This window comes from Lithobates pipiens, unplaced genomic scaffold, assembly GCF_037356315.1.
Source record: "Lithobates pipiens isolate NorthernLeopardFrog02 unplaced genomic scaffold, aLitPip1_a1.2 Scaffold_8, whole genome shotgun sequence".
NCBI classification, from domain to species: domain Eukaryota; kingdom Metazoa; phylum Chordata; class Amphibia; order Anura; family Ranidae; genus Lithobates; species Lithobates pipiens.
In genome coordinates, this window is record NW_027507903.1 from 168,965,867 (window position 1) to 169,037,955 (window position 72,089).

Sequence of the window (72,089 nt, forward strand, 5' to 3'; positions counted from 1 at the left end):
CCAGATTCACCTCATACATGTGTTATGTCATTGGCCATGTGGTGGGACTATGTGTGCACAGCTAGTAATTATTTTGTGGCTGCAAATATGACCTGTAGGTTTGTAAAGTTCACCATCCCTGTGCTATGCTGACTTCCTCCAGGGGCTGCTTATTATGAGGGGCTCCCACCATCCCTGTGCTGTGCTGACTTCCTGCTGGGGCTGTACCTCTGCTGTGCATATTATGAGGGGCTCCCACCATCCCTGTGCTATGCTCATTATGAGGGGCTCTCACCATCCCTGTGCTGTGCTGACTTCCTCCTGGGGCTGCTTATTATGAGGGGCTCCCACCATCCCTGTGCTGTGCTGACTTCCTCCTGGGGCTGCTTATTATGGGGGGCTCCCACCATCCCTGTGCTGTGCTGACTTCCTCCTGGGGCTGCTTATTATGAGGGGCTCCCACCATCCCTGTGCTATGCTGACATCCTCCTGTGGCTGCTTATTATGAGGGGCTCCCACCATTCCTGTGCTATGCTGACATCCTCCTGGGGCTGCTTATTATGAGGGGCTCCCACCATCCCTGTGCTGTGCTGACTTCCTCCTGGGGCTGTACCTCTGCTGTGCATATTATGAGGGGCTCCCACCATCCCTGTGCTATGCTCATTATGAGGGGCTCTCACCATCCCTGTGCTGTGCTGACTTCCTCCTGGGGCTGCTTATTATGAGGGGCTCCCACCATCCCTGTGCTGTGTTGACTTCCTCCTGGGGCTGCCTATTATGAGGGGCTCCCACCATCCCTGTGCTATGCTGACATCCTCCTGGGGCTGCTTATTATGAGGGGCTGCCACCATCCCTGTGCTGTGCTGACTTCCTCCTGGGGCTGTACCTCTGCTGTGCATATTATGAGGGGCTCCCACCATCCCTGTGCTATGCTCATTATGAGGGGCTCTCACCATCCCTGTGCTGTGCTGACTTCCTCCTGGGGCTGCTTATTATGAGGGGCTCCCACCATCCCTGTGCTGTGTTGACTTCCTCCTGGGGCTGCCTATTATGAGGGGCTCCCACCATCCCTGTGCTATGCTGACATCCTCCTGGGGCTGCTTATTATGAGGGGCTGCCACCATCCCTGTGCTGTGCTGACTTCCTCCTGGGGCTGTACCTCTGCTGTGCATATTATCAGGGGCTCCCACCATCCCTGTGCTATTCTCATTATGAGGGGCTCCCACCATCCCTGTGCTATGCTCATTATGAGGGGCTCCCACCATCCCTGTGCTATGCTCATTATGAGGGGCTCCCACCATCCCTGTGCTATGCTGACTTCCTCCTGGGGCTGCTTACGGTGCAGGTGTCAGTGCTGTATATCACGGTGCTGCTGTCAGTGCTGTATATCACGGTGCTGGTGTTAGTGCTTTATGTCACGCTGCTGATGTCAGTGCTCTCTATCACGGTGCTGGTGTCAGATGACTCTATCACGGTGCAGGTGTCATTGCTGTATGTCACGGTGCTGGTGATCATCTCCTGCACCCTCTTCTTTGCCTACCCTGGTCCCTGACCTTCCCTCTCCTCCATTGCCTTCATGCGCTCCACAGTCCTGAATTGTCACAACAATTTCCCATATAAAAAAAGAATGCTTGTAGTTGTCGATCCCAGATTCACCTCATACATGTGTTATGTCATTGGCTATGTGGTGGGACTATGTTTGCACAGCTATTAATTATTTTGTGGCTGCAAATTTGACCTGTAGGTTTGCGAAGTTCGCCTCCCATTGAAGTCAATGGGGCCCGCCGCGAACATTCCGGTTCGCGAACTATCGGCCGCGTTCGCGAAACATCCCGTCGGAAGTTCGTCCATCACTACTCAGCAGTTCCTGCTCATAATGACCAATCAAAAATTCTACTTTGGATTTTACCTTTATATTAGGAGTGATGCTTGATTGACAACAATTCCAATATTTTTCTTCTTTTTATTTTTTTTCGATTTGTATGAATTGGCCCAATGAGAAAACTATGTAAATGAACAAAATACAATTATTCTATTGATACAAAACTCTTCAGATCAACACTATATAGGTGGAATATGATTGCTATTATCATTCTCATCATTAAAAAGCCAAAGGGATAAGCTTTTAAAAGACAGGGGTGAAATACATTCTTATGTTCCCTTAAGGATGAACATTCCTTCTGTAAGAATTTGTAAATGTTTTAAGAGATAACAGATCTTACCCTTATAAAGTTTTCATTTGCAGATCCTGAAAATTAGTGCTGGTGTAGAAGACAAAGAACTCATGGAAAAGAAAGAAAATTATGGCATGCGTTAGTTTACATTGAAGGTCTAGTTTCTGAGAACAATATTATGATTGCCACATGCTTGGCAGATAAATGTATTTCTTTTACTTACATTCTACAGAGAATATAAAATAGAAGACCACATGTCTCTATTAGGATTATAAAATTAGGATAATTTTGTATGGATTAATATTTAGTTTAATTGTAAACTATATATATTTACAAGGTCTTTTTGTGCAGCGTTTCATTCATTATAAAACCTTATTATGGCAACAGGGAATATAGTTATATACTGATTATGGTATATTTTGACACACTATATCATTAAATCACAAATGTTCCATAAATTACTGCCAAACCCATGTACACATAAAATACTGCTGTATGTAGTCAGTGTCCTATATTTTTGTTGATAAGGATGAGCTTTGGGTTTGGGTTGACCATAAGATTGACCCAAGACCAGCCTGTTCGCAATTCTGTGCACAGCATCAATATCTATACAAACCATTTATTAACCACTACAGCCCTGTAAGAATTTACCCCTTCCTGCCCAGAGCATTGTTTGCGATTCGGCACTACGTCACTTTAACTGACAATTGCACGGTCATGCGAAGTTGCACCCTTTTTTCCCCCACAAATAGAGCTTTCTTTTGGTGGTATTTGATCGCCTCTGCGGATTTTTTTTTTTGCGCTATAAACAAAAAAAAGCAATAATTTTGAAAAAAATATTTTGTACTTTTTGCTATAATAAATATCCCCATTTTTTTTTTTTTTTTTTAAAAAGCGCATTTTTTCTCAATTTTTAGGCCGATATACATAGTTACTTTGTTAGTAAGGTTGAATAAAGACACCAGTCCATCCAGTTCAAACCTGAGTGAGTGTCTACAATTGTCCCTACCCTCAAGGAGCTCACAATCCAAGGTCCCCATTCATATACTAGGGCCAATGTTGGACAGAAGCCAATTAACCTACCTGCATGTCTTTGGAGTGTGGGAGGAAACTGGAGTACCCGGAGGAAACCCACACAGGCACAGGGAGAACATGCCAACTCCAGGCAGGTAGTGTCATGGTTGAGATTTGAACCAGCTACCCTTTTTTACTGTGCCGTATTCTTCTACAAATTTTTGGTAAAAAAAAAAACGCAATAAGCATATATTGATTGGTTTGCGCAAAAGTTATAGCATCTACAAAATAGGGGATAGATTTATAGCATTTTTATTATTATTATTCTTTTTTTTTTACTAGTAATGGCGGCGATCTGCAATTTTTATTGTGACTGTGATATTATGGCAGACTATTTCGGCGGACATTATGGTGGATACATCACACTATTTTGACATGTTTTTGGGACCATTGGCATTAATACAGTGATCAATGCAATAAGTATGCATTAATTACTGTAAAAAATGTCACTGGCAGTGAAGGGGTTAACACTAGGGGCGATCTAGGGGCTAACTGTGTTCCCTGGAAGGTGAGGGGGAGGGGACTGACTAGAGGAAGTGACGGATTGTGGTTTCTAGCTAATAGGAACACACAATCTGTCACTCCTGTCAGAACAGGGAAGTGTGTGTTTTACACACACTCGTCCCTGTTCTGTGTCTCCTGCTCACGATCGCTCGTTCGACTCGAACATTGGCTGTTAGGCCGTTCGGCGAATTCCGAACGTTTGGGCCGTTCGCGTCAAAATTCGAGTGACGCACGCGCGGACCACAATGCACTGCGGTGGCGCAGTGCATTGCTGCCCCATGATTGGCCAAGCATGCACTGTGACCCCGCATGCTTGGCCAATCGCAGCGCCGGCAGCGAGGAGAGCCATGATTGGCCACAGGCATCCTGCCTGTGGCCAATCATAGCTCAGGCTGTGTAGTGCACGCCCCACACTATATAAGGCCGCCTTTGAGGCGGCTTCGTGTAGTGTGTTACTTAGCATCTGAAGCAGTGGGTGTTCTGTGTACCTTCAACACAGTACACACCAATCGTTTTTGGCTGATTTCCTATCTTGCTGCTGTGTAGTGGTTGTTGTCTGTGCCCTGACTGCAGTATACATCACTATATTCACCTCACCTATATAGCTAGTGATCTAGCTTTAACCACTTAACAACTGCCCATTGCCGATTAACGGCTTCAGGGGGGTTGTTTAACTCTGAGAGGCCGTTAATTAACGGCCTCCCAGAATTCTGCTCTTGCGTGCCCCGAGGTGTGCGCACTCGAGAGCATCCGTGACCGCCGGGTCGCATCACGGATCACGGTAAACGGCCGCTCATAGCGGCCGTTTACCACGTGATTGCTCCGTCAAATGATGAAGTGATCACTTGGAAACAAACCGGCGTCATGTTATGACGCCTGTTCCTCCCTCCCCTCCGCTGTACCGATCGGTACAGCGGAGGGGAAAGAGATCGGTGTCAGCAGCGATGTGGGCTGCATCTGCAGTGCCCACATCGCTGCTCACCGAATTTAACCCCTCAATTCCCTGCCAATACTCTGCAATACCAGTGCATACTCTGCAGTACCCTGCCATTACTCTGCAGTACCCCACCATTACTCTGCAGTGCAGTACCCTGCCATTACTCTGCAGTACCCCCCATTACTCTGCAGTACCCCCAATACTCTGCAGTACCCTGCCATTACTCTGTAGTACCCTGCCATTACTCTGTAGTACCCCCCAATACTCTGCAGTACCCTGCTATTACTCTGTAGTACCCCGCCAATACTCTAATACCCTGCCATAAATTGCCATACCCAGCCATACTCAGAGATACCCAGCCATACTCGGTGATACCCTGAAATACCCAGCCATAGACGCCCCCCACCCCTCACCACCCTCCGGTGCTTCTACAAACTCGCCAGTACGATCAAAGCCAGAATCTTTTTTTTATTTTTTATTTCAGGCTTCCCAGCCTAGAGGTGAGATGTGGGGTCATATTGACCCCCCAGATTTCACTGTAAAGAGGACCTGTCACCCCATATTCTTATTACAAGCGATGTTTACATTTCTTGTAATAGGAATAAAAGTGATCAAAAATATATTTTTGGGGAAAAAAATGTCAAACTAACATAAATAAAGTAAAATGAACAATAAAAAAATAAAATAAAAATTAAAGCGCCCATGTCCCCATGTGCTCGCATGTGCCACACATGTGAGGTATCGCCGAGAATGTTAGAGCGAGAGCAATAATTCTAGTCCTAGACCTCCTCTGCAACTCAAAACATGTAACCAGTAAAAAAAAAATTAAAGCGTCGCCTATGGGGATTTTTTAAGTAGCGACGTTTGGCGCCATTCCACGGGCATGTGCAATTTTGAAGAGTGACATGTTTGATATCTATTTACTCAGCATAACTTCATCTTTCACTTTATGCAAACATTGGGCTAACAAGTGGTTAATAATAGAGCTTGCAGTCAGTAGTGTTAGGAGATAGTGCGTGCTGTCTGCGTGCTCTGTACCCAGTACATACCGCTATAATATAGGGCAGGCCCCTACTTTCAAACATCCAACTTACAAACATCTCCTACTTGCAAACGCAAGGAGACAGCAGCAAGTGAGATGAAAAAAGATGGACGACAAAACAAATTATACAGGGGTGATAACCCTTCCCTATGTTTTCCAAAAAGCTTAAAGATAGTTTTTTTGACTGGAGCTACACTTTAAAAATGTACCGGTTGAAAATGACAAACAGATTCAACTTAACACAACAAACCTACACAGTCCCTGTCTTGTTTGCACCGCCTGTATACTGCTGTTCTGAGTATATAGGGCCTGGGGGCCACACGCATTTCCTTTTTTTAATATGGGTACGGGGTTCCCCTTAATATGCGTACAAGACCCAAATAGGCTGGTAATGGGCAGGGAGGGCTACCCATGCCATGTTTCTCAATGATTTTCAACCATATTGCAGGAACCAGATATAACATTAAAACCGCAAGCAGTTTTAAATGGTGTTATTTCCGTTTAATGTCATTTTGTGCAGGGACTGTTCCAAACACGGGAAACACGTGGCACTTCACAGGCATACTACAGACACCCCCCAGGCACCATATTTAAAGGAATATTTCACTTTTTTTTCACTTTAATCGTCATTAAAATCAGTGCTCCCGCCAAAACGGCAGTTTTTAAAACTTTTTTTTGCAGTGACCCATGTCCCCTGAGGCAGGAGGCAGGTCCCCAAACCCTTTTTAGGACACTATCTTGCATATTAGCCGTTAAAATTAGCACTTTCCAGTCAAACAAACTATTTTTAAGCTTTTTGGAAAACATAGGGAAGGGTTATCACCCCTGTATAATTTGTTTTGTCGTCCATCTTTTTTCATCTCACTTGCTGCTGTCTCCTTGCGTTTGCAAGTAGGAGATGTTTGTAAGTTGGATGTTTGAAAGTAGGGGCCTGCCCTATATTATAGCAGTATGTACTGGGTACAGAGCACGCAGACAGCACGCACTAACTCCTAACACTACTGACTGCAAGCTCTATTATTAACCACTTGACCACTGGGCACTTAAACACCCTTAATAACCAGACCAATTTTCAGCTTTCGGTGCCCTCACATTTTGAATGACAATTACTCAGTCATGCAACACTGGACCTATAGGAAATGTTTGTCCTTTTTTTCACACAAATAGAGCTTTCTTTTGGTGGTATTTAATCACCTCTCAGTTTTTTATTTTTTGTGCTATAAAAGAAAAAAGACCGAAAATTCTGCGAAAAAATGAATTTTTCTTCGTTTCTGTTATAAAATTTAGCAGATTAGTAATTTTTTCTTCATAAATTTTGGCCAAAATTCATACTACTACATATCTTTGGTAAAAATAAGTACAAATTGGTGGATATTATTTGGTCTTTGTGAAAGTTATAGAGTCCACAAGCTATGGTGCCAATATCTGAAAATTGATCACACCTGAGGTACTGACGGCCTATTTCCTTTTTTTTTTTTTTTTTCCACAAAATTGTCATATTATCAGGTTATTTCACACACACAGCATATGCATACCAAAAGACCCTGGAGAATACAATGGTGGTCGTTGCAAATTTTTATCTCACACGGTATTTGCACAGCAATTTTTCAAACGCGTTTTTTGGGGGGAAAAAACAGTTTTGTGCTTAAAAAACAAACAAAAAAAACAGTAAAGTTAGCCCAATGTTTGCATAAAGTGAAAGATGAAGTTATGCTGAGTAAATAGATATCAAACATGTCACTCTTCAAAATTGCACATGCCCGTGGAATGGCGCCAAACGTCGCTACTTAAAAAATCCCCATAGGCGACGCTTAAAATTTTTTTTACTGGTTACATGTTTTGAGTTGCAGAGGAGGTCTAGGACTAGAATTATTGCTCTCGCTCTAACGTTCTCGGCGATACCTCACATGTGTGGTTTGAACACCGTTTTCATATGTGGGCGGGGCTTACGCATGCGTTCGCTTCTGCATGCGAGCACATGGGGACATGGGCGCTTTAAAAAAATTTTTTTTTTTTTATTGTTCATTTTACTTTATTTATTTTAGTTTGAAATTTTTTTCCCCAAAAATATATTTTTGATCACTTTTATTCCTATTACAAGGAATGTAAACATCCCTTGTAATAGGAATATGGGGTGACAGGTCCTCTTTACAGTGAAATCTGGGGGTCAATATGACCCCACATCTCACCTCTAGGCTGGGAAGCCTGAAATAAAAAATAAAAAAAAAGATTCTGGCTTTGATCGTACTGGCGAGTTGGTAGAAGCACCGGAGGGCAGTGAGGGGTGGGGGGCGTCTATGGCTGGGTATTTCAGGGTATCACCGAGTATGGCTGGGTATGGCAATTTATGGCAGGGTATTGCAGAGTATTGGCAGGGTATTGGCGGGGTACTACAGAGTAATAGCAGGGTACTGCAGAGTATTGGGGGGTACTCCAGAGTAATGGTAGGGTACTGCAGAGTAATGGGGGTTACTGCAGAGTAATGGGGGGTACTGCAGAGTAATGGCAGGGTACTCCAGAGTAATGGCAGGGTACTGCACTGCAGAGTAATGGTGGGGTACTGCAGAGTAATGGCGGGTACTGCAGAGTATTGGGGGGTACTGCAGAGTAATGGCAGGGTACTGCAGAGTATGCACTGGTATTGCAGAGTATTGGCAGGGAATTGAGGGGTTAAATTCGGTGAGCAGCGATGTGGGCACTGCAGATGCAGCCCACATCGCTGCTGACACCGATCTCTTTCCCCTCCGCTGTACCGATCGGTACAGAGAGGGGAGGGAGGAACCGGCGTCATAACATGACGCCGGTTTGTTTACAAGTGATCACTCCGTCATTTGACGGAGTGATCACGTGGTAAACGGCCGCGACGGGTCACGGATGCTCTCGAGTGCGCGCCCCAGTGGGCGCGCGAGAGCAGAATTCTGGGAGGCTGTTAATTAACGGCCTCTCAGAGTTAAACAACCGCCCTGAAGCCGTTAATCGGCAATGGGCAGTTGTTAAGTGGTTAAAGCTAGATCACTAGCTATATAGGTGAGGTGACTATAGTGGTGTATACTGCGGTCAGGGCACAGACAACAACCACTACACAGCAGCAAGATAGGAAATCAGCCAAAAACGATTGGTGTGTACTGTGTTGAAGGTACACAGAACACCCACTGCTTCAGATGCTAACACACTACACGAGGCCGCCTCAAAGGTGGCCTTATATAGTGTGGGGCGTGCACTACACAGCCTGAGCTATGATTGGCCACAGGCAGGATGCCTGTGGCCAATCATGGCTCTCCTCGCTGCTGGCGCTACGATTGGCCAAGCATGCGGGGTCACAGTGCATGCTTGGCCAATCATGAGCCAGCAATGCACTGCGCCACCGCAGTGCATTGTGGTCCGCGCGCGCCACTCGAATTTTGACGCGAACGGCCCAAACGTTCGAAATTCGCCGAACGGCCGAACAGCCAATGTTCGAGTCAAACGTACGTTCGACTCGAACACGAAGCTCATCCCTAGTGGAGACCTCATGTTCTCCCATATAGAGGAGTATAGCTCCCATGGTTCAGAGAAACAGGATCTCCTAGTCTATGGATAGTGTAGGACCCACTAATCATGGGGTATTTTGTCGCAGTAAGTGGGCTTAAGCACCGTATGACATTATGGTGTGACCAAATCCCCATATTTTTTGATGTGTGTAATGTTTTTTGAAAATGTCTAGTTGTTTTTAAAAGCGGATTTTAAAAAGCCTTGCTGGAGGTAAATGTTAGTTTTGCATGTTTGCGCTGTAATAATTTTGTTCTGTTGTATGGTCTTATGGCAGCACCATCTTTATGCATTTTTTTAGGGTGTGCCCCCCAAATATCTTGTTTGTGTGCCGATCCATGGCGGGTGCTCCCGCATGCACCTGGACTCTCTGTGGAGGCCTATGTTGGATTTGGGTGACATTGCCAGTTGTAGCGGATGACATTTGGGGCAAAGTATCATACATGTGTAAATTTAGTTTCTGCCTCAGAACAGTAATGGGTTCTGAGGGTTAATTATGTAGGCTAACTTTGACATCAGTTTGGCTGGGCTGTGTTAGCCCTTGTACACACGGTCGGAGATTCCGACGGAATGTGTCCGATCGGACCGTTTTGTCAGATATTCCGACTGTGTGTGGTCTACACCGGACTCTTTCTGTCGGTGTATCCGACGTACCAAGTTTTCCAACTTGTTGGTAAAATTTTCAGACAAAATGCTCCGATCGGACATACTCCGATCATGTGTAGAGAATTCCGATCGGACAAAGTGCCACGCATGCTCAGATCAAATTCCTACACCAAAGCTATTGGCTACTAGCATGAACGTAGTCCCGTCGTAACTAAATAACGTCATCACGTCTGATTTTCTGACAACTTTGTCCCACCGTGTGTATACAACAGTTTCGGACAAAATCCGACGGATTTGGTTGTCGGAATCTCCGACCGTGTGTACAAGGGCTTAGAGCTCTGCCTGGTCATGTGTACAGTGAGGTGAACCTGACAGGCCAGAACCAGGCCTGGTTGGACGTTTTGGGTATAAGCTTCCTCAGAGCCAATCAGTAGGTGTGTCGGCCCCGCTGAGGAGTCTGGGGAGGGGTACTTAAGATGTTGAGGTCACGGGTTACGGGTGGTTCGTTCATGAGGCTCTAGCGGTCTGTTCCTGTTTGCTGGACCGGGGTAGCCCCACGAGGGGTCCCGTTCACGGGAGCGTTCGTCGCTCCGCAGCATGCTTCGGGTGACTAGTCCCAATAGACCCGCCTGGTCTGGGGTAAGGATCTGTCTGTTCCCGAGTCTCGGAAACCGGCTGGTCTGAGGCACAGTAACTGAGGGAGGATTCAAGGCGCCCGGGTGTGCTCTCGGCTTGGAGGGGCACCACAGCTCGTGTAAGTGACCGGGGGAGGACTCTTCAGAGGAGGGCCAATAAGCTGGCATCCTGAGAAGTGCCTGGTTACTGAGTTTTGAAGGGCACTGACGAATTCACGCTTTTTCCAGTACTACCACGGAGACAGAGAATGTTCCAGGTACTGAGGAAAAAGGTTCCTGTTCACTTTCAGTTACAACTTGTTCAAGGTCAGAGATTTCACAAGTTCTAAGTCAAAGCGCTGATTGCCATAATCTCTGGCTAGAGATTTGTTCAGCCTTGAAGTGCTCAGCTGCGAGTGGCTACTCTCTGGGTGGTACTAGAGACTTTGTTATATCTGCAGTTCAAGGTGCCTGAGTTCTTCACCCTTGCCCTCTGTTCCCATACGAGACTGTGTTGTTGGATGTTACCCCTTAAATAAAAACCATTCAAAAGGACTTTATTGGCATCAGCATCCAAAGTTGTTGGGTATCAACCCTGGGAACCCCTAGACATGGAAGAACAAGCCCAGCGGAGGTAACTGGTAAGCCCAAAAAGTTAAGGCCGCCCTACAAAGGGTTATGGCCGCTACACAGTCCTGCGACGGTCATGTCCCTGGCAATACGATTACTTGCAGGGGCTGTAGTGGCTAGCAGTGATCATTGTGTTTTGCCGGTAGGGTAGGTTCTCCACTGGAAGAACACAATAGTGCTGTGGGAGGGATTCCCCCAATCAGCACTGACTATGTTGATGGGGAAATCAAGTGAAAATGCATCTATGGTCTGCTTAAGTCCAGGCCCGCATATTGATGCACTCCCGGGGAGTTAATCCACAGTAGCCTGGGCTCACAAGGAGAAGTTAAATAGAGCTGGCTGGTATTCACTCCAGAATTGAGTAGAAGTGAGTTTTCTTCTCTTTTTTCTTTATGGGGGTGGGATGTTTAAAAAATAGTTCCGCTTTAAGTGAGGTTCTACCAATTCTTTGACACAACTAATTATTAGGTACAGTTGGGTTAATTAAGTTTGCTCTTTGAGACCTTTTTTTTCAGATTTTAGGTTTACTTTATTCATTATTAGCAATACTCTATTACTATTAGACCTTTTTTACTTTTTTTTTATACTAATTTCTTGCACAGCAGCTCACCATTGTGTTTTGAGCTGCTAGCATTTAAGACATTGTAATATTTGATAATGCCTTCTAACTGCTGCAGTGGATCCTAAAAACTAGAAAGGTCCCAGCAAAAAAAGCAAGAATATACAAGCGAGGAAGCGATGGAGTCAGGTGCTAGGGAGATTTATTCGGTCTGCGCATTGGGTCGCTTGTACGGTCCGCCAGTGTGGAAATAACAGTGTTGAAGTCTCTGCCTAATAAGTGCAGGGTCTTGGGGGCAGTTAGTACCCACTGCACCATGTCTTGAAAAAAGGAGGTGTCTGGAGAGTTAGGGGCATAAATGTTAGTGATAGCAAGTTGTTTGGTGTGTAGGGTAGTCATGTGTAGGGTAAATTTGCAGCCTGTCAAATTGGTCTTAACATCTCTAATAGTATGTCTTAGGTTTTTGTGTATTAGTATAGCCACTTCAACCTTACAGCCAATTGCTGGTGAGCCATATACAGTGCCCATTCACATTTTGCGAAGATTAGTTAGATCATCTGTAGACAGGTTTGTCTCCTGGAGCAAGGCCACATCTGTCCGGTTCAAATGCCTAAGGATCGACATGTGCTTACTTGGAGAGCGAAGCCCTTTAACGCTCCATGAGACAAACTTTAGTTGATTCCCATCTGTTGAAGAGGCCATGTCTGAAATAAAGTAAAGCAATGGAGCCCCCCTGTAGGCAGTGCATCTGCAATCTGGGAGTGATCAAAGCATTGTAGGTCTCCTGAGAGTATAGGTACAAAACAGTCAAATATGATCGGCACATAATCAGAACTAAAATATAGAAAACATAACAAAATTTAGGTGAAACACCTAACATACATTGTAGACTTCAGTTGTTTCCACATGAGGTTCATCCAACTAACATAGCTCCCTCCAGTTGCTGGCTCCTCTCCTGGGGGCAGAAAGTGGGCTATGTGAAGGGGGAGGGGTGGAAGAAGGGGGGGAAGGGTAGGATAGTCAGGGGGGTAGAGGATAGGGAGGGAGCATATCCAACCTGGACAAAGGGGCAGGTTCTGAGAAGCGAAAGCTCAACTCGTGGGCCATCTCACGGGGGGAGCAGTGGAGCTGACAAGCAGCAGGAGCCTCTATGGTAATCATAGGTGTGGGCAATAGAATGCCTTGGTGGTAACTGAAACATCTAACTATCAAACATAAGTAGAGCAGTGGGCTAGTAAATTAATTGTAGCAGAGAGCTCAATCATAGAGCAAAAGCAAGGGGAGGAGGAGGAGAAAGAAAGGGGAGTAATACTACCCTACTCCCATGTACGTCCAGTGACATTGCGTTTCTGTGGCCTTTCAGTGTTTTCCAAAGCGATCCTCCTTTTGAGTGAATCGGCTACGTTTATATGGAGGCTTGGTCAGCCAGCATTGTTGTTTAGGTGGTACAGATGGAGAGGCTGCTGAAGTTGAGGATGAGCCCTCCGCAGAGTTGGTGTGTTCCATTTCTGTACCCGAGGCATTGATGTAGCTTTCTGCTTCGTCAGGTGAGGTGAAAGGGAGATGTTCTCCCTTGTGCGTTCAGATGCGGAGGATTGCCGGGTAGGCTAGTGAGAACCGGATTTGGTTGTTGTGTAGAGTTGAACATATCGGAGAGAGAAGGCTTTACTTTGTTTCATTACCTCCGTTGAGTAGTCCACGAAGATCCTTTCTTCTACATGTGTGAGCCTCTGCGCCTGGGCCTACACCTCTATGTGGAGCTGTTCAAGCCCACTGTGCACTGCGGCATCTGCAGTGGCAGTTAGTGTGGGGCCCATTAGTGTAACCACTGCCTGTGCTATTCCTGCAGGAGAGGCAGGATCAGCCGCCGTTGTACCCTGGGTTGTGGTAGACTGTATCTGTGCCTGCAGTGTCTCCACTGGACACGGCGTGGCCGCCATTTTGGCTCCACCGGCCGCCGTCCCTGGATGCCTCTCATGCGTATGATCGCTTTAGAAAGTGACCCATGTGTGCCCGCAGGATAGCAGAGGTGGAGGGGGGTCTCCCTGAAGCACTGGCAGGTGTAATAGTCTGGTTTTAGGAGGAGCGTGGCGGGAGCTGAGGACCTACCTCTTCCTGATGTGGCGCCAGAACCGGAAGTCACACTTGGTGCTTTTAACCACTTCAATACAGGGCACTTAAACACCTTCCCGCCCAGACCAATTTTCAGCTTTCAGTACTCTCACACTTTGAATGACAATTACTCTTTCAAGCTACACTGTATCCAAACAAAATTTGTATCATTTTTTCTTACAATTATAGCTTTCTTTTGATACTATTTAATCACCGCTGAGTTTTTTATTTTTTGCGATATAAGCGGAAAAAGAGCGAAAATTTTGAAAAAAAAACACTTTTTTTTCGTTTCTATTGTAAAATTTTGCAAATAAGTAATTTTTATTCATAAATTTGGGTCAAAATTTATACTGCTACATATCTTTGGTAAAAATAACCCAAATTAGTGGATATTATTTTGTCTGTGTGAAAGTTATAGAGTCTACAATTTAGGGTGCAAATCACTGAAAATTGATCACATCTGATCACACCTGATGTACTGAAGGCCTATCTCATTTCTTGAGACACTAACAATCAAGGAAAGTACAAATACCCCCCAAATGACCCCTTTTTGGAAAGTAGACAGTCCAATGTATTTAGTAAGAGGCATGGTGAGTTTTTTGAAGTTGTCATTTTTCCCACAATTCTTTGCAAAATTAAGACTTTTTTTTTTTTTTTTTTTTTTTACACAAACTTATTGTATTGACAGGTTATTTCTTGAACACAGCATGCGCATACTTGCAACAACACCCAAAAATACAATCTGCTACTCCTCCTGAGTATGGCGATACCACATGTATGAGACTTTTACACAGCCTGGCCACATACAGAGGCCTAATATCCAAGTAGCACCTCCAGGCATTCTAGGAGCAAAATTACACATATAATTTCATGATGACCTAGCTCAGTTTTGAAGGCCCTGGAGCACCAGGACAATGGAAACGCCCACAAAATGACCCCATTTTGGAAAGCAAACACCCCAACATATAATCTACGAGGCATAATGAGTCTTTTTAACGGTTCATTTTTTTCCAGAAGTTTTCAGAAAACATGGGAAAAAAATGAAAATGCTTTTTTTTTTTACACAAAGTTGTCCATTTATAAGATATTTCCAACACATAGCATGTACATAGCAAAAATGACACCCCAAAATACATTCTGCTACTCCTCCTGAGTATGGCGATACCACATGTGTGAGACTTTTACACAGCCTGGCCATATACAGAGGCCTAACATCCAAGTAGCACCTCCAGGCATTCTAGGAGTAAAATTACACATATAATTTCATGATGACCAAGCTCAGTTTTGAAGGCCCTGGAGCACCAGGACAATGGAAACGCCCACAAAATGACCCCATTTTGGAAAGCAAACACCCCAACGTATAATCTATGAGGCATAATGAGTCTTTTTAACGGTTCATTTTTTTCCAGAAGTTTTCAGAAAACGTGGGAAAAAAATGAAAATGCATTTTTTTTTTACACAAAGTTGTCCATTTATAAGATATTTCCAACACATAGCATGTACATAGCAAAAAGATTCAGATGATACTGATGCCGGTGCTAATGGCGGTGGCTGTGCTGATGGCGGTAACGGTGGTGGTGCTGATGGCGGTGGCTGTGCTGATAGCGGTACCGATGGGGGTGCTGATGGCGGGCTGCGACAGGTCCTGCTGGCCTGCGACAGGTCCTGATGGGCTGCGACAGGTCCTGATGGGCTGCGACAGGTCCTGATGGGCTTGCGACAGGTCCTGATGGGCTTGCGACAGGTTCTGATGGGCTTGCGACAGGTTCTGATGGGCTTGCGACAGGTCCTGATGGGCTTTGACAGGTGGGCTGTGACAGGTCCTGATGGGCTGTGACAGGTGGGCTGTGACAGGTCCTCTTTTATTGGGGATTTTGATTATTGAGCACAGTATCATAAAATGGAAATGTTCTAACTCACAGATCTCTCCTTCTCTCTCCTCACGATCGGTGTGAGGAGAGAGAAGGAGAGATCCCTGGATACTGCCTGTTGTGTTTACACTTGTGACCGGCTGTGATTGGACACAGCCGATCACGTGGGTAAACAGCCATTTCATTGGCTGTTTACCCAGATCGGGATGGGGATATGTCCGAGGGACATATACCATTTCCGATCGGCGTACTGTTCACTACCGGCGGCGCGCATTGCGCGTGGCCGGGTTTGTTTTGACATGTGACCGGCTGTTATTGGATACAGCCGATCACATGGTAAACAGCCAATTTCATTGGCTGTTTACCCTGATCGGGGAAGCGCTGTGTCCGAGGGACAAGCGTCATCCCCGATCGCCGTGGTGCGCGCCCCCGGGGGCGCGCGATTCCACTGTATCCTACAGGACGTCATATGACGTGATGTTAGGATAACGAAACCACCTTGCCGCCGTCAATTTGTAATAGGGCGGGCGGCAAGTGGTTAATTGAGACATGTACACAATATAGAGGGATATGCTTTGTTTATATTTCATGTCTAAGATTTATAACCACTTTAAAACTCCCAATGTCAACGGCCAATGTTACCCAAAGTAAGTCTCTTCACTAAGCTGGTACCTAAAGCAAAAAGCCCATAAGTATCTTCTCATAATAGAATTAGAGTGTGAAATTATTGTTTCTCATCAGCAAAACAAAGCAAGGGTTTGATCTTGTTTGGTCATGAACAGTAACAGTATCAAAGGCACTGAGATCTAATCAGGTTGCATATCATTCTTTCTACTGTCTTTCTTATTCGCTCAGTGTCGGTTTACAAGAATTCACCCATAATATGCACTGATTCTTTTGCCATAAATTTGATATATTTATGTGAATCTCATCTTTGTGTTTGTCGGTAGGCTTGGAAACAGGAGTAAGAAGTAAGCAAGAGAGAAAACCAGACCATGCAAAGTTTATTTTTCAGCTGATATACACATGGAAAATTACACAGGTGCTGTGAAATGCCTTTGCATGGAAAATTAATGTTCACTTTAAAAAGTATATACTATGCATATCACTGTTGCAGTAAACACATAACTTTGTGGTTTTATATCATAAATGCCAAAGACATTACTTGATCTTGATCTTTTTGACTTACAACCTCACGTGGTTGGAATCTTGTGTTACATATTTGCTATTTTCTAAGTTCAAGCAATATTTTATATGATTCATTTTAAAAAATGTATTTGGGTAAAGGTCCTCTGCTTGGTGTGATCTGTAGCCTAATGCCGTGTACACACGACGGGACATTCCTGCAGACTAGGTCCGAAGGTCTTCCCGACTGACTTTTCAGCGGCATTCCGAAAGACTTTCAGAACAAACAGACTTGGCCACACACAATCACAACAAATTCAGATGGATTTGAACGTGATGACGTACGACCGGACTAGAATAAGGAAGTCCAGTAGCCAATAGCTGCCCTAGCGTGGGTTTTCGTCCGTCGGACTAGCATTCAGACGAACTTATTTTTCCCCCTGACTCGAGTCCATTGGAAAGATTTGAAGCATGTTCTAAATCTAAAGTCCGTCTGATTTTTCAACAGCAAAGGTCCGATAAAGCCCACACACGGTCGAATTGTCTGACGGATTTGTTCCGTCGGACCTTTGCTGTCAAAAAGTCTGGCCGTGTGTACATGGCATAAGGCACAGTAAAAGGAACACTCCTACCTGAGAGTTGAGCTTCTGAACTTGTTTGGTTCAAAGTCTTGGTGAAAACTGGAGATCAGACACCACTGATAAGTTTTTATGAATTTAACAATAGGAGTTAGGAGGAGGAACCTGGCTTCTTCTGCAAAGCGTTTTTCAAGTTCTGAAGTAAACTTACCTTGGTGTACTTTAGTAGTCTACTAGGTAGGGTTGCCACCCATCCGAGATTCACCCGGACAGTCAGGATTTTGAATCCTGTGTCAGGGTTTCAGACCACCTGAAACCCAGACACAATATACAGAATGGACTGCAGCTCCTCAAGTAACCAAGTAGCACAACTGCAGAGTACACAGATGTGCACACAGGCCCCATACACAGACGGGAGAGAGGGCTTGATCTGCTCCTCCTCCTCCTCCCCCTACCCCTCTGTCTGCCCACCCACACTCCAGTTCCCAGTGTTCTGTGCCTCAGAAAAGGGATGTGTGGGATGGAAGTTTGAAGCTCAGCAACTGACAGATACATTGTGGATGAAAGGTATGCCCGAGCCTCCATCCTCAGGTGAGTGAGCTCACCATGCACTGTCTGTGACTGCAGTCCCCCCTCTCCCTCCCTTCTCTTTCCTGCCTCTAAGTGAGTGAGTACACTAAGGTAAGGGGGACTCAGATGTAAGGGGTGCCATGTGGATTCTGAAGTAGAGGGGCTCTGGGAACCCTCATTTAAGGGGGAATGCTGGGAACTCTGATGTAAGTGGGAGGTTTGATGAGTAGAAACCCCCTTTATGCCAGAGTCCGTAGCGTTCCTATTTTTTTGCTTTGCGTGGCTAAAGTGTTCAGGTGTGACATGAAGAAAGGGTAGCAACCCTACTATCGTGATTGTGAATAGTTTGGATTTTGTTTTAGTGGAAGTAATAAAGTTTTAAAGAGCACTAGATCTCGTATTTTGTTCCTCTTTACACCCAATATCCCTGGGGGAGACTCACGGGGGAATGAACTATCAGGAAGTATTGGGAGATATAGAGGAGTAGAATGCCAACAGGATGCTTGAGCAATCTCTTGATTACCCTGTAAAGGGACCTGCTGATTCCAACCCACTGGTAAAACAGGGTTCAGAATGTGAGGTGAGTGGCCAGAGCACACTGGTGGAGGTGAGCCCCTGCACTTTTGAAATCTACTTTTACACTGTTCCTTATGGACTATAATTTATTTTGATTGTAACTTATTACCATGGACTTTTTATGGACTTTATTGATTAATATATAGCACAAACTGAGTTTACGACATGGTGTGGGGGTCCCTACCTGGTGAGCCTACACACCCCCTCTCTTTATCGTTGGAAAGTGTATGCTACTGCTGCTCCCAGTGGATAAGTGCCTTATATTCCGGATTATTCCTGCAATACCTCTCATGCTGTCTTGCTGCGTTTAATTTGGCAACATGAATCTGTGGTGAGTGTACAGTTTTACTAAATGTTGAGAGGAGACTGTCACAAACTTGGGTAGAATGCAACAATTTGATGCTGTTTTTGCTGCTTATAAGAGACACTATCACAGATTTGGATGGAAATATTTTGCTTGGTGGAGAAAGTCTGCTGATGATCTGTTATTTAGTCATAATTTCTGTCATTTGTCTTGATAAAAATTTAAACTTTAATAAAAACTATTGATTTAAAAAGAAAGTATGCTGAGCGGAAGCACATATTGGGACTGTTCTCTTTATATGACTGTATTGATGTAATATCATACTTTTTGATTACTCATATTTTGTGCTTTGATTACAGTGCTGCAATAATGTTGATTTTTGAGATATAGATATATTTATGGTTGGAGCCCTCCGCTCTAAGAGATATGAAAGAACACATAAACACGTCACAAGACTAACAACATAAAATGGACCTGAATTGTGCCCTTGGTCTGCTGTAAGGTAAGCCCTGGTGAGCTGGGCGGTGAGCCCTACACTGCTGGGCGATATGCCAAGAGAAGGCCGCATACCTTAAGAAAGTAAATGGATGTTTCTGTAGAGAAACGTGTTTTAAGTGAAGTACTCTGAGAAAGGAAATGGGTGGGTGGGTACCTTGCACTGGAACCGACACAGACCGTTGTGGGTGGTCTGATTATATATCCTCCGGGCTCCTCCCATAATTACGGGCCACCATACTGGCCCTCTTATTTATGGTTGGAGCCCTCCGCTCTAAGAGATATGAAAGAACACATAAACACGTCACAAGACTAACAACATAAAATGGACCTGAATTGTGCCCTTGGTCTGCTGTAAGGTAAGCCCTGGTGAGCTGGGCGGTGAGCCCTACACTGCTGGGCGATATGCCAAGAGAAGGCCGCAAAAGATTTGGTGTAGGGAGGTAATTATTAATTTATGTACAGCAAGACACTACGGGGCAAAGTTTCTGAAGGCTCAGGTCATTTCCACTTGTGGATTGGAGATGTATCGAGTAAAGCAGGTGGATTCCCGCCTGCCCATCTTTGATCGCGTGGATTGGGACCCCGTTTCGTGAGGCTGCTGATGCTGTTCCAATGCGAAAGAATGTCCAAGAAAATGACCAAGGTCCTGGCCTAATTTGCTCAAAAGGAACCTGACGTGACTAATGAACTGGTTGCTGCCTGGGGTACTAATCGAGAACGGTAGTAATGGGCTGTCCTGCGAGGGATCAAACATATGGGCCAAAAATTGATCTAGGATGGACACGGGGCACCAGGCTTTGAGAGTTTGGAAAGGTTTTATGTCAACCCCTGGACCGGAATATTGTGTTTTGGACACGCTGAGGAGCAAGATGAAGTCTGATGGCGTGTGAGGTGGCGTCTACGTAACACTTTACAACTGGGATGGTGACAGTATTCACTGGGGAGTAAGAAGCTGTAGAAAGCCAGGTAGATGGCTGCTTGAAGGACCAGGCTGAATTTAGCCAAAAGGGGAATGTGACAGGATGAAAGACATGTCTTGGAATATGGCGCTGGTGACGGGTAGCCGTTTGATACTGATTTGGGGTCATTGCCTGTGAATACCACACAACATGGTCTTGACCGTATGGGCGGCGAACAAGACGATTTGTTAGGATCTCATAAGGGGATGAAATACTGGATGTCAGCTGAGTGGGGTCTAAGGTATTGTGTGACAATGCCAACTGTGTGCGGTGGCATAATATGAAGACCAGGATGTGATGGAGAACTCTTGGTATTGCTCTGGGGTTTGAGGCTAGTAGCCTGACATAGAACCTCTAGGCTGCCCGGTAGGCCTTCAGGGTGTTGTGAGATAGTGAAAGATTAATAAGGCAGGTAGCGTCGTGAAAGTGTTGTTTGAATCCGAGGTTAGCTACGACCAGTGTGGGATAAGAGACATGGTCGGGTCGGTTCCAGGTTCCTGCAAAAAATAACGAAGCAAAGTTAACGGGTAGTGCGTTGGCCAGATTATTGCGTTTGTCTGGGATGTGGACGCATAGGACGTTAGATTGGTGCTGTGGGGATAGTGGCACCAGCCTGCACAGGAAGGCCACAATGGCCAGCTACTAGGACCTCCTTTATTTATAATACTGGCTGTAGCTTGGTTGTCTGTGGCGAACGTCACTGTTTGTCCTGCCCAGTTGTTGCACCAGACTTGAGCTGCTGCGACAATGGGGTAGAGGTCGAACAAAGAGGAGGACTAACTGAACCCAGGAATCAAGAGGATTTCTGACGGCCATGGCCCTATAAACCCAATTTGGCCAAAATTGAGGCGAGGACCTGTGGAGGCTGTGGTGACCATGACTACCTGAGATGAAGAGAGAGATGCTGAGGGAATACACATTGGCATGCCATTCCAATTTGTGAGAAATTCGACTCCCATGGGCAGATCTGCTATAGCTGGCATATCTTAATTTAAGGATTTAGTCAGGGTCTTTGCCTGGAAGAGAAACACTAAAAGATGGGAGGTAAAAGATCCCCTTGAGTCTGGCTGCTGCCTTGGCTGGAAATGAGCAGTGATAGTCAAAGGATGGGCACCCTGCGTACTTGTGACCTGCTGCGTGCAGATACGGGTCCAATTCTACCCTCCTGTCGGGGTTGCTCTGCCTAGCATGTCTCTGACTGTCCCCAAGGCCCACACAAACTCTGTGACAGTGAGCTTGCGATTAAGTAAAGGGTCTCTGGCCTTCAGGATGACGGAGACATCTCCCCGCGAATATGATTTGTTCTAGGCCAAGTTGTGTACTGCTATGAGGAGGGATGCTAAGTTAACGTCGTTGTCATCCAAGATGTCCTCCTAGATGCCCTGCTAGGACAAGGTGTGCAGGGAAGACGATGGTGCAGAAGTTGGGTGTATCTGTAAGTGAAGGTACGGGAATGACGGTGGTGACTGGAGCTGGTAGGGGCACGGCTGGGCGTACCTCCAGGGCTGTCACTCTGCTTGGACTTCGGCGACTGCTGCTGACAGTGTGGTTACCCAGGAGTGCAGCTGAGTAGTCGCAAAGAAGATAGACTGAAGTGGTGCCTGGAAGGGCTGCCACTGGCGGTGGAAACAGTAGCCTAAAGGCTTGGTTTCCTGGCTGCAGCAAGGTAGGATTTACTCCTGCGACACCGTTCTGCTATGAGTTTATTTTTTTATTATTTTTATTTTTTTTTTTTATTCGTTTTTTTTTTTTTTATTGGTCCAAGCTCTTGTGAGACTGTAAACCGCCGCTTGCTGAGCCCGTAAAGGGTGATGGCAGGGCTGAGGCAAAGTCCTCACTGTCTGCCTGCGACATGGCGTCAACTAAAAGCAAGGGGGGGTGCGTATGTTTGAGGTAAGTTGCAAAGGTAGGAGGGGATAGTTGCGTTGGGTAGATGAGATGAAAGGCGGAAGGAAACAAGAATAGGACAAGGAACGACAGCCACAGTGACAGTTGGTTTACGCTTGAGCGCTGTTGAGTGTGACTTTAGAAAACTCAAAAGAATGCGTAACAACCGAGGTGAGCCAGGAGGTGACTGGCTAGGTAACCGATAGCTCGGGTGTCAGTCTGTGCTCGGCACAGACTAATGAACCAGAGCGCCCCAGGGCGGACTGGGGTGGGTAGTTGAAGTCTGGTATACTAAGTAGGAATGTTGCGATCTGTAGTTAATTGACGTGGGTTCGGTCTACTAATGCTTGCACTGCCAGCAAGTATGGAGATTAGGCGACCTTGTCTGCGTATTGAAGGCTTGTGCTTCGAAAACAGAGTGAAGTGCACAGAAGTATGTGACAGTTGCTAACGCCTCAGGAGCAGGTCAAATTCTGTATGTGAAGTAAAAATATGTAGTGAAAGAGTGTTTAAGAGAAAGGGGGAGTCCCATTGAACTACACCTGACTTTATGCCCTAGTTGTGAAGTCGACTGGTTGGTGGTCGAGAACTGAGTTGACCGGGAGCCTGTAGTAAGGTGACATGAGAATTTCGTTTTGACAATGGGGATTGCAAAGAGCTGTTTGGGGCAAAGTTGGCCCCCTGGTGAAGATGCAAGCCCTCGACAATGGTTTTTTTTTTTTTTTGGGAGATACTGTCCAAACCTGGTGCAGGCAGGGCCAGATTAAGAACTTCGTGGGCCTGGTGCTGAAGATTTTTGTGGGGCCTTTTATAAACAATAAATAAATAAATAAAAATGCAAACTATTTTTGTTATAACAAATTAAATTAGAGAGAGAGAGGGAGAAAGGGGATGAAAGAGATGTGAGGGGTAAGGGAGGGAGGATGAGAGAGAGAGGATGCACATGAGCATGTGTGGGAATGACATCAAAGCAGCCTGGCCAAGGCAAGTGTCCGAAGGCACAGAACCCAGAAGGAAGACCGGGTGAAGATGGAGGTGCCCGGGCCCCGCCAGATTGATCACAGCACAGCACTGGAGGGCTCAGTCTGACAGGTAAGTGTACCCTAATGTGCTAATATGCTGGGCATACTTGTACATTATGGCATAACCTACCCCAGGACCTCTAAAAAGTAGTAATGTTAGAAAAGTTTACTACCGCTTTAATATCACAGGCGCCTGTCATGGGGCCCCCTACCTGTGGCCCTTGGGCAGTGCCTAAGTACATAGTTGACAACATTTCAAAAATATTTTTAGGGACGCTTTTTTTACAAGTGCTATATCTGGAGTAGCTGACATCCCCTATGTTCCTCTATACATCACAATAGTAATTACAAAATTAAATAAGTACTAATAATGGGGCGGAACAAATATGAGGACTGTGAGATTTCCTTTAGTTGAACTAACAAAAGTGCCCATTCTAGAGCTGGTAACATTGAGGATATTCAGTATAATTTTAAAGAACAGTTTTTGTGGGTAAGAGGCATAGGGGAGGAGTATGGATGGTATAAAAGTGGGAAGTATGTGCAGGTGAGGGAGAGGAATGTGGAGGGTCTAACAGTGGGCCCTATGTACATGAGAGGAGTGCAGAGGGTATGGCAGAAGGCACTATGTACAGGAGAGGAGTGTGTAGGGTATGACAGTGGGCAGTATGCACAGCAGAGGAGTGTAGGGGGTATGACATTGAGCACTATGTAGAAAAGAAGAGTGTGGAGGGTATGACAGTGGGCAATATCTACAGGAGTGTGGAGTGTATGACAGTGGGCCCTATGTACAGGAGAGAAGTGTGGAGAGTAGGACAGTAAGCAGTAATTACAGGAGAGGAGTGTGGAGGGAGGGTATGACAGTGGGCACTATGTATAGGAGAGGCGTATGGAGGGTATGACAGTGAGTAGTATGTACAGGAGAGGAGTGTGGAGGGTATGACAGTGGGCACTATGTATAGGAGAGAAGTGGAGGTATGACAGTGGGCACTATGTATAGGAGAGTAGTGTGGAGGATATGACAGCGGGCACTATGTATAGGAGAGGAGTATGGAGGATATGACAGTGGGCACTATGTATAGGAGAGAATTGTGGAGAGTATGACAGTGGGCACTATGTAAAGGAGAGGAGGATGAAGTAATCTGGGAATGAAAAATGTAAAGGTTTTTGGAAGGATGTTTAGGGACTGCGTAGTGCTTAAGCGGGCCATACATGGATTGAAATTACACCAATTAAGCAGAGACCAGCCATAGTTGATCTATGTATGGGCTAGCTGGTTTTACACAAGTCAACCTATTAACCGACTTGAGTACAACCAGCCTGTCAAGTTTTCCCCAAAACAATCAGTGCTGCCAGCTATAGTTAGCAACACTAATCATTGTATTCACTGGCAGGACACAATAACACTGCGGGAGTGATTGCCCCATTTCACAGGTCAGCGGGTGAGAGGGTGTGTGGGGACAGGCTGGGGAGAGATACTAGTCAGTCCCTGGGTAGGCACTGATTACATACGCCACCATCGTTACTGTGAGAGTAAGAATTCTAGCACTACACCTCCTCTGTAACTCTAAACATGTAACCTGTAAAAAAATGTAAAGCATCACTTAGTACACAACAAAAAATCGTGCTAACTTTAGCGTTTTTTTTTAATGAATGAAACGTTTGAAAAATTGCTGCGCAAATATCGTGTAACATTGCAAAGACCACCATTTTATTCCATAGGGTGTCTTCTAAAACAATATATAATGTTTGGGGTTCTGAGTCATTTTGTAGCATAAAAAAATGATGATTTTTACATGTAGGAGAGAAGTCTCAGAATGGGCCTGGGTGGCAAGGGGTTAATTATCATAAGTAATATACAAATAATTATTATAAGCTATGTGAGTTCATCCTCTGAGTCTGCTGCAGAGTGTTCCAGCTTGTATTTATACTGACCGCTCTGTATGTAGCTTATGACAGTCTGCGCAAGGAGCCCCGTATCCATAGATGATAGCAGCCCCATATTTTAACCAGTGCTGGAGTGGGTCTTTAGCTACCTACTCCCCAAATGTGGGGTCTCTGTGACTGATTGCCGAGCTACAATCCTCGTACAAGTCTATCTTTAAAAAAAAAAAACAAAAAAAAAAATTTTTTTTTTTTTTGGGCAAATGGGCCTATCTTGAGAAAGGGGCCTGGAGCTGCAGCTCCAATAGCCCCTATGTTAATCCGGCCCTGGGTGCAGGGTGGACTAACTGGTGTTCTAACTGGCCTAAAAGGGGAAAGCGACAGAGAAAACGATGAGCAGCCGTGTTGCTACTGGAGACGATGAGTGGCAGTTTGAGCCATTTGCTGAAATGCTTGCAGCGATTGCAAGGAAGCGGCCTTATTTGAATTATAAATTGAATTATGAGGTGAGAATGAATGAATGAATGAGGTGAACAGCTGTGTTGCTACTGGAGACGATGAGTGGCCGTATTAAGCCATTGCAGAGATGCTTGCAGCGATTGCAAGAAAGCAGCTTTATTTGAATCTATAAATTTAATTATAAGTGTGTAGGAATGAGGAGAGCGATGGGTGGCCGTATTGAGCCATTGCATCGATGCTCGCAGCGATTGCAAGGAATCAGCTTTATTTGAAAGGTGAAAGCAATGTTTTGCGGATTTATAAGTGTGTAGGTATGATGTGAACAGCAGTGTTGCTACTGGAGTTTTGAGCCAAATGCAGAAAGACTTGCAGCAATTGCAAGAACGCAGCTTTGTTGAAAGGCGAAAGAAAGGTTATAGAGGAAATGTGATTATGTAGGAATGACCGTGCGCAATACTGAGCAAATTGGTGGAGAGAATTGTGTACGATCATGTATGGATAGACTGAGAAGGTCAAATGTAAGTACTGCTGAATTCGTACAGCCGATGTGACTAGTTTGAACTGGGCTATAGCTATGGAATAGTCTGCGAAAGATTTGACTCATTTGAGTCAGTGATGCAACAGGATTCGGCTTGGTTGTTAGGAGTTGCGTTTGGCAAGGACTGGAATCGTTGGGCCGATGCTGCGACTAGACTCGAATCCTCCGTAGATGCGACTGAGAGGCTCGTATATGGGATCCGACCGTATCGCTGAGGATATGGTTGGGTTCGGATTGATTGAATTGTGATGGTGGTTGAAGGGGCTGGTGATTGTCAATGATCCGAAACATAGAAGCGAAGTTGCGACTAGATTCGAAACGGCCGTAGATGCGAGGTGACTACAGGGCTCGTATGACAGATATGCCCGTGTTGCAGATGATATGGCTGGGTTTGAATCGACTAAATGGTGATGGCGGTTGAAGGGGCTTGTGACTGCCGAGGATCCGAAACATAGAAGCGAAGTTGCGACTAGATTTCGACTCGGTCATAGATATGAGGTGACTACGGGGCTCGTATGACAGATCTGACCGTATTGCCGATGATATGGCTGGGTTCGAATCAACTAAATGGTGATGACGGTTGAAGGGGCTTGTGATTGCCGAGGATCCGAAACATAGAAGCGAAGTTGCGACTAGATTTCGAATCGGCCGTAGATGCGAGGTGAGTAAGGGGCTTGAATGTCGGATTTGACCGCATGGACCGTGAAGTGATCGGCTCGAGTAAACCCGCGTTGGGTAGAAAGGATGAAATACATGAAAGATGACATAGACTTACGGTGGCGTAAGTGCGACTTTGCAAAACGAACATGATAAACGAACATGATAAGGTAACTATTGGAGTTTAGAAGAGCGGTAACAACAAAGTCCTACCTGCGACAGCGAGTGTGTAGCGGTCCGAGCGTGGGACAATCGATGAAGATATACGACCGATCTCGAAGGTACAACTACGTGGACATGCAGTAGGTTGGCAGAGTCAGCCTCTGCAATGCATTTGACACGAATCAGCTCAAAAATGTATGAGATGAATCTGATATAAATTGGCAGTAAAGAGTATCTGATACAAATTGGTTGTAGAGTGTATGCCATTCCTTACTGTGAAACCAAACACCTATCAACCACCCATCCCCCGAGGCTAGTCAAGTGCAGGAAAGACATCAGGTGGGTTTAATTACACCTCAATCAGCCACAGAAACCCATACAAACAATACCTGTTTATCTCAAAAAAGAATGAGAACAGTGAATTTTATAACCAGTGAAGCCTATGGCGAGTGATATTGGAGAACAACCGACAGCGACTCAAAGGCTTGGATCTATGAATGAATCGTACGTTTGGTAGAAGGAATTTACGAATGTACTATGCCTGTGCCGAACAATGTCGGGACATGAGTGTCAACAACTCAGAGGTAGATTTTGCGAAAGGGGTGCAGGATAGTAAGCATGAAGCCGCAAGTTTTCACATGATATGAAAAGATTCGGATACTACTTATCTACGACCATGAGCGGGAACCGCCGACGAAGACCACGAATGAAGAAGCCGAAGTGCACATACGATTGGACACACAGATAGACGACCGTGAGGGAGCTGAGAAGAGTCGGCCCCTTGATGTGCAGTACCTTGCACTGGAACCGACACAGACCGTTGTGGGTGGTCTGATTATGTACCCTCCGGGCTCCTCCCATAATTACGGGCCACCATACTGGCCCTCTTATATATACCTACCTATATTGCAAGCAGCTTACACTTTAACTAGCACTGACATCTATAACATTTTCACTCTTTTATTATCACTCAGCCATTAGACAAACAATAGTTACTGTTAAAATGGTAAAACAGCCTTACTATCATTAACACTAGACAAAACAAACATGCATTGCATACAAAGCATTTAAACCCTTTGAACACAACCCTTATAAACCCTTCCACAGCATAATACAATATCAAAATCCTGTGGTTCAACATCAATCCTAGTAGCCACCCTCCCTCCCACCCCCCTCAAGATTTGAAATATAGCTGTCACATCTAGAAATCTGGCGATCACAAAATACACAGTGGACGCGTTCCGAAACCCAACGCATTTTGCCTAATTTTTAAGGAGAGGGGTGTTCTAAAAGTAAGAGGACAAAATAAAACATCTCAAAAAGCCAGCCAGGTCATTGATGTCATTTGGCTATGTGCTAGCCATATGGGACATCTACAATATAGTGGTAATAATAGCAATAGATCAACTTAATATTCAGATGTAAATGTGAATATATAAATATATATGAATTTACCAAAAGTATTGCATCCGAATAACCTTGGCACATCTAATTGTGAGAATGATATAAGAATGAATCCACTCATGGAGCTCCAGTAAGGGGTAGAGGGAAAGCTGGGACAGTAAGTACAGTATGTTGCAGCCTTGTGGTAGGATGCGTACACACATATATATATATGTGTGTATGGGTAATATGATTTTTTTTTACAGCCCATAACATAGTAACAAGGGGTATGATAAAATATAATAAATATAGACCTTCTCTAAGTAGTCACTGTGGTTATATATCTGTTTTTTTTGTTGGCTTGCGTGGTGGGGTTGTGTGACTTACCAGTGCCCATCAATGCTGACTAGTAAACATACCTGCCTGACACTGACCATTACACTGACCTGTCTGACCTACTTACACTGACCTGCCTAACCTACATACACTGTCAATGACCACCGACCTGCCTGACCTACATACCCTAACCGCTGACCTGCCTGACCTACATACACTGACCACTGACCTGCCTGACCGATATAAAGTGACCACTGACCTGCCTGACTTACATACACTGACAGTGACCACTGACCTGCCTGACCTACATACACTGATAATTACATACATACACACACTCTGTGTCTGACCTACCTCAGCTTAGCTGTGGTGTGCGGTCACAGCAGGCAGGCAGTCACTCTTCACCGCCAGAGTGGAGAGGAGCCGAGCCGCCTGCCCAAGCGGGGATATAGCGTTCCCACCTTCTGGAGGCTGCAGGCTAAGACGGACGTCACACGTCCTGCGGTCCTGGCATTGGCGCTGCAGGCTCCAGAAGGCGGGACCAGCGGCACTCAGCCACTATGGCACTCGGCTCATTTTGGCCGCACTCGGCCGCACTTGCGAACGGCGCTCAGGGCTAACAATGGAATGCAGCATTCCATAGACTTGGGGCTTTTCAGGGTCACATTCTAGCCTTCAGCCTCCCCTAGCCACCCCCTCCCAATGCCCCTGCTCACGAATCTCAGTATAATATCATCTTTCACATTTTTCTAAAAAATTGAGTTAACTTTACTATGTATGTATGTATGTATGTATGTATGTATATGTAACACCGGTACTTCTGAAGAGTACGTGTTATGTCTGTAAAAAAAATTTTTCCCTAGACTATAGTTGAGTCTTGGGGTTAATTGTTGTAAATTGTGGTTTTGGCATCAGTTTGGCTGGGCTGTACTAATGTTCTGCCTGGTCATAGGTGTAGGCAACACCTTTGACAGACATTGGAATGTAGTCTGGTTGGATGCATTGGGTACCAATCTCTCTCTCGGAGCCAATCAGTGGGTACGTTGTCTCGCTGTGTATTCCAGGAGGGGGTACTAAAGGTGCTGAAGTCACATGGTTCTGGGTTCCAGTCCAGAAGTATGTTCTGACTCCATAGTCCTGGTCCTCCTAACCAGCCCCCAGAGGCCCTCATGGCCTGGGGTGCGGATCAATCCATTTCCGAGCCTCTGAACTAGCTAGTCTGAGGCACAGTAACTGGATGGAGGATTCTAAAGTGGTCCGGTGCCATCTTGGGTTTTGGAGAGGCCCAGCAACTCGTCATGCAACCAGGGGAGGACTCCTCAGAAGAGGGCCACGCATGAGGCTGGCTGCTCGGTAAGAGCCTGTATGCTGAGCTGTATGGACACTAATTGAATCCACATTTCTTATGGTATCGCCGGACTGGCTGCAAGATACTAGTATCGCAAGACGGTTCCTATTTCCATCCTTCTGTTACAACTAAGTTCCTGTGAGAGACTTTCATGCATTCATCTAGAAGTTTGCAACCAAGTCTGTGGCAGAAACTTTGCTAAGTTTGAGTTATATGTCGGCTGCTAAATCCGTAAACCAGGATTTATCCGACAGTGGAAATATCCAGTTGCGAGTGGCTATTCCCTGGATTACATAGAGAGAGATTTATTAAGTGTCAGCAGTTTCAAAGTGCCTGAACTTCCATACCTATACCCTCTATTCCCAACTGAGAGACTGTGTTTCTGTTCAACATTTTAAGCAAATAAAAATTCCTAAAGGAATTCAAGTGTCGGTCTCTGCAGTTATTGGACCATCAACCTCGGGAACCCCTAGACAAAAACGACAAGCTACAAGGCGGAGAAGGTAAACGGTAAGCCCAAGAAAACCAGCCGCTCCTTCGGGGGTCAGTGCTACATACATACATACACACACACACACACACACGCGTAATTTGATACCAAACATATCATGCTTCAAAATTGCGCCCGCTCGTGGAATGGCATCAAACTTTTACCCTTAAAAATCTCCATAGGCAACGTTTAAAAAATTCTACAGGTTGCATGTTTTGAGTTACAGAGGAGGTCTAGGACTAGCATTATTGCTCTCACTCTAACGATTGCGGCGATACCTCACATGTGTGGTTTGACCACCGTTTTCATATGCGGACGCTACTCACGTATGCGTTTGCTTCTGCACGCAAGCTCGTAGGGACTTGGCGCTTTAAAATTTTTTTTTTTTTACTCATTTAATTTATTTATTTTACACTGCTTTTAAAAAAAAAATAATTTGGATCACTTTTATTCCTATTACAAGGAATGTAAATATCCCTTGTAATAGAAAAAAGCATGGCAGGTCCTCTTAAATATGAGATCTGAGGTCAAAAAGACCTCAGATCTCATATTGGGCCTTAAATGCAATGAAGAAAAAATAAATAAAAAAATAATTGTCATTTGAAAAAATGACTTTGAAAAAAAGTGTGCCTTTAAGAGGTATGGGCGGAAGTGACCTTTTGAAGTCGCTTCCGTCCTGCTACGGTATGGAGATGGATGGGGGTAATTTTAGCCTCACTCATATCCATACCAAGAAAGTGACCAGACACAGCTGCCGACGGCTCCGGTAAGTGACGGAGGGTGTTGGAGAGCCAATAACGGTGATCTCGTGGCGAATCCGCTGCAGATTATTACCATTATCGTTTACCGAACCGACACCCGAAGAGATGGATACCTCAGTTGTGGCAGCAGCTGCTGCCATTACCTAGATATCCCTCTTCAATAAGGGACATACATCGTCATGTGGCGGTCGGTAAATGGATATAATGTTTGCAGGGTTCTAAGCAACCGTGTCAGAAAAAGGCTTAGTCTTTAAGTGGTTAAACTGACCTCATTTGCAGATCAAAGTTCATCTCTTTGATCTAAAGGAACCAAATGATATAATGTTTCTTATCTCAGCACTGAGCAATGTTGATAAACATTTGCTGACTGCTATTTTTTATTTTTGACACCTCTGAGCAGAGAATGGCTCTGCACTTGTTTCCTGCCAGCCGAATTTGAGGAGCATTGAAAAGACCTGAGCTCTGGGCTCCAGCAGCTGCCCTCTGTTTTGGGACAGTAGAAGGACATCCACATAACTATGCAGGCGTATGCTCCTTGTTTTTATATAATAAGACCCTGAAAACACATGGGGTGATGTTGAAAGCCTGAATGGCTGTAGCTGGTGCTGGAGATGGACTTGACCTACAGTGAATCGAAGGAACTTGTAGAAGTCTTGTCCTTTGCTGAAAATTGGCTCAGGTGCGCAAGATCTAAAACCAGCCTCAGCAAGTTGTTCCTCTTCATGACCCTAAAGAGGGACGGGTACCTGCACTCTTGCATTCAGAGACTGGCACGGCAGCACTTTGCAACGCCAGTGACTTTACGTAAAACATGAGTATATGCTTCCTTTATCTCAGAGCGAGGCAAAATAAATTAAAATTAATCCGAGATGAGGAGGACTTCTGATGGAGGACATGCATGTCCCGAAAGACCACTTTGACATCCCAATAGTTTGAGGCCCAAACTCAGTAGCCTCTTGGATACCTTAGTTTAAGCCTTTTAGCATACTTCTGAGGGGATATCTGGTCTCACGAGCTCTTCCTAAAGACCGAACCTGGTCTGTAAAAATGTGCTACCCTCGCACACTCTGAACTTTGTTCTCTAGACCAGGGATATGCAATTAGCGGACCTCCAGCTGTTGAAGAACTACAAGTACCATGAGTCATAGCAAGACTCTGACAGCCACAAGCATGACACCCAGAGGCAGAGGCATGGTGAGACTTTTTGTAGTTTTGGAACAGCTGGAGTTCCACTAATTGCATATCCCTGCTCTAGACTGTGGTCCTCCGGCCTATAAAGGTGCTGGTCCTGAGGCAGGATCCCAACTTTCCAACTGTGGCCCAGGGTATGGTGCTATCCAGCTTGCCAAAAGATGAAGCTCCCTCAAAAGGAATAATATATTACGCCTGTTAGAGGTGGGTTCAACAAGCCCAGGCCCCAGTCATAGTATTCACTTGCTGTAACTGACGAGAGCAAAACCCACGCCACTATGCGAATAATGTCAGTTGGAGCCTCACCATGGAAATCGACACCAGCTCCGACTCCTGAATCACAGAGTTTCTGAAAACGCTCTTGAATACTGCATCCACATTCTCCATCCACATTTTCATCCTTTGCAACATGGCCACAAGAGCCCAGGCTATTCACTGCATCTTCCAAGGAAAAGCGGCATGCTTGCTCAGAGGGGGATATATCTCTAGACCTTGCTCCACTCATCCAAAATGATGTCCCCTAGTTCCATTAGGAATGGAGAAAATTGAACACTCTCTCCAAGGCTACGTCTCCACTATTTTGACCCCAAAGTCGCACAGTTTAGAGTGTGACTTTGGAGTGCATCTTCGATGCGACCCAGATCCAACTCTACAGTCTCTGGGTCAAAGCTGCATCAAAAGTTGCACCAAAGTAGTGCAGGAAACGTTTCAGAGTCACTGCAACCTTAAGTCGCATAAATTGGAACAGGTGGCATTAAAATCAATGGGCTCTGACTCATCATGTGACCCTATGTGTCCAAAGTCACATGACAAGTCGCACTAGAGGAAAACGGAGCCCAAGGTGCTTACAGAACTTCCTCTTGCTTTGCAGGAAACTCTACAGGTTCTATTCATGTAAATGCACTCATCATTGCCTTGACCAAAGGGCGTTACAAGGGTAAAGACACTCATCTCCCTCTGCCTCACTGTCTGAGGTCTTCATAGATGGATGTCTGGTCATCCTAGTGGGAGAACATGCCGCAATGGCTTGTTGAACTGTACCTGTGGCTTGTATCCCACTCTTTAAGGGATTCTTGCACCACGTACCTCAACAGAGATTCCATTTGCTGGAAATCACCACCCCTTTTCCCAACAGTCTGGGCTTAGCATAGCTCACACAGACACGTGCCCTCTGGGACCGGAGTCCAGCATCCCCAGCAGGCTCCCTCCTTACTTACCGCTGACATAGGGGTGGGTGCGTAAAGGAGAATTCAGAGCTTCTGCTATAAATTTATCATTTTGTGCCGTGTATTGTCAATCTGACCTAGAAGGACCCACAAAGGCAAAAGAGGATAGAAAGGAAATGGTTAAAGAACCCAAAAAGAGTACCCAGGTCAGCAAGGAAAGGGTTAAACCCGCCCTCTCATACCTTCTACACAAGGGCTGGCCACATGGGGGAACAGTGATACATCCACAGTATGAAACTTAGACATGTGCAGAGTAAAATATTTCGTTTCGGAATTTCGTTTTCGTCCGAAAACTTAATTTATTTAGTTACTCCCGAAATTCGTTTTTATTTATTTCGTTTTTCGTTCAAAAATTGCATTCGTCCGAAAATCCACATGAATTACGGTCGAATCTGTCTTTGAAGGCTTATGGTGTCTGTCGAATGTATAAAGAAGATTCGACGGAGCTAGTATATATACTATATAGCATACTTTAGAACCCTATTAAAGTCTATGGTACTCCAACGTTCAAAATCTAAAGTGCTAATTTTAAAGGCTAATTTGCAAGTTACTGTCCTAAAAAGTGTTTGGGGACCCGGGTCCTGCCCCAGGGGACATGTATCAATGCAAAAAAAAGTTTTAAAAACGGCCGTTTTTTCGGGAGCAGTGATTTTAATAATGATTAAAGTGAAACAATAAAAGTGTAATATTCCTTTAAATTTCGTAGGGGGGGGGTTGTCTATAGTATGCCTGTGAAGGGGCTCATGTTTCTGGGGCTTAGAACTGTCGCTGCACAAAGTGTCATTTATGCAGGAAAAAAAGTCCTTTAAAATCACTCGCAGCTATTATGAATTGTCGGCTCCCGTAATACAGAGAACACTCATTGAAAGTCATTGATAAAAAAATAAATAAATAAATAAATAAAAAAGCGTGGGGGTCCCCCAAATTCAATTACCAGGCCCTTCAGGTCTGGTATGGATATTAAGGGGAACCCTGCCTCAAATTTAAGAAAAAATTTGACTTGGGGTTCCCCCTAAATATCCATAACCAGACCCTTCAGGTCTGGTATGGATATTAAGGGGAACCCCACGTCAAATTTAAAAAAAAATTGACGTGGGGTTCCCCCTAAAAATCCATACCAGACCCTTTATCCGAGCACGCAACCTGGCAGGCCGCAGGAAAAGAGGGGGGGACGAGAGAGCGGCCCCCCCTCCCTCCTGAACCGTACCAGGCCACATGCCCTCAACATTGGGAGGATGCTTTGGGGGTCTGTGACCCCTCAAAGCACCATGTCCCCATGTTGATGAGGACAAGGGCCTCATCTCCACAACCCTGGCCGGTGGTTGTGGAGGTCTGCGGGCGGGGGGCTTATCAGAATCTGGAAGCCCCCTTTAACAAGGGGACCCCCAGATCCCGGCCCCCCCCCTGTTTGAAATGGTAAGGGGGTACAAAAGTACCCCTACCATTTCACAAAGAAAGTGTAAAAAATGGTTAAATAAAACAAACACACTTTTGAAAAATTCCTTTATTAAAAATAAAAAAATAAAAAAAAGATTCCAGCGGCGGTAATCCACTCTTGCTATCCAGCGACGGACGGTCATCTCTCCAGCGATGTCTCATCTCTCCAGCGCAGCGAATCCTTCGTTCTTCTGTCTCCGCAGAGGAGACAATGCAAGGATTCCGGCTGCCTGACGTTTCTTATATAGGGTGGACGGGGCCACCCGTCACCTGACCCCGCCCCCCTCTGACGCAAGGGGAAACCCGGGGTTCCCCGTGATGTATGGGTGACCCCGCCCCCCTCTCATGTAACGGAAACCTGCCTGTGTTACATCAGAGGGGTGCGGGGTCACCCATACGTCACATGTCCCCTGGGGCAGGACCCGGGTCCCCAAACACTTTTTAGGACAGTAACTTGCAGAATCTTTTCTCTCCGTCAAATCTTTTCTCTGTCGAATATTTTCTCTATATAATCTTGGACTAATAGAGGTAAGGTTAGGCACATTCGACCATAGGTTCTATAGACATGTTGTCAGAGTCATGTCGAATCTCCTATTCTATATCGAACTGTTGTAACAACGAAAACGAAAATAAAGCATTTATTTATGTCGGATCTTTCGTTTTTCGGATTTTGTGCTTTCGTTATCGTTTGTCAAAACGAAAACGAAAATAGCTGAAATTCGGACGAAAATGCATTCGGACGAAAACGAATGCACATGTCTAATGAAACTGCACAGACAGACAAACAACCTGCACAGGTGATCAAATCATAGAAGAAACACACAAAGGCAGCATACCCGTGTGTTAATGTGGAGCATATACCTGTGATGATTGCACACAGCTTTTATGGAAACTGCTCCTAGCTGTCCACAGAGAAATCCCAATATCAACAGTACTAATCGCTAATTGAATTTCTCCACTGGAATGACACCCCCACCGCCCCCAGCATCCATGCACTGAGCCCCTGGGTAGGAGTAACCCAGGGATGCCCGGCCAGAAGAGAAAGCAGCAGCTTGGAATGCTAATGTGCTCTAGCTGCCATAGACTGGAAGACATTATAGCCAGGGAAGAAAACAGACAAACAGAAAAACACACAAACTGCTGCCATGGAATATGTAACATAAAAGTATACATCACCGCACATGGCATGAACACAGATCTGCAATTCAATCCTGTTTCCTCGATTAAACTGGGCCAAGTAGGCTGATCCCGTCGTACTTGGGGCAGATAGGGCCGCCACTAATAGCTGGGCTATCTGGCCATTGCACTGTTTGCTTGCCAATGACCAGGCTTTAGCTCTTCCAGCGCCTCTTCCGTTTGCCAACTCCATAACCTGATAATAGCCAAGGCTTATCGGAGTATGGCGACTTGTCTTCCCAGTGGTCGCTGTTGGCCGGTCTTGATCACGGAGAGGAAAAACTTTAGGTAGTTGAATACCAAACCTGTCCTTAGGAGGAGGACAAAAAAGGAATGCAGCCTCTGGTTCAGAGCAAAGATTTATGGGAGTGGGTTCCTATAGGGGAGTAGAGGAGGTGGGGTTAACCCATAGGTATGCTGCCATGGAGTCTGTCAGGAAAGCAATTAAACTGGGTCCTGCACTTCTTTATTTAGTTTAATTACTTTTGTTAGCATTAATGTTATACAGAGAGAAAATATGAATTCCTGCACCTCTGTGTGTGATCTACACCTCTGTGTCCTCTGATTTACAGGTCTATTGCTGAGAATGTCCACAGCTTGCTTTTTTCCATCTCATCGATGTAAGTAATAGAGAATTGTGTAGCTGTTCCCTTAAATTTAAAACAATCTCAAACGTTTTGTTTATATTTTGGATAGAGTAGACAATGTTATAACCCCTGTCCGTTTTATTGCCATCTGTGATCCATTGGGGAGATTTCTCTGTCCCTTATGCCGCATACACACGACCGGACTTTTCGAGGGACTAGGTCCGACGGTCTTTCCGACAGACTTTCGGCGGAGTTCCGACGGACTTTCCGAATGAACGGACTTGGCCACACACAATCACACCAAAGTCTGACGGTTTCGAACGTGATGACTTACGACTGGACTAGAATAAGGAAGTTCATAGCCAGTAGCCAATAGCTGCCCTAGAGTCGGTTTTTGTCCGTCAGACTAGCATACACACAAACGGATTTCTCGGTCCGGCGGAGTTCCGGTGGAAAAAATTAAAACATGTTCTATTTCTAAAGTCCGCAGGATTTTTGGCAAGCAAAGGTCCGATGGAGCCCACAAAAGATCGAATTGTCCGATGGACTCGTTCTGTCGGACCTTTGCTGTCAAAAATTCCGGTCGTGTGTACGTGGCATTAGCCAGAACAGGTAGTGAAAGAAAATCTCTACAGTGAGTGAAATTCCCTTTTGATGGTTGTCAGAAGAACTAATTACCCCATTGGTAGATTTCCCTCTATTCATGTTCTAGTGGCAATTCAAAATTTGACATTTCCTCTCACTTTAAACTGATGTACAGAGGGGCCGAATATTGAGCGTCCTACTTTTGGCCCGTTTGTACAGCAGCCAGCCGGACAGAATCTGGCCAAACGTCTGGCTTCTGTTGAATAGGCATGATCAAAAAAGGTGTGTTCTGGTGAGACGGGGGTCCCCTGTCAGAACATAAAAGCTCAGGGGGGAGATTGCTGTACAAACATCGGATTGTCAGTACAGGATCTACTTCCGAGCGCTTCAGTTTTTTGTTTTTCTTGTTTAGCCCACTAGGTTGAACAAGAAAAAACTCGGTGTGTACCAGGCTTTACTCTCAGTTACAATGGTCACCTAGTACAAACAGATAAGGCGATTCTTGCTAATTGGGATGCAAACAGCAATCAAGACCTTACGGGTGTTCAAATCCCTCTCCACTCTAATGCCATCTAAAATTTAAATATTCTATACTATACATGATTATTTTCTAAACCAAACAACTTTAATTTCTGTAGGCTCTTTGTTATGTTTATTTCCTTTTGACAGTGTAATATATTTCCTGAACAATCTCATCATAAACTTTTGCATTCAGTTACCAAGAGACAGCATCGTGGTCCTATGGTCAAATTATTTTACATTATCAGGGTATATTGTACATAGGCTGAAATTGAGAATCTTTTGGAAAAATGGAAAGTATTTTTTTATTCATAAATAATATGTCATACAATGTTATGGATGTAATAAACATGTAAGATATATATATATATATAAAAAAAAACATTATCCATTTCTTAATGGATATGTATTTATGTTTTACTACTAAATTAAAAAGGTATGGTTCCTAGGATACACACACTTTGTAAATCACTTTATGTGGCTGTTTGTTTGCTACCCAAGCGATTACTATGGAAACATATCCCTATAAATCTTGTTCACTGCATCAGAGCGACTGAGCACTTCCTAAAATACCCCTGTGTACACATGTACTTTCATCTTTATATAAATGTTTTGCAGGTAACATGATTAATATATTATTAATTTTTAACTCATATCATACCCTCTCTTCATGGATGCTATTGAAACCTGAATTGCATATATTTAATCAAACATCTGTCTCTAAGAGCAGAGAATGCTTACTAGGAATCATTAAACCTTCTGTGTTAAGGAGATATGGGAAACTCAGTGCAGCAAAGCTTCAGGCTTGCTACATTTGAGGGTTCATAATTACCCGAAAAAAAAGATCAAAAACTCTCAAAAGACCCTTTTTATCACCACTTGCACAAACACAGCATACCAGAGAGGCTCCAAATAGGCAGAAAACACATTACTGGCTTATTAAAGAATATTAATAGAAAACACAGAGTAATCAAAATTTCCGAATCATTGCATTGCTTTTTCTGAAGGCATAAGGTCAGCTTAGGTTATCATTTGTTATTATCTACACCCAATACACTGGGAGATTGCCACAACATTGCATTGTTCTCTCTGAACAAAGGAAGGCATGCTGCTTGTTGCCTGTGGACTGGATATAATCAGTGATGAGCTATCCATTTTACAATAGCACTAGTTTTACCTTTACAATAACTAAAGGACATGAACAGCTACAGGGGTAGCAAGTCTTATAAAATCATGGAATGATGACAGAATTAGTATAATGTTGATATTATTCTGTATACCAGCCTTTCTTAATTTTTGTTCCCCAGACGAACCCCTAAAATAATTTTCTGATCTCGGGGAACCCTTAGTAAAATCAATTCATCAGGGTCAGTAGGAAAAATACCCCTTACATTGGTGATCGATAAGAATAATGCAACGCTTATAGTGCTTTTCACAATACCACCCATATAGACAGGTATAAATATATTTGATTTCACACTGCTTTCTCTGCCAAGTGGCATTATTTCTGGAACTATGCAGGCACCATCAAATAGAGGTCAATCAGCCACTGCCAAAGGAACCCCTAGCAATCTCATCCAGGGAACCCTGGATGAGAATGGCTGCTGTATACTGAAGGATAGGGATGGGTGGACGGTTTGGCCCGGGTCCCCAAACACTTTTTATGACAATAACTTGCATATAAGCCTTTAAAATGAGCACTTTTGATTGTTCATGTTTGTGACCCATAGACTTTAATGGCGTTCGTGTGTTCTGCCAAATTTTTTGCCTGTTTGGTATGTTCTGGTGCGAACCGAACCGGGGGGGTGTTCGGCCCGTCCCTAGGTAGCCAACAAGTAGGCAGGTGCAGTTCCCCTCCCTTCTGTTGGTGGTGCTGTGTTTCTGCCCGCTGTACAGAGGAAATGGAGGATGAAGGGAACAATCCTCTGCAGCCTTCATAGGTGTCTCCAGGAGGGCAGTGATCCGATTGGACCTTGCAACACTGGATGACCTCAGCAGCCATCTTTAGTGGGGGCAATACTAATAAATAGCAATACCCCACTGCATTTGATGTGCAGATGCAAAATGGATAGAGTAGGGATGAGATCCACGCTGGTTAGAGACAGCTTATTTAACCCTAGGGAGAGGTTCTTGATGAGGAAAGTTTGACCAGGGACACCACTGCCGACTCCCCTATTTCCTGAACTCTAGTGATGAGATAAGGTCTTGCATTTGTTTTTCCAATGTTGCTTACAATGCTACTCTGTCTAATAGCCACCCCACCACTCAGATGCTGCTTCGGTAATGTAAGGCTTATTAGAGTGACAACCTTAGTGCTGGGACTACTCCAATGTGCCACACTAACATTGCTTAGAACCTTTGCACCTGTGTTGATTTTGTGAGAGTTTGTCACCATATTGTTTTGGGACTGTTAAGCCAAGTACCTTGTTGCTGTTCTCCATGTCCTATGTGTTACCTTAACTTAAGCAAATAATAATAGTGCCACGCTACCTGGCCTCTGTTTGTCATTATTCCATATTGGCTACCAACTAACTTCCCATGTCCACAAACATATTGCAATGCATCAAACGATAAAGGGTGCAAATGATAAACTCCAAATAGAAACAGAAAAGAAGAAACAAAATCTCTCATTTATACTGTATATATGCAATAGATACAAAAATCTACAAACCCCTGTATAAATTGCAGATTTTTGAGATGTAAAAAATCAGACCAAGAGAAACCACTTCAGAATATATTCCACTGTACAAATCAATAAAAAAAAAAACTAAATTGTTTAGTGGGGTGGGTTAAGGGAACTAAAATAATGTGGCTACATAAGTGAACACATCCTCCTATTATTAGACACGTAACCATTCACATTCAAACTGATGTTACATAGTAGTCAGAACACACCTGCCACCAATAAAAGTGACTGATTAAGCCCATATAAAGTTCAACTGTTCTAGCACGTTTTTTTTTTTTTTAACATTTATGGTGTTTTCACACTGAAACATTGGCGATAAAGCGCCGATATTTTTAGCGGCGCTTTACCGTAGTTTTAGCGGCACTATTCGGATGCTAGCGGGGTGCATTTAACCCCCACTAGCATCCGAAAAAGTGTTAAAACCACCAGCAGGATATATAGGATCAATAGGCAGGATCAATAGGCAGGAGTGCTCGCGGCAACGCGGCACAGATGCTGCTTGCAGGACTTTATTTACCGTCCTGCAAGCGCACCGTTCCAGTGTGAAAGCACTCGGGTTCAGTGCTCTTTCCTCATAACTAACCTTTCCTCCAAACAAAAACAAAAACCAAAAGGATTTTTTTGCAGCCTCTAAATGCTGAGCTCAAAATGTACACAGAACTTTTTATCCAAGTTATCTCGTCTAATAATCAATATTTGCTAAATAACAGTTCTCATCCACATCATCAGCTCCTCTCAGAGAATAAAATACTCCACCAACATAGCGACTGCAGAGAAGAGATGTAATGATATTTTTACATATTGTCTCTCTTACCTCTTACCATTTGAGCCATACATAAGTGTACTGTTATTTGGTGTTTTGGGTAAAACCTTCAACTTTGCATCCAGTTTTTTAAATAAGTCTAAGGGTGTATATATATTTATATATATATATATATATATATATATACAGTATATATATATATATATATATATATATATATATATATATATATATATATATATATATATATATACAGGGGCGTAACTAGAAATCACAGGGCCCCATAGCAAAATGTTGCATGGCCCCCCCCCCCCCCAAAAAAAAAATGAACTAATGCCATTGAACAACAGATTACCGCAATCATGTAGCACAGTACCCAGGCAACATCTTATATTAATTTCAACCAACAAAGTATGCAGTATACTGTATGCAGGCCCTGAAGGACACACATGCATATCCCCATCAGTACAGGCCCCCCCCCTCAGTGCAGACACCACCCTCAGTGCAGGACACCCCCAGCAGTGCAGGACCCCCCTCAGTGCAGACCCCCCCAGCAGTGCAAACCCACCCCTCTCAGTGCAGACCCCCTCAGTAGTACCGACCCCCCAGCAGTGCAGACACCCTCCTTAGTACATACACCCCACTTAGTGCAGACCCCCCCAGCATTACACACCCCCCACCTCAGTGCAGACCCCCCACCTCAGTGCAGACCCCCAGCAGTACAGACACCCCCCCATTACAGACCCCCCTCAGTGCAGACACCCCCCATCAGTACAGACCCCTCACCCAAGTGCAGACCCCGATCAGTACAGACACCCCCACCTCAGTGCAGACCCCCATTAGTACAGATACCCCCCAGCAATGCAGACATCCCCCTTAGTACCCACACCCCCCATTACAGACCCCCCTCAGTGCAGGACTCCCCAGCAGTACAGACCCCCCCAGCTTTGCAGACAACCCCCTCAGTGCAGGACCCCCTCAGTACAGACTCCCCCTCAGTGGTGCAGACCCCCCTCAGTAGTGCAGACTCCCCCTCAGTGCAAAATCCTCCTCAGTACAGACCCTCCCTCGGTAGTGCAGACCCCCCCTCAGTAGTGCAGACTCCCCCTCAGTGGTGCAGACCCCCTTCAGTGGTGCAGATCCCCCTCAGTGGTGCAGACCCCCCTCAGTAGTGCAGACTCTTCCTCAGTGCAGAATCCTCCTCAGTACAGACCCTCCCTCAGTAGTGCAGAGCAGACCCTCCTAGTAGTGCAGAGCAGACCCCCCCTCAGTAGTGCAGAGCAGACCCCCCCAGTAGTGCAGAGCAGACCCCCCTCAGTGGTGCAGAGCAGACCCCCCCTCAGTAGTGCAGAGCAGACCCTCCTAGTAGTGCAGAGCAGACCACCCCAGTAGTGCAGAGCAGACCCCCCCTCACTAGTGCAGAGCAGACCCCCCCCCACCCTCCCTTACATACCTTACAACAGCGCTGACAGTCTCCACAAACAGCGGTGTGTGTTCCTCGAGGCTCGAGCGCAGGCCCCTCCTCCTCTGTGGATGTAAACAGAGAGGAGGGGAGGTGGCTTAGGTCCGCACCGCTGTGTCCCTCAGCCTGCGCTCGAGCACAGAAGGTTCGTGGTGCAGCTGCCGCTACTCAAGGGTGTCACCCCGCTGGCGGGTGTCACCCGGTGCTGCACCCGCTTAGCAACGCCACTCACCGGGCCCTAGATCGGCTGCAGGCCCCATAGCGCCCGCATGGGTCGCTATGGGGGTAGTTCCGCCACTGTATATAATATATACACACACATACATACATACAGTATCTCACAAAAGTGAGTACACCCCTCACATTTTTGTAAATATTTTATTATATCTTTTCATGTGACATAGTTACATAGTAGGTGAGGTCAACAAAAAGTCCATCAAATCCAACCTATGTGTGTGAATGTCAGTATTGCATTGTATATCCCTGTATGTCGTTCAGGTGCTTATCTAATAATTTCTTGAAACTATCGATGCTCCCCGCTGAGACTACTGCCTGTGGAAGGGGATTCCATATCCTTGCTGCTCTTACAGTAAAGAACCCTCTACATTAAACCTCTTTTCTTCTAATTTTAATGAGTGGCCATGAGTCTTGTTAACCTCTCTTCTGCAAAAAAAGTTTTAGCCCTATTGTAGGGTCACCAGTATCGTATTTGTATATTGAAATCATATCCCCTCTCAAGCGTCTCCTCTCCAGAAAGAATAAGTTCAGTGCTCGCTTTCCTCATAACTAATATCCTCCAGACCCTTTATTAGCTTTGTTGCCCTTCTTTGTACTCGCTCCATTTCTAGTACATCCTTCCTGAGGACTGATGCCCAGAACTGGACAGCATACTCTAGGTGCGGACGGACCAGAGTCTTGTAGAGCGGGAGAATTATTGTTTTATCTCTGGAGTTAATCCCCCTTTTAATGCATGCCAATATTCTGTTTGCTTTGTTAGCAGCAACTTGGCATTGCTTGCCATTGCTGAGCCTATCATCTAGTAGGACCCCCAGGTCCTTTTCCATCCTAGATTCCCCCAGAGGTTCTCCCCCCAGTGTATAGATTGCATACATAGTTTTGACACCCAAATACATTATTTTATATTTTTCTACATTAAACCTAATTTTCCATGTAGTTGCCCACCCCCAATAATTTGTTCAGATCTTTTTTTGCAAGGTTTCCACATCCTGCCGAGAAGTTATTGCTCTGCTTAGCATCATCTACAAATACAGAGATTGAACTGTTTACCCCATCCTCCAGGCCATTCATGAACAAATTAAATAGGATTGGTTCCAGCACAGAACTCTGGGGGACCCCACAACCAACACCTGACCATTCTGAGTTCTCCACATTTATCACCACCCTCTGAACTCGCCCTTGCAGTCAGTTTTCAATCCATGTACCGTATATACTCGAGTATAGGCCGACCCGAATATAAGCCGAGGCCCCCAATTTACCCCCAAAAAAACTGGCAAACTTATTGACTCGTGTATAAGCCGAGGGTAAGACATGCCTGTCCATCCCTGTGTGTGTGTCCGTCCATCCCTGTGTGTCCGTCCATCCCTGTGTGTCCGTCCATCCATCCCTGTGTGTGTGTGTGTCCATCCATCCATCCATCCCTGTGTGTGTGTGTCTCCATCCATCCATCCATCCATCCCTGTGTGTGTGTGTCTCCATCCATCCATCCCTGTGTGTGTGTGTATCCATCCGTGTGTGTGTGTGTGTGTGTGTGTGTGTGTGTGTGTGTGTGTGTGTGTGTCCAGCCTACCTGTGTCCCGAGCCTTTGTCCCGAGCCTCCGTCCCGTGCCTTGCCTCCTTGCCTCCGTCCCGTGCCGTGCCTCGCCGCCGTGCCTTGCCTCCGTCCCGTCCCGTCCCGTCCCGTCCCGTCCCGTGCCGTGCCGTGCCGTGCCTTGCCTTGCCTTGCCTCCGTCCCGTGCCCTCTTCGTCGGCGCCTCGGCGGCCATTGTAAAATTCAAAAGCTGCGCCGCCGCCTTCGCCTGTGATAGGCGGAACACTGAATTTCCCAGCAGCCTGTGTTCCGCCTATCACGTACATCGTATCATCCTCGTCCGTAGTACGAGGATGATACGATGTCCGTGATAGGCGGAACACAGGCTGCTGGGAAATTCAGTGTTCCGCCTATCACAGGCGAAGGCGGAGCCGGAGGCGCGGCTTTTGAATGATAGAATGGCCGCTGTCTGTCTGCTCGACACGCTGATCGAGCGGGCAGACAGCGATGACTCGAGTATAAGCCGAGGGGGGCACTTTCAGCCTCAAAAAAGAGGCTGAAAATCTCGGCTTATACTCGAGTATATACGGTACTCAACCTATGGTCCATGCCAACAGATCTTATTTTGTACAGTAAACGCTTATGGGGAACTGTGTCAAATGCTTTTGCCAAATCCAGATACACATCTATGGGCCTTCCTTTATCTAGATGGCAATTAACCTCCTCATAGAAGGTTAATAGATTGTTTTGGCAAGAACGATTCTTCATGAGTCCATGCTGATTGCTGCTAATGATACAGTTTTCATGACTAAAATCATGTATATAGTCCCTTATCAGCTCCGCTAACAGCTTGCATACTATTGATGTTAGGCTAACTGGTTTGTATTTTCCAGGAATGTATTTTGGGCCCTTTTTAAATATTGGTGCTACATTGGCTTTTCTCCAATCAGCTGGTACCATTCCAGTCAGTAGACTGTCAGTAAAAATTAGGAACAATGGTCTGGCAAATACTTTACCAAGTTCCCTAAGTCCCCCCAGGTACAAGCCATCTGGTCCCGGTGATTTATTCATGTTAAGTTTCCCAAGTCTAATTTTAATTCTGTCCTCTGTTAACCATGGAGGTGCTTCCTGTGATGTGTCATGAGGATAAACACTGTAGTTTTGGTTACTGAAGCCCTCTGATTCCCTCGTGAAGACTGAGGAGAAGAATAAGTTCAATACCTACACTCAATACCTACACACAGAGTGATATATTGCAAGCATTTATTTCTTGATGATTATGGCTTTACAGCTAGTGAAAACCCAAAATTCAGTATCTTAGAAAACTAGAATATTCCATAAGACTAATAAAAAAAAGGATTTTTAATACAGAAATGTTGTCAGAAATGTTGGCTTACTGAAAAGTATACACTCAATATTTGGACAGGACTTCTTTTGCATGAATTACTACATCAATGTGGCACAGCACAGAGACAATCAGCCTGTGGCACTGTTGAGGTGTTATGGAATCCCAGGTTGCTTTGATAGCAGCCTTCAGCTCATCTGCATTGTTGGGTCTGGTGTCTCCCATCTTCCCCTTGACAATAACCCACAGATTCTCTATAGGGTTTATGTAGCGGCCACAACCTTTGCTGTGCGGCCTTGATTTGTTGGGCTTACTGATTACCTTCTCCTGGCCTGCTCCTCCGCGTCTAGGGGTTCCCAGGGTTGATACCCAATGACTTGTACACTGACACAGATGAAGTCCTTTCAAAAAAGGTTTATTTTTGCAGTAGAATTTTCACAGCACAGTCTATTAGGGAACAGAGGGCACGAGGGCACGGGTAAAGAACTCAGGCACCTTGAACTGCAGGTTTAACACAGTCTTTATTTCCACCCAGAGAGTAGCCACTCACAGCTGGGTAATTCAAGGCTGAGCAGATCTCTAGCCAGAGATCATGGCAGTCAGCATGTTGACTCAAAACTTGAACAATCAACTGAGAGTATACAGGAACCTTTTTCCAACCGTACCTGGAACGTTTTCCGCTTCCTTTTTGGTACTGGAAAAGTGTGAATTCGTCAATGTCCTTCCCAACTCGGTAACCAGGCACTTCTCAGGATGCCACTTGCCGGCCCTCCTCCAAAGAGTCCTCCTCTGGTCACTTCCACGAGCTGTGGTGTCCATCCAAGCTGAGAGCACACCCAGACACTTTGAATCCTCCCTCAGTTACAGTGCCTCGGACCAGCCGGGTCTATCAAGGGCCACTAACAGGAACATGTTGCGGGATGTTGAACACCCTGTGACCAGGACCCCTCACGAGGCTACCCGGTCCTGAAACCAGATCAGACCACACGGGTCTCACGAACAACTCCGGAATCCTGAACAGGTGACCCACACCTGTATAAGTACCCCCTCCCAGACTCCTCTGCGGGCCCCGGCACTCCCGCTGACTGGCTCCGAGAGAGCCGATACCAAAACATTCAACCAGACTTGGTTCTAGCCTGTCATGTGCACCTCACCATTCACATAACCAGGCAGAACTTCTAAACACAGCCTGGCCAGACTGGTGTTAGGCCTACCTACAATAATTAACCCTCAGAACCTTTATTGTCCCGAGGTCAAAAACTAAATTTACAATGTGTGTGACATTTGATCCCAAATGTCATCCGCTACATGTAGGTCAGGCAAGCTTTCTGACCAATCAAGCACAGTGATACCATGATCATTAAACCAGGTATTGGTACTTTTGGCAGTATGGGCAAGTGCCAAATCCTGCTGGAAAATGAAATCAGCAATCTTTCAAGCTGGTCAGCAGATGGAAGCATGAAGTGCTCTAGAATTTCCTACTAAAGGGCTGCGCTTACTTTGGACTTGCTAAAACACAGTGGAGCAAAACCAGCAGATGACATGGCTCCCAAAATCATCACAGACTGTGGAAATATTTGCATTTCAATTGGAAATCAAGGTCCCAGAGTCTGGAGGAAGAGTGGAGAGGCACAGAATCCAAGTTGCATGAGGTCCAGTGTAAAGTTTCCATAGTCAGTAGCTAAGTCATCTGCTGATTAAGGATGAGCCAAACACCCTCCGGTTCGGTTCGCACCAGAACATTGGAACAGGCAAAAGATTCCAATGAACAAATGAACATTGTTAAAGTCTATGGGACGCAAACATGAAAAATCAAAAGTGCTAATTTTAAAGGCTTATATGCAAGTTATTGTCATAAAAAGTGTTTAGGGACCCGGGTCCTGCCCCAGGGGAGATGTACCAATGCAAAAAAAAAGTTTTAAAAATGGGAGCAGTGATTTTATTAATGCTTAAAGTGAAACAATAAAAATGAAATATTCCTTTAAATATCGTGCCTGAGGGTGTCTATAGTATGTCTGTAAAGTATGAATATTAAAGGGAACCCTGTGCCAAATAAAAAAAAAAACGGAGTAGGGATCCCCCCAAAATCCATACCAGACCCTTATACGAGCATGTAACCTGGCAGGCAGCAGGAAAAGAAGGGGGGCGAGAGAGCAGCCCCCACTCCTTAACCATACCAGGCCCTGTGGCCTCAACATGGGGTGGGTGCTCTCCATTTTGAGGGCATTTGGCCTGGTACGGTTCAGGAGGGGGGGCGCTCTCCCTCCCCCTCTTTTCCTGTGGCCTGTCCGGTTACGTGCTTGGATAAGGGTCTGGTGTGGATTTTTGAGGCGAGCCCTACGCCATTTTTGTTTAAAATTTTGGCACAGGGTTCTCATTAAAATTCATATTCAGACCTGAAGGATCTGGTATGGATTTTGGGGGGACTCCTTACCGTTTTCTTTTTAAATTTGGCGCAGAGTTCCCCTTCATTTCCATACCAGATCTGAAGGGCCTGACATGGATATTGGGGGGACGGGAACGGTCGAGAGTGGCCGAAAATAGCCGAGAACACCCAAAAATAGCCAAAAGCCGCCGAGAGCGGCCGAGAACTACAGAGCGCCACCGAGATACACAGGACATCCGCTCTGTATCTCGGCGGCGCCATTTTTAAATGGCAAAGCCACAGACAAGGCTACAAGGGACTGACAAGGCTAAATGCAAGGCTGCAAGTGACTGACAAGGCTAAATGCAAGGCTGCAAGTGACTGACAAGGCTAAATGCAAGGCTGCAAGTGACTGACAAGGCTGCAATGGAAGGCTGCAAATGACTGACAAGGCTGCAATGGAAGGCTGCAAATGACACTGATAAGGCTGCATTGATGGGCATTTAAATGTAAGTTTTTTTTCCTTAAACTTCCCTCCTATAAGTTTTTTTCTTTTAAATTCCCTCCTAAACTTGGGGTGCGTGTTATAGGCCGATAAATACGGTAAATAGAAAGATCCCCTAACAAGGAGATCACAGTACCCCCCGCTGGACTTTTAAGGCAGACCAAAATATGAGTAAAAATATATTACAAATTTATTCACAAAAATAATACACAAAATCGTTTTACAGGACAGTATAAAGATCGAAACATATATCAATGCGTGGAATCATACATGTAAATATATAGGCTGCACAACATCATTTCATATATGATATTATAATGTGAACTCCAAAACGCCTGACATGTTTAAGGAAAACATCCCCTTCTTCAGAGGCATATCTAAGGAGAACAAATAGCTGTAATCATTTATTTGTAAATGAACAAAACTACTGAGAATAAATCTCATATCAAGAGTAAATAGTTGTGTGTGAATATATATATATATATATATATATATATATATATATATATATATATATATATATATAAAATATTATCAAAAATGTTGTCTGTCTGTAGGCGCTGTTCAACTACCTGGCTCTGAATGTCCGAACAACCAAAGTTCGCCTATCTCTAGTGTTGATGTTGGTCCACTGTGTTCTGAGCAGTGCACTCTGGCTTGGGGGAGGGGGGGAGGTAGTTCCCCTGTCAAAATACAATGTCTCAGAGTGAGAGATTGCTGCATCAACATTGCTTGTGTTGATGCAGTGATCTGTCAGTTTTTTTTTTTTTTTAACCCACTGGCTCAACAAGAAAACTGAATTGTGTACCCAGCCTAACTCTTCTGGTTGACAGTTCTTAACCACTTCCCACCCGGCCAATGTATATATACGGCCGGGTGGGAGCCGCCTGCTCCTGATAGGACGTTCAGGAACGTCCTTCAGGAGCAGCGGGATCGCGCGCGCGCGCGACCGCGCAGCGGCGCGATCCCGATGTGCTCGTGTCACCCGGACACGGCACATCTCAGATCGGCAGGAGGGCTCTGTGATTGGCCCTCCTGATCACATGACGGCCGTGTCCAATCACGGCCGTCATGTGATGTAAACAAACAGCCGGTTGCTAGGCAATCAGCTCTCCTCTCCTCACACGGAAGTCACCGCTGAGAAGAGGAGAGCAGAACGCTGCAGCCGGCTGATGATCAGTGAGTATGGGCTGCTTTTCACAGCTTTTTACTCACTGATCATCAGTGTAGTGTAAACACACAACACACCACACAGTGAAAACACAGTCCCCACATATGTCCCCAAAACACACATGTCCCCAAAACATACATGTCCCCAAATAATAAAAACACATGTCCCTAATAATAAAAACATGTCCCCCACATATGTCCCACTAAAATCACATGTCCCAATGATTATCTGCACACATATGTACGTGATCACCTGCACACATATGTACATGATCATTTGCGTACATATGTCCGTGATCACACAAACCAATTATTATACACTTAACGGAATTTTTTTTACCAAAAACATGTAGCAGAATACATTTTGGCTTAAATTTATGACAAAATTTGATTTTATTGGATTTCTTTTCAAATAGAAAAAAGAAAATATTGTTTTTTTCCCAAATTTCCGCTTTTTTTGCGCTTATATCGCAAAAAAAAAAAAACGGAGTCGTGAATAAATAACACCAAAATAAAGCTCTATTTGTGCGAACAAAATGATAACAATTTCATTTGGGTACAGTGTAGCATGACCGCGCAATTGTCACTGAAAGCGCTAGAGCGCTGAAAGCTGAAAATTGGGCTGGGAAGGAAGGGGGTGAAAGTGCCCTGTATTGAAGTGGTTAAAGCTATTTTCTCTTAGGATCAAATGTTAGGGAATATTACATTCAAACTATGAAAGGTAACAATTGGAAACTGACACTTCACACATACTATAAACATTACTGGTATTATTTGTGACATTTGCATGAATAATAGAACCCTATCAGCTGTCCAGCTCTTTGAAAACAGTAGACTCCCTTTGGGGCTGATATCTAATCTCAACAGTTAAGTAGGAAGGCATCATGATTACAGTAAAATTTAGAACACAGTGGTGGCTGATAGGGATGAGCTTGGTGTTCGAGTCGAACGCATTTCCGACTCGAACACCGGCTGTTCGCCTGTTCGGTGAAGCCAGAACTCTGTGGGCCGTTCACGCCAAATTCGTGTGGCACTCATGGCCCACAATGCACTGCGCCATCGCAGTGCATTGCTGGCTCATGATTGGCCAAGCATGCACTGTGACCCCGCATGCTTGGCCAATCACAGCGCCGGCAGCGAGGAGAGCCATGATTGGCCACAGGCAGGATGCCTGTGTCCAATTATAGCTCAGGCTGTGTAGTACACGCCCCACACTATATAAGGCCGCCAGCACAGCGGCCTTGTGTAGTATTCCGGCATCTGCAGGAGTTAGTGGATGTTGTCTGTGTGCCTTCACCGCACAATACATCTGTATCTACCCTTCATTGCTGTTCTGAGTGTTCTCTAATTGAGCCATCTGCCATCCGCAGGAGTTAGTGGGTGACTGCGTGTTGTCTGTGTGCCTTCACCGCAGAATACACCTGTATCTACCCTTTGTTGCTGTTCTCTAATTGAGCCATCTGCCATCTGCAGGATTTAGTGGGTGACTGGGTGTTGTCTGTGTGTCTTCGCCACAGAATACACCTGTATCTACCCTTCATTGCTGTTCTCTAATTGAGCCATCTGCCATCTGCAGGAGTTAGTGGGTGACTGGGTGTTGTCTGTGTGCCTGCACCACAGAATACACGTGTATCTACCCTTCATTGCTGTTCTCTAATTGAGCCATCTGCCATCTGCAGGAGTTAGAGGGTGACTGGGTGTTGTCTGTGTGCCTTTGCCGCAGAATACACCTGTATCTACCCTTCATTGCTGTTTTCTAATTGAGCCATCTGCCATCTGCAGGAGTTAGTGGGTGACTAGGTGTTGTCTGTGAGCGTTCACCACAGAATACACGTGTATCTACCCTTCATTGCTGTTCTCTAATTGAGCCATCTTCCATCTGCAGGAGTTAGTGGGTGACTGGGTGTTGTCTGTGTGCCTGCACTGCAAAATACACCTGTATCTACCCTTTGTTGCTGTTCTCTAATTGAGCCATCTGCCATCTGCAGGAGTTAGTGGGTGACTGGGTGTTGTCTGTGTGCCTGCACCGCAGAAAACACCTGTATCTACCCTTTATTGCTGTTCTCTAATTGAGCCATCTGCTATCTGCAGGAGTTAGTGGTTGACTGGGTGTTGTCTGTGTGCCTGCACCGCAGAATACACCTGTATCTACCCTTTATTGCTGTTCTCTAATTGAGCCACCTGCCATCTGCAGGAGTTAGTGGGTGACTGGGTGTTGTCTGTGTGCCTGCACCGCAGAATACACCTGTATCTACCCTTTATTGCTGTTCTCTAATTGAGCCATCTGCCATCTGCAGGAGTTAGTTGGTGTTGTGTGCCTCCAGTGCAGTATACACCTGTAGCTACCTATATTGCTCTTCTCTAATTGAGCCATCTGCAGGCGTTAGTTGGTGTTGTGTGCCTCCAGCACAGTATACACCTATATCTACCCTTTATTGCTGGTGTTCTATAATAAAGGCATCTGCAGGAGTTAGTGGGTGTTGTGTGCCTCCAGCACAGCACAAGTTACACCTGTATCTGCCCTTTATTGCTGGTGTTCTATAATAAAGGCATCTGCAGGAGTTAGTGGGTGTTTTGTGCCTCCAGCACAGCACAGTATACACCTACATCTAACCTTTATTGCTGGTGTTCTATAATAAAGGCATCTGCAGGAGTTAGTGGGTGTTGTGTGCCTCCAGCACAGCACAAGATACACCTGTATCTGCCCTTTATTGCTGGTGTTCTATAATAAAGGCATCTGCAGGAGTTAGTGGGTGTTTTGTGCCTCCAGCACAATATACACTACCCAATTGCTGGTTTTCCCATCTCCCTGCAGGCCATTACCATGTCTGGAAGGCCAACAAGGAGAGGCAGACAGGCGCGAGACGATAAAAGAGGGCAAGCAGGCTCTGTGTCTAGAGACAACAGTGCTGGTCATGGACGCGGTGCATCGTCATCAGCACGTGGCCATGGGACACGCTTGTCCTTATATTTGGCAGCTGGACGTGTTGAGCCGCATCATGCCGAAGACTTGGTAGAGTGGATGACAAAGCCCACTTCATTCTCCTCATTCACTCTCACCCAGGCTCAGGGTACTAGCAAAGCAGCTGCCAACACATCCTCTTCCCTCACCTCAATGTCATCATCAGTGACTCCTTCCCTAGACCCACCACGTCCTCCTGAAAAGTCCCCCGAACTATTTGAGCACATTGTTGGGTACATGCTCCAGGAGGATGCCCAGTGTTTTGTAGGCTCTGATGATGATACTCAGCTAGAGGAAGTGTCAGGGCTGGCTTAGCCCTTCCTCCTCTGGGCTGGCCGCTCAGCTGTCGGCTAATTGCCAGCTCTCTTCTCTTTCCACAGTTACCAGCTGTTCCCAATGATGCTCGTCTGACCTGCCTATTTAAAGCCTTTCAGCTCACTCTTTCCTTTGCCTTCGCATCGGTCACATCACTAGGAACCATCTCCTGCTGTTTGTTTCAAGACTGGATTGCTGACATTCCTCCTGGCTTTTTATGCTTCTTGTAGTTGCTCTCCTTGGATCCCTGACTTCTGGCCTGGCTGATTACCCGATCTGGTTAATGAACTTTGGACTGGCTGACTACCCAATCTGGCTACTGGACTCTGGCTATGCTTGACTACGCTTTTTTCTATTTAACTTTTTATTTTTATTAATAAACAAGTGTGATTTGATTGTACTTCTGTCTCAGTCTGTTTCATGGTTTCTGACAGGAAGGCAGTAGCGTGAGCGCAGAGAGAGGGGATGCTCAAGAAGGACAGCAATTTAGCAGTCATGTTCCACAAGCTGCAGCATACTGCCAGGTTTGCTCCAGTGATGAAGAGATAGGGGATGATGAGGGCACTGACTCCACGTGGGTGCCTGATAGGAGAGAGGAGGTGGAGGAAGAGGAGGAGGAGGAAAAGGCACATCTCCAACGAGGCAGGATGCCCTCCGGGGGCCAGCTTAGGGGCAGCACACTGACTGAATCACACCGCAGAGCTCCGCCTGTGCAGGGCGCTGCTATTCTAAAAGTTCTTTGGTGTGGGCCTTTTTTGAGACGAGTGCATCAGATCGCACCGCTGCTATTTGCAATATATGTCTCAAGCGTATCTTGCGTGGCCAAAACATCAGCCGCTTGGCCACCACATGCTTGACCAGACATATGTTGACCTGCCATGCAGCTCATTGGCAAGCTTACCTCAAAGACCCACACCAAAGAACAATGCGGACCTCTCCTTGCTCCTCATCAGCTGGGATCTCCAACCCCACTAGACATTCAGTCCTCTCTGAAACCTGCGCTGAGAGGAATGAAGGTGTAGAATTAAGTGTGTCACAGCCAAGTGCTTGTGGGCACTCTGCTAGCAGTACACCCACGTCCGATTGTAGCAGGCAAATTTCCCTGCCCCAGCTGCTGGACCATAGAAAGAAGTTCACTCCCAGCCATCCAAATGCCCAGCGGTTGAATGCTAGCTTGGTTAAATTGCTAGCACTTCAACTGCTGCCTTTTCAGTTTGTAGACTAGGCCCCCTTCCGTGAGTTTGTGCAATGTGCGGTTTCTCAGTGGCAGGTCCCCAAACACCACTTTTTCTCACGGAAGGCGATTCTGGCTCTCTACCGGCATGTGGAAGGCAATGTCCTTGCCTCGCTGGACAGGGCGGTCAGTGGTAACGTGCATATTACCGCTGACTCATGGTCTAGCAGGCATGGACAGGGATGTTACCTGTCTTTCATGACCCATTGGGTCACTCTTTTGGCAGCTGGGAAGGATGCAGGACAAGGTTCAGTAGTGTTGGAGGTTGTTCCGCCACCACGCCTCCAAAATGCTACTACTGGTTGTGACACACCTCTCTCCTCCACCCCCTCCCTTTCTTCTTCCTCCATGGCCTCTTCCAGTGCTCTGTCCTCGGAACCAGCGGTGCTCCGTAGGCGTTCAAGGGGCTACGCAAGTACGCAGGCAAAACGATGCCATGCCGTACTTGCACTGGTTTGTTTGAGGGACAGGAGCCACACTGGGGCAGATATTTTGTCAGCTCTGTAGGGGCAGGCCGAGAAGTGGTTGACGCCACGCCAGCTTAAGCCAGGATTGGTGGTTTGCGATAATGGCACCAACCTCCTCTCCGCCCCCCGACAGGGACAACTGACCTATGTGCCCCGTGTGGCTCACGTCCTTAACCTGGTGGTGCAGCGGTTCTTGGGCAGGTACCCGGGCTTATAGGATGTCCTGAAGCAGGCCAGGAAAGTCTGTGTGCATTTCCGCCGATCATTTAATGCCAGTGCTCGGCTGACTGAGCTCCAAAAGGTGCTGAACCTGCCCAAGAACCGCCTTATATGTGACATGCCCACCAGGTGGAACTCAACGTTGGCCATGCTGCAGCAGCTGCACACGCAGCAGAGGGCCATCAATGAGTACCTGTGCGACTACGGCACCAGGACAGGGTCAGGGGAGCTCGGTTTTTTCTCACCACGCCAGTGGGGCATGATCAGGGATGCATGCACGGTCCTGTCACCGTTTGAGGAGGCCAAGGAGGACAAGGATGGTGAGCAGTGACAGTGCATGCATCAGTGACACTGTACCTCTTGTCCACCTCTTGGTGCATGGAATAATGTACACGGCAGAACATAGGCAGGAAGAGGAGGACTTCCTTGCCTCTCAAGGCCCCCTTTATCCAGACAGTGTTCCTGCTGTCCCACCCATCACACAGGAAGAGGAAGAGGAGGAGGAGGAGGATTGTGTCAGCATGGAGGTGGAGCCTGGCACTCAGCATCAGCAGCAGCAGTCTTTTAGGGATGATTTACAGTCCCAAGAAACCCGTGGACTTCTACGTGGCTGGGAGGAGGTGGCTGCGGATCATGTTCTCCTTAGTGACCCAGAAGACTCCGGACTGAATGCCTCAGCTAACCTACGCTGCATGGCCTCCCTGATCCTGCAAAGCCTGCGGTTGGATCCTCATATTCTTTGGATCAAGGAGAGGGATCATTACTGGCTGGCCACTCTCCTTGATCCACGGTACAAAGGTAAGGTTGTGGAAATTATCTTGCCATCACAGAGGGAGCAGAGGATGAGACATCTCTAGGAGGCCTTGCAGAATGGCCTGTGCAACATGTTCCCAGAGACTGGGAGGTTACAAACTCCTGGTCCTGGACAACGTGTTGCTGAGGCTTCTGTCAGTCACAGAAGGAGCGGTGGAGAAGAAGGCTGTCTGACCAATGCGTTCAGACAATATTTTTGTCCGCAGCCCCAAGGTATGATCGGTTCCAACAACCATCGCCAGCGTCTGATTTACATGGTGCAGGAATACCTAGGGGCAAGATCAGACTTGGACACCTTTCCCACCGAAAATCCTCTGGCTTACTGAGTCTTGAGGATGGATCACTGGCCAGAGCTTGCACAGTTTGCAATTGAGCTACTGGCCTGTCCTGCATCCAGCGTTCTTTCGGAACACTCCTTCAGTGCTGCTGGAGGCTTTGTAACCAATCACAGGGTGCGCCTGTCCACCGACTCAGTTGATCGACTGACCTTCATAAAGATGAATCAGTCTTGGATCACCACCAGCTACCAAGCACCTGAAGCTGATGTAACCAAATAATTTTTTTTGAAATATCACATCCCTTCAAGACTGCCTATGCTGATGCTGAGTGACTGTCCTGTTATGTTGACTGTCTATCCTCTTCCTCCTCCGCTAATATCTTGGAAGAAAATTTTTGGTTCTGGGTGATGCCACCAGCCCAATTTTTCAGCCCCTGTTTAACAGGGGTGTGTAATTAAAATTTTTGATGCAATGCTTTGCAGCAGGGCTCATTCCTGCACTCCAACTAGAGTATATGGGAGAGGTTGCAGTGTCGTGGTACCAGCACCAATGCATAAGGCCCAATTTTTAAGCCCCTGTTTAACAGGGGCGTGTAATTACAATTTTTGATGCAATGTTTTGCAGCAGGGCTCATTCCTGCACTCCAACTAGAGTATCTGGGAGAGGTTGCAGTTTTGTGGCACCAGCAAGCAGTGCCTAAGGCTGTTTAACAGGGGCATGTAATTACAATTCTTGATATAATATTTCACTGCTGGGCCCGTTCCTGCGCCCACCGAGAGTAACTGTCAGGACTTACAGTGTTGTGGCACCAGCACCAGTACCACCACCACAACCACCAAAGGCCCTATTTTTCTACCACTGTTCAACAATGGCATGTAATTACAATTCTTGATATAATTGTTCACAGCAGGGCTCTCCAGCGCCTACCAAGAGTCACTTTGACGGCTTACAGTGTTTTGGCAACACCAACACCTTAGGCGCAAATTTCTGCAGAGCAAATAGGGCAGGCCCCTACCTTCAAACATCCAACTTACAAACGTCTCCTACTTGCAAACGGAAGGAGACAACAGGAAGTGAGATGAAAAAAGACGGCAAAACAAATTATACAGGGGTGATAAACCTTCCCTATGTTTTCCAAAAAGCTTAAAAATATATTTTTTGACTGGAGCTACACTTTAAAAATGTACCAGTTCAAAATTACAAACAGATTCTGCTTAACACAACAAACCTACACAGTCCCTGTCTTGTTTGCACCGCCTGTATACTCCTGTTCTGAGTATATAGGGTCTGGGGGCCCCACGCCTTTCCTTTTTTAATATGGGTACCGGGTTCCCCTTAATATCCACACAAGACCCAAAGGGGCTGGTAATGGGCAGGGGGGGCTACCTATGGCATATTTCTCAATGATTTTCATCCATATTGCTGGAACAAGATATTACATTAAAACCACAAGCAGTTTTAAATGACTTTTTTTCTGTTAAATGTCATTTTGTGCAGGGACTGTTCTAAACACGGGAAAGGCCGCGTACACACGCGCGGACTGTTGGCCCAACTTTGTCCGTCCAACAGTTTGAGCGAACAGTCCGCTCAAACTTAGCATGGACGGACATGGCCACACACGACGAACGAACAGTTTGCTGAAACCGTGCATGATGACGTGAACGGCACGTACGACGGGACGCAAAATACGACGTCCTATACACTGCATTATAACTTTCGGCTTGAAAATTCTTTCTGAGCATGCGCGGAACTTTGTTTGACGAACAAGCCTACACACGGGCGGACTGTTCGTTGAAACAAGGTTTCAGCGGACAGTTTTTCGGAATTTCCGTAAAACCTTGTCCGTCCAACTGTCCGCTGAAACTGTCCGCTGAAAGCCCACACACGAGCGGACTGTCCGCCCAAACACTGTTCAGCGGACAAGGTTGGGCCAACAGTCCGCGCGTGTGTACGCGGCCAAACACGTGCCACTTCACAGGCATACTATAGACACCCCCCAGGCACGATATTTAAAGGAATATTTCACTTTTTTTCACTTTAATCTTCATTAAAATCAGTTCTTCCGAAAAAACTGAGGTTTTTAAAAACATTTTAGATATTGACCCATGTCCCCTGGGGCAGGAGCCAGCTCCCCAACCCCTTTTTAGGACAATATCTTGCATATTAGCCTTTAAAATTAGCACTTTTTATTTGAAACGTTCGAGTCCCATAGACTTTAATGGGGTTCTAAAGTTTGCACGAAATTTCGGTCTGTTCGAAAGTTCTGGTTCAAACCGAACCGGGGGGGTGTTCGTCTCATCCCTAGTGGCTGATCTACAAATTTTATTGTTTAATACAGTGAGAAAAAATTTAAGATTAAAGCCCTGTGATCACACCATTGCTCTGTACTCTACAGTGACATGGGATCAGAAGGGGGAGCCAGAATAAACTGCAGAGGACCCAGGAGGCAGTCCATACACGGTTTGAATCTCAGTCAGCTCAGCAGGAATCGGCTGAAATTCAAATTGTGTATGGCCAGGCTGAATGTAACAAGTTGATGATTAATCAACTTGGGTACAACCAGCATGCTGGATTTTACCTGTGATTATCCCTAGTGTCTGCTCTAACCACTAGAATAATCTCTGGTGGGGACGACTTCCTCCACCCCCCCCCCCCCCCCCCATGGGGAGAAGACAATGGTCTAGCAGGAGGGACTCCCGCACTGTCTGTGTTGATGGGGGCATCAAGCAAATTTCTTTCCTAAAACCCGTGGTTGCAGAAAAGAAATTCACTCTGTAGATGGCCAGCCTAATACCCCTGAAAGTCTCAGTTTACCAGCCCAGCATATTTCAAGAGACAATTTTACAGCATAGTTTAGTGGGGAAGGCACTGAGACAGGAGAGTATTTATTGCCTTCTTTCCATTTTTTTGTGACATGGTCACTTTAAGCATATGGCAATGTGAAAGCCACATCACAAATGGCGTTAAGGCGAACATTGGTAAACTCTGCACTATACTGACTTTCCCCTGAGCCAGTAACCACAAAGATAACTTTATCACCCCCACCTCTACCCAGGCTGTTCAGAACCTCTAAAAAGTAAATAATGCACAGAGTGCAGGGGTCAGGATTATTTAAAGCACAAAGTGCAGGCACCAGGACCTATAAGCCCATTGAGATGAACACTGAGGGCTTGTTGTTTAAAGTGTCTGAAAAAACAATACTGAAACAAATTCAGACTTTTATAAACTTTCATTCAGCAGCTGTCATGTTGTATTGCAGTTCTAAATCTGGCTTGCTACTCTGGAAAACACAGGCAGGTTTCAGACACTTTGATTAATATTTCAGACAAAAGTACAATACTCCCCCAAACAATTTTCTTCATTGATAAAGAAAGCAAAGCTTTATCAGTTTTTGAGTACTAAGTCTTCAAGGACAGGAACAATAAATATTTTGGGGAAAAAAATTGCAACTATAAGAGGGCTCTGTTCTATCTGGGATGGCTTGGTGTATTCTGCCCACTATAAGATATTCTTAAAGTGGTTCTAAAGGTTGAAGGTAATTAAGATAAGTGCATTAATATAAAGACTTTCTGCATGCAGCTCCTCCCCCCCCCCCCCCCTCCCGGCTTAATCCTGATCCAACGATGTGCAGAGTCGCTCTTGGCTCTCTCTCTCTCCTCATTGGCTCAGACACAGCATTGGTTCCTGCGGCTGTCAATCGCAGCCTGTGAGGAGGGAGCAGGAAGTGGGGCCGAGCTGTGCTTTGTGTGTCCATGGATACACAGACCCGGCACAGAAGAGAGCACGCATAAGTGCATCCACAGCAAGTGGCTTGCTATGGGGGCACTCGGCACAGGAGAGGAGCCAGGAGGGCCGGCAGGGGACTCCAGAAGATGAGGATCAGGGCGGTTCTATGCAAAGCCATTGCACAAAACTAGTAAGTATAACATGTTTGTTATTTTAATAACAATAACTTTTAGTAGTTACAGCCACTTTAATATTCATATTAGAAGTATTTTTACAATGAATGCTATGCTGGTGCTTGAAACTGGTAATGAATCAGTTAATCCAATGTTAACGTTTACAGAAATATTTTATATGGCTCATTGTATGTTAAAGCAGCTAAAGACTCTAACCCAAAACTGTATTTTGTCAATATATCAATATATAGTGGTATTCAACTTGAACGTGGGACAAACACAGAAGATACATATTTTGTTCCCAGCCATATGCATGTATGAATTAATATATTAAAGTTTTTTTTTTTTTCACTAGGTGTGAAGTTAACCAGTGTTTGCTCCAAATATCCAATTATGTGCAGGAGAGGTTATATTTAATTTAATTCCTTTACCCGTGTAATTACTTAACACACATAGCAATTGTTACTATTCTAAAGCAGGCAAGCCATGATTATAGTAATAGGTTTGACACCACTCAAGTTTTTGTTTAGACTACATGCATTTATGCAAAGGAAGCCAAATGATTCAAATTGTACAGTTTTTGAGCCTAGTGGTTGTGCGGTATGGAAATTCTGTAGGCAGTAAATGTTTTGCTATACAATATCAGGCTCCATCTTCAGCAATCAGCACATTCTGCTGTTAACCAGTCCAAGGCCAGTAAATATTGTAACAGACTGATTTATATTGCAGACAGGTCCTAGCATACTTTCGCAAGGCACTGTACATATCTTACTGATTATTCCTGTTTATCCTCAAGGTTTCATATAGTATTTAAACACTTGCCTACTGGGCACTTTCACCCCCCTCCTGCCCATTCTAATTTTCAGCTTTCAGCGGTGTCGCACTTTGAATGATAATTGTGCGGTCATGTAACACTGTACCCAAACAACATTTTTTATTTTTTTGAGACAGACAGAGCTTTCTTTTGGTGGTATTTAATCACTACTGGGTTTTTTATTTTTTGCTAAACAAAAAGCAAACATTTTGAAATAAAAGTTTTTCTTAGTTTCTGTTATAAACTTTTATAAAGTAATTTTTCTTCTTCACTGATGTTTGCTGATGAGGCTGTACTGATGGGCACTGATAGGCTGCACTGATGGGCGGTGATAAGCACTGATGGAAACTAAGGCTCCATGCACACTGGTTTAAAATCCTATGTGTCCATGCACATTAGGAGGTTAAAAGGCATATTTTGAGTTTAAAGTTTAGAGGCAGAAAAAAAGAACCTCCTGGTTCGTGTTTCTGATTGGAGCTTGGGGGCAGAAAAAAAGTAAAACTCTCCTAAACTCGTCTAAACTTTGTACAAAAAATGTTCTATATGAGCGTTTTTTAGTCCAGTGTGCATGGAGTCTAATGAGGAGGCACTGATGGATACTGATAGGGGGAACTGATGGATGGCACTGATAAGCTGCACTGATGGGCATCACTGATATGCGGCACTGATTTCCACTGACAGGCATCACTGATGGGCACAGATTGGCTGCACTGGTGCGCACTGATTGTCAGCAATGGTGGGCACTGTTGGGCACAAATTGGCAGCACTGGTGGGCACTGTTGGGGTGGCACTGATCATCAGAATACTGATGATCAGTGCCCTGATTGTCAGTGGAGATGTCCCCTGTATGAATTTGCTGGTTTTTGGCTTTCCTCTCCTCACACGCTGTCAGCGTGAGGGAAGGATAGCCATTAACTGGCAAATACTGTTTACATCTGTGATTGGGCACAGCTGATCTTGTGGTAAAGAGCCACTATGATTTGCTCTTCACCCCAATCACAGATCATTGCTGATGCATGCCAGAGGGGGCCTGCAGGCAGCACGAGCATGGGAGGACATCATATGACGCTCCCCCGACAAAGTGCAGCTGCGCTGTAGCCGTCGTTTGGCTATAGCGCAGTTGTGAAGGGGTTAATATTAATATTAAATATGTAACTACAATATTTTATTTTTAAAAAGTATGTCCTGTTGAATACCTATATATTTGATAACACTTTAATTTAAAGAGGAAGTAAACCCTGATGGGTTTACTTCTTCTTTGTCTCCCTGCAAAGGTAAAGCATAATGGGCTACTATGCATCGTATAGTAGCCCATTATGTGTCACTTGCCTGACACAGGAGCCAGCGATGTCACTGGTGTCCCCTGTAGCATGGAGCATCCATCTTCTTCTGGGTATCACTGCTCCGGCCACTCACAGCACCATAGTAGCGATGACATCACTTCTGCGCATGGGCACGGGAGCAGCCACTAACGGCATATCACTGTTAGCAGCAGCATGCTGCTAACGGCGATAATGCACCTGCGCGCCGCAGTCTACGGCGCATGCACCGTAGACAGCCGTGCCTGTCTTTTAGTAAATATCTCCTAAACCGTGTAGGTTTAGGAGATATTTCTTGGACCTACAGGTAAGCCTTAATCTAGGCTTACATGTAGGTCAAAGGGGTTTGTGAGGGTTTAAAACCACTTTAAGGGTATAGTTTGTACCAATATAGAACATGCCATGCATGTTATGTATTAAAAGAAAATTATGGGGAAATCTTTTTTTACCATACTTCTCTTCAGGTTCCCAGGAGTGCAGTACTTTTTCCCTCCTCCCTCACAGAACCACTTCAGTTTCTGGAAAGATCCTGACCATATTGTTGGGATCCACCCAGCTGCCTGATTGACAGCTGGCTTTGGCTGTCAGCCAGGGCCATCTTTAATTTTGATTGGGCCCTGGGCAAACATTTTCTTGGGGCCCCCCCTCCATTCATACAAAAAATAGCAGGTAGACTCAAAATCAGTTTACTGCAGCAGATCACGCAGTGATTGCAATTGTTTGCCAGAGGTTACAGCCTATCCTTACTGCTCGCTGGCTGGTTGCTAGAGGTTACAACACATAATTTCTGCTTGCCGATTGGTTGCTAGAGGTTAATGCACATCATTACCACTTACTGATTGGCTGCTAGAGATTAAAGCAGATCACTACGATTCGCTGATTGGTTGCTACAGGTTAATGCACATCATTACCTCTCACTGAGCAGTGGAGCAATCCTAAATAATTGAGCAAGTAAAGGGGCACATTAATACACATACTACAGGAGAGTGTCAGAGAGTGCAGACATACTACAGGAGAGGTTCAGAGACTGCAGACATACTGCAGGAGACAATCAGAGACTACGGACATACTGCAGGAGACAATCAGAGACTGGGGACATACTGCAGGAGACAATCAGAGACTACGGACATACTGCCCTCTATCAGTGCCACCTATCAGTGCAACCTATCAGTGGCAGTGCTCTTTATTAGCGCCAGTGCCCTCTATCAGTGCCAGTGCCCTCTATCAGTGCCACCTATCAGTGCCAGTGCTCTCTATCAGTGCCAGTGCCCTCTATCAGTGCCACCTATCAGTGCCAGTGCCCTCTATCAGTGCCATCTATCAGTGCCAGTGCCCTCTATCAGTGCCACTTATCAGTGCAGCTCATCAGTGCCATCCAATCAATGCCAATGCCACCTATCAGTGCTGCCCATCAATGCAGCTCATCAGTGCCATCCAATCAATTCTAGTACCACCTATCAGTGTAGCTCATCAGTGCCACCTATTGTCCATTAGTGCTGCTCATCAATGCCAGTGACACCTATCAGTGTTGCCTAACAGTGCAGCTCATCAGCGCCACCTTGTCAGTGCCCATAAGTCCTGCCTGTCAGTGCCGCCTATCAGAGCCCATCAGTGTTGCCCATCAGTGACCATTAGTGCATTTAATTAGTGCCCATCGGTGCTGCCCATCAGTGACCATTAGTGCAGTTCATCAGTGCCACCTATCATTGACCATTAGTGCTGCCTATAAGAGAAGCTCACCAGTGCCACCTATCATTGACCATCAGTACTGCCTATCACTGCAGATCCTCAGTGCCACGTGTTAGTGCCACCCATCAGTGCTGCCTATAAGTGCCCATCAGTGCCGCATAATAGTGCTGCCTCACCAGTGCCACCTTATCAGTGCCCATAAGTGCTGTCTGTCAGTGCCGCCTATCAGAGCCCTATCAGTGCTGCCCATCAGTGCCCATTAGTGCAGTTCATCAGTGCCACCTATCATTGACCATCATTGCTGCCTATCAGTGCAGATCATCAGTGCCACCTATCATTGACCATCAGTGCAGATCATCAGTGCCACCTATCATGACCATCAGTGCTGCCTATCAGTGCAGATCATCAGTGCCACCTATCAGTGTCAGTGCCGCATAATAGTGCTGCCTCACCAGTGCCACCATATCAGTACCCCTAAGTGCTGTCTGTCAGTGCCGCCTATCAGAGCCCATCAGTGCTGCTCATCAGTGCCCATTAGTGCAGCTCATCAGTGCCAGTTTTCATTGCCCATCAGTGCTACCTATCAGTGCAGCTCATCATAGCCCATGAGTTCTAGACATGTGCAAAAGGAAAAAATTGGTTTCGTTTTGTTTTAATTCGTTAATTCATTAATTTCGTTTTAGTTATATTCGTTAACTTCCTTAAATTCGTTTTCGGATTTCGTTTAGTTTTCTACCAAATTCGAAAAATCGGCCACATTCGAAAATATTTCAACCAAATTCGAAAATATTTCTACCGGATTCGAAATGATTTCAACATGATTCGACATTATTTCAACCACATTCGAAAATATTTTGTGACCCGACTTTAGGGCCATGTATCTCGGGGCCACTTGATGCTAGAAACTCCAAATTTGGATATGTTGTACTGCTCTAATAACATTTTGCGACTCGATTTTGGGGCCACATATCTCTTGGTCACTTATAGCTAGAAACCCCAAATTTGGTATGCAAACACAATAATACTAGCACTACAACTTATCCAAATTTGAAGTGTCTAGCACCAAGTGACACCGAGATACATGGCCCTAAAGTCGGGTCACAAAATATTTTCGAATGCGGTTGAAATAATGTCGAATGCATTCGAAATTATTTCAACATGATTCGACATTATTTCAACCACATTCGAAAATATTTTGTGACCCGACTTTAGGGCCATGTATCTCGGGGTCACTTGGTGCTAGAAACTCCAAATTTGGATATGTTGTAGTGCTAGTAATATTGTGTTTGCATACCATTTGGGGTTTCTAGCTATATGTGGCCCCAAAATCGGGTCGCAAAATGTTATTAGTTATTAGAGCAGAGAATGACATTTTGCGACCCGATTTCGGGGCCGAATTTCAATTAGTTACGAAACGAATTGCAAAAGCCTAATGAGTTCTGCATATCAGTGCTGATCATCAGTGCCACATATCAGTGCAGCCTCATCACCGCCGCCTATCAGTGTAGCATCAGCAGTGCACATGAGAAGTTGATTTGTGTAAAAAAAAAAGACAAAAATCAAAACACATTCTCTTCAGTGGGTGCAGTCTTAATCAATGTGACTCAAAGCGCGGGGACAGTAATTCCAGCAATTTTATGGGATTTTGGTGCGATTTGAGTGCCATACACTGCAATGTTAAATCATAAAAGTTGCAACAAAGTTGACTTTGGGTGGCAGCACCCAAAGTCATGTGAACCGAACTCTGCCATCTTGTGGTCCCTCCACAGTGGGCAGACTGCCAGGGCCCAGTCACAAGAGAAACCTTTATGGCCCTGGTAGTTCCGCCATTGCCGCAGGTGGTCCCTTGTTGGTGTCTTTTTATTCTTGATACATTGTATCTCTGGTCTGTGGTCATTTTTTGGGTGAACAACTTTGGCCATTTTATGGGTAGGTTTTTGGACTTTTTTGCATTTCGGTGCATTTCCAAATACATATGTGACCCTCCGCATGTATTTGTGTTTAATGGTCAGCAACTGCAGTGGTGAGCGTTCATTTTCAGCATTAAAACGTATAAAAAATGAACTAAGATCTTCCATGGGTCAGGAGCATTTAAATGCGCTTTCTCTGTTGTGACTTGAAAATGGGTTGCTGAACGAGCTTAATCTTGAATCTACAATTGAGGAATTTACAAGTAAAAAAGCAAGAAAAGTAAATGTGTAGTTTTATTTATAATCTGCCAATTAGATTCATATAGGTTAAATGCAGTTTACAGTTCAGTGAATAACCTGTTGGTGTGTTTATAGTGGTTGCGATTTATTTCAAGAGTTACTCTCTGCATCATCATCATAACAGCAGGCTGTATTGATTATGATGCTTACATATTTGTATGAGCCAAACATCATACACGTATATTTAAATTGTTTATACGGTTTACGTTTATTTAAAAAATGGTTGTTGTGACTGTTCTATTTATAATGGTTTTATTTGAATAGCAAGTTTTCTATTGTTTACAAAAAATACATATTTCAATATTTCTGTTGGCACTTTAATGGTAATTAAAATATTTAATTTGTCTTAACAAAAAATTGTTTGTATCTTCATTTTATTTATTTCCATAATAAGGCCCACCAAAATCCTCAGCCCCAGGCCCATGATGCTCTTAATCTGGCCCTGAGCATGGCACTCCACTGACAGTTTTCACTCTCTACTCAGACTACTGACTGAGAACTGAGCAATCAGTGATCATGTGACCGCTTAGTTTTTGGGCTTAGAGCTAGCAAAGGACAGTTACAGCATCAGACTGAACCTGTAGCATGGAGGTGAGTATGTAGGTTTGTTGATTTTTAACCCCACACTTCTCCTTTAAGCTGGCAATAAAAGACAATTTTTTTTTTAAACCAACAGATTCCTCCATTCACACATGTGAGGTTAATGGAGGAATCCCCCAATTGACAACAGCACCCACTGCTGTCAAAATGATCATCAGTTGCAGCTGCTGATCTATAAACATTCTCCATTTCCCTTCAGCTGAAGATCAACTTCAACTTGGTATTCTATCATATGGTTACTATATTCAAACAACTGTAAAAAAGATGGACATGTGTAATATACTATATGTACTATTTATGATGCTATGTTCAATTGTAAATTGGGTGTAACTCCCCCTCTTCTGAAGCGCGCACCCCGAAAAGCATGACAAGATTCTATACAGCCTTTTCCAGGATATCCTATAACCACTGCACAGCTCCACCTTTGTCCCCTCCCTCAGGACCAAGGAAATAGCATAAATTAAAGGCCAGTTAGGCCCCGTCCCATTCTTCTTTTTGTCCTCATACCTCCACGCACCAGTGAAGCAGCACTATGTTCCCCTCTCTGCCTCCAGGCAGCTGCCGTCTGGGTTAAGCCTCTCCCAGTGCGAAGTCCCAGTATCAGGCTGCTAAAGGTGCCAGAGTAGCTTGGGAGCTCTTTCTGTGAGTCTCGATGGAGCTATGCAGTTTTTCATCTTTAGGAATGAAATCTGCCTTTAAGGTTGGTGACTGCAACACTTGTTGGGTTTAGGTAGGCCAGCTATGCATCCTTCTTACCTTTGCCCTCTGAGCCTTTGTTTGTCACCTGTCATTTTCTCATTTTCTGCTTCTCCTGTTCTTTTCCTCCTGCGGTGGCACTGTTCTGGGTACATTACTCCCCTAGACAGGTTCTCTGTGCTTTGCTGTCCTAGCATCCCTTTAGGGCAAACGCGGTTGCCCAGCTCTGTTTTTCTATGCTGGGATGTGCTCGGTGACATCATCAGAGCGTGCCAGTTCGCACATGTGCACTGGCCGGCCGAGAGATCGGGCGCCATTTTGACTATGGACAAATTGTGCCTTCTTTGCTACTAATGGAGAGGAAGGTCCAAAAAAGACTTTTCTCTCCAGAAGATAGTTTTGGGGCCCCAATAGGTGTAGGTTGGCGGGCGGTGGATAGGATCTTATCCATAGCTCCAGCATTTATTTATTGTTTTTTCTCGGGCCCTCCACTGAGATAAATCCACTGGCGCCCCTGCAGCCGGCTGTAGGTATAGCTTATGTCTGTAGGTTGTGTATGTATAGGTTTGGGGCAGGTTGGGGTGTGTGTATATATGTGTATATATGTGTATGTGTGTATATATATATGTATGTATGTATCTATCTATCTATCTATCTATCTATCTATCTATCTATCTATATATATATATATATATATATATATATATATATATATATATATATATATATATATATATTGTGGCAGCACGCAGGTAAAGTCACCTGGTTGTATCCAGGATGGGAAATATGTGTGCCCTAGATTCAGGCTTTATGCAGACTTTTACAATTAGAGGGGAAGAGTTAATGAGCCCAGCTGAAGTAAGTGGGCTCATTAAGACCTCTACAAAAAACCCCAGCATGCTTAGGGAGATGCTCCATCCTGGAACCAGTTTTGTGTTGTATAGACTGGGGAGTGTGACACCTGTTCTGTGCGGTGAGTTAACGCCTGTGTGGCAAACCTCTACAACAGAGACAGGGACTGGTGCAGCACAAGGCTGCACTCAGTTGTTAGATAGGGAATCTAAGTGTGTAATTAGAGGTCAAGCTGACCAGGATTTATTTTCATGTTTTATTTTTGTTTGGCTGTTATATGTTTCAATGCATGTAGCATAAATAAACCGCATCTTTTGTTTTTTTTGCACCTACAACGCTGTCTGCTGTGCCTGATTTTGTGTTGTGAACCCATCCAGGGGGTCACACACACCCGCTGCCGAGCAAACCCCTCACAGTTGGTGGAGAATTTTGGCATTTTTTTTTATTTTTTTGTTAAGGCCAGCATGGAGGAGATACTGAGACAGCTGGCTCTAGCAAATGCAAACCAGCAGCAAGCAAATGCAAATCAGCAGCAAACAAATGCAGGTTTACAAAAGAGCCTTGCAGCCCAGCAGCAGACAAATGCAACTTTGCAGCAGAGTCTGGAAGCTCAGCAGAAAGCTCACCTGCAGAGTTTGGAAGCTCAGCAACCAGCCCAGCAGCAATCTGAAGCCCGCTTCATAGACCTGTTGCAGAAGCAAGAGCAGAGTTTTCAACGGCAAATAGAGACATTAATACAGCAACGTCCGCAGACCAATGAAGCAAGTGGTTACAATAATACCGCATCCTTTGGTGTGAGCCGTTTACTGACAAAAATGACTGGAGAGGATGATCCGGAGGTGTTTTTGACCACATTTGAAAGGACTGCTGAAAGGAAAAAGTGGCCTAAGGAGCAATGGGCTGGACTGGTGGCCCCTCTGTTAACTGGGGAATCGCAGAAAGCTTATTATGACCTAGAGCCTGACCAAGCAAAAGACTATGTGGTGCTAAAAACAGAAATATTGGCACGGCTGGGTGTCACCCTGGCCGTCCGGGCTCAGCGTGTGCATAATTGGACTTTTCAGGTTGGAAAACCCCCCAGGTCTCAAATGTATGATCTCATTCACCTGAGCAGAAAGTGGCTGCAGCCAGAGACTTTGACCGCACCAAACATTGTGGAACGTGTGGTTATGGATCGTTTCCTGAGAGCTCTTCCTACTGCCATCCAAAAATGGGTAAGCCATGGAGATCCAGAAAATGCAGATAAACTTGTGGATCTGGTTGAGAGGTACTTGGCTACAGAGAACCTGACCACCTCTTCCAGGGACTCACGGACTTTCTACCCTAAGACCAGATCATCCCCAGTGGTGGGTAAGATGACTCCAAGGGGTGAGGGTGGAGAGAGTGAGAGGGTGGGAGTTCTACCTAAGGTCTGGCGGGAGCAGCCCAGGAAGCCCATGCTGCAAGAGGCTGCGAAAAAGATTATTTGCTACCGCTGCCGGCAAGAGGGACATATTGCAGCCAATTGCCCCGTTGTGGATGAGCCTATGCAATGTGACTTTATAAGGGAGAGACGTCAGTCGCTGTTTGCGACAGTTGCATGCACTGCCATTCGGGGACCTGAGAAACATTTATGTAAAATGTGTATTAATGGTAGAAATGTTGATGTGTTGCTGGATTCAGGTAGCCTGGTAACATTGATAAAAGCTGAATTAGTTACTACAGAGGTCTCTGGGAAGAACAGGGTGGCTGTTATTTGTGTGCATGGGGACACCCGAGAGTATCCTGTAACCTCTCTCATCAGGTGGGGTTAGTGTCTCACTTACCACATGATGCTATTGTGGGAAGGGATTTTCCAAAATTCTGGGAACTCTGGGATTGTCCTGAGCCCCCCACTGGTGCCCCTATAAACCAGGAAGAAGACCAGAATTCCTCTGGGAGTGGTGAGGACTCTCCTGAATTTCCCTTGTCGGTATTGGCGGGGGAAACTCGAGAAACTGGGGAGGAGCCAACATCCTCAGATGAAAACATGCCGTCTGTGGAGTTTTCGGATCTTCAGGTTCACAGGGAAAATTTTGCCACAGAACAGTTAAAAGACCCCACCCTAATAAAGGCACGGGAAAATGTGGTGAAAATAGATGGCGAGTTAGTGAACCCAGATAAGACTTGCACTTATCCTTCACTATGGAAAGGGACCTGCTGTATCGAGTGGCTCAAAGGGCAGAAGAAACCATTGAGCAACTTGTAGTGCCCAAACCTTACAGGAAGTTGGTGTTAGAATTGGCTCATGGGCAAATTCTGGGAGGTCATCTGGGGACAGAGAAAACCAGAGAGAGGATATTGCAGAGATTCTATTGGCCTGGGGTCATGAAGGAAATAGAAAATGATTGTTCCTCCTGCCCTGTGTGTCAGAAGTCGGCACCTATGCCACATTTCCGTAACCCGCTGGTACCTCTTCCTATCATTGAGGTCCCCTTTGAAAGGATCGCAATGGATTTGGTAGGTCCGATGATGAAGTCCGCCAGGGGGCATCAGTACATTTTGGTTATATTGGACTATGCCACCCATTATCCGGAAGCAATTCCTCTCCGAAATACCTCGGCCAAAACCATAGCCAAAGAGCTATCTCTTGTTTTTAGCCGCGTGGGTATTTGTAAGGAACTGCTTACGGACCAAGGTACACCCTTTATGTCCCGGGTTATGAAAGAATTATGCAAGTTGTACAAAGTGACGCAATTGCGTACATCTGTGTATCACCCCCAAACAGATGGGTTGGTTGAAAGATTCAACAAAACCCTAAAACAAATGTTAAAGAAGGTGGTGGATAGAGATGGAAAGAATTGGGACTGTCTAATACCCTATCTGATGTTTGCCATTAGGGAGGTACCCCAATCCTCTACGGGTTTCTCACCCTTCGAGTTGCTCTATGGGAGACACCCAAGAGGGCTGCTGGATATCGCCAAGGAAACTTGGGAAAATGAGAGTTCTCCTCACAGGAGTGTGATTGAGCATGTCGCCCTGATGCAAGATAGAATTGCACAGGTAATGCCAATTGTAAAGGAACATTTAACCCAAGCGCAGTTAGCACAGCAGAGAGTGTACAACCGTGGGGCCAAGACCCGTACTTTTTCCCCGGGGGATAGGGTCTTGGTGCTAGTCCCTACGGTTGAAAGCAAATTTCTGGCCAAATGGCAAGGTCCATATGAAGTAATTGAAAAAATTAGTGAGGTGAACTACAGGGTTAGACAGCCAGGAAGGCAAAAGCCGGAGCAGATCTATCACGTCAATCTGCTGAAAGCCTGGAGGGATAGGGAATCCCTAGTCGCAGAGACTTTGTCACAAGTACAGCCTGATTGCTTAGTTCCTGAGGTTGGAATAGCAGACACCTTATCGAAACCCCAACAACAGGAGGTTAAAGAGTTTGTACTTCGTAACAAAGAGATTTTCTCTGAGCTTCCGGGACAAACATCTGGCGTAGAGCATGACATTATCACCCCGCCAGGAGAAAGGGTAAAACTAAAACCTTATAGAATACCAGAGGCCCGACGGGAGGCAATACGTGGGGAGGTTCAAAGGATGCTGGAATTGGGTGTGATAGAGGAGTCCCAGAGTGACTGGTCCAGTCCTATCGTACTAGTGCCCAAACCTGATGGGAGCTGGCGGTTTTGTAATGATTTTTGACAATTAAATAAAGTTACAAAATTTGACACCTACCCCATGCCGCGTATAGATGAGTTGATTGACCGGCTGGGAACAGCCCGATATATGACAACTCTTGATCTCACCAAAGGGTA